Here is a 72089-nt window from a genome sequence, read left to right as displayed (position 1 = left end):
TTAGAAAAATTCTGTGGGAATTGCCCCTTTGAAATATATTCTCTAATGAATTATTGTTTGAACGATATAAAACATTTACAATTACTGTTGGGAGACATACTGTAATTTTCTAAACAATAAACAAAAATACGAACCATTTTCATGTTTTATTATTATTAGGAATATGGATGAAAAAAAACACACATTAAATATTTATTTCAAATATCTGTAGAACCGAAGCCTCTCGAACCTCTTTCTGTATCTTCTTCAATTTGCTAATACAAACCAAAACAGGAAAATTGAAATAATAATAATAATTTTGGAGGGTGGAACATATCAATTTAACTCACAAGGCATTCCATAGGAACTGGCATCGAAATACATTCGCAGATAAGTTGAGCTATTCGATCGCCTCTGAAAATTTTAAATGCGTTTTTCCCGTGATTAATCAAGACAACCCCTATTGTACCAGTGTAATCTTTATCTATCACACCTGCTAAAACATCAATACCATGTTTTACGGAAAGACCCGAACGAGGGGCTAGAAATAAATAAATAAAAATAAAACATGGTATTCGTTAAATAAATATATATATATATATATAATATTACCAATACGGCCGTAGCAGAAATCAGGTATAACTACACTTAAATCAGTATTTATTAGCTCTCTTGCCATGGGGGCTACAACATAGTTATATGCACTACATAAATCAAGACCTGCAGAGCCAGGTGTTTCTCGAGTAGGTGCGCATGCATATTTCGTTAATCTTACGAATTTCAGAATTTGCTGAGGAATTTCCATTATGGATAAATATTAAAGACAAATATTAAAAAAATATTCTAACGAGTAAAGAAGTTTCAAACACAAATGACAAGTTTTACGAAAAAATTCCTTTTATAGCGTTTAACTCGATTTAAAATTCTTTAGATACGCTACTTAAGATAATCTATGAAGTATTCTTGTAAACAGATCTTGTTATAGTGAAGATTAGTTGATTAAGCTAAGCAATTTACGAGCGACGTCCTAGCGTACTTGTAATTAAGAAAGTAAGTACTTAGTTTTTACGATTTTGCTTAAAACTATGATTTTAAATCGATAAAGTGAAACACGTAAAGTGTCCCTGACCAAAATTGTTTCGCAAACATCTGTACCGTTTAATAAGATACGAGTATGATAACGATTTCTAGAACCCTTTAAATTTTTAATTACTTATTTTTGGGTTGACTACCAATTTGGAGGACTACTGTTTTGATTTTGATATAACTAAATTTGATTGGTTTTCGAAAAGTTATTGAAGTTTAGTAAATTATATCCTTCGCATACTTAAATTAAGCCTTTCCACAATCAATGTAATTTAAATAAAGTTATTGAAAGATTGAAGCATTTTTTTTTGTATACTTAGATGGAATCATATATTACCTACTTTATCAAGTCAAAGTTTAGTAAATTATACCCAGGATATAAGTTATCATGTTGACTTATAACCCTAACTTAATAATTTAAGCAATTCTTTTCTCTCTCTCTCTTAAAGAAATCTTATTGTAATAAGCTTAAAAATTTAGGAATAAACTTATATTATAGGATGAAGAAAAGTCAATAGACATTTATTTGTAAATTATTCGCAATTTTATTTATTTATTTATTTATAAAACGAACTACAGTTCGGTCTCTGGGAGGCTTAGGGTAATGACAGCATCCCATGAAATCGAACGCTGAGCACTCCTCCTGTCGACGGCTTCTCTTCGACCCTCTTCTTCCACAGTACGTACAGCGGAGATGGGGCGGGAACTCCTTTATAAGATGCCCGGGGATGTGTTTGGTATAGACATTACCATGTCGAAAAATTACTCCCATTTGATAATGCGCGCACTCTCGACCCCAGCAAAAGAAGAGTGCTCCACCTCTTACAGCCAATTCTTCCGTACATTCGCCGCAGTGAAAGCAAATCATAGATTCGGTTGTCGTACCGACGTACTCATTTCCCGAGGCCAAAGTTATGGAAATAGGATCCATTACTATAAAATTAGTAAGAATGAATGATTGAATATAATATATATACAAAGTTTAGAATTTACAATTGACGTATATCTACGTACTTAGTCCCTCGAGCCGATTCCGAACGAATTGGCTGTTTTCTTAATACTATCTCTCAATTTTTCTGTTTACCCTTTTTATACTCGAAAAAAACAATTTACAACTGACATCATAATTATAAACTGGGGGCGGGGGTAGAAGAGAAAACTTTTCGAAAACCAATCAAATTTAGTTATATCAAAATCAAAACAGTAGTCCTCCAAATTGGTAGTCAACCCAAAAATAAGTAATTAAAAATTTAAAGGGCTCTAGAAATCGTTATCATACTCGTATCTTATTAAACGGTACAGATGTTTGCGAAACAATTTTGGTCAGGGACACTTTACGTGTTTCACTTTATCGATTTAAAATCATAGTTTTAAACAAAATCGTAAAAACTAAGTACTTACTTTCTTAATTACAAGTACGCTAGAATCCGCCTGTCGACGTTACGCGAAAGTAATGGTTGTAACAGCAATCCGAATACTGCTCAATAGTAGGCGTTGGTAGAGTAATTCGTATTCCTGTTTGTGACCCCAGAGCGTCAATGACATAGGACCATTTTTCAGTAAGACAATCCCAAGATTGAATTGAGACAACGATACTATTGACACCGTTTGTTAAGTACACGGCTGGGGCACCATCAGTCTCTTAAAGAAATCTTATTGTAATAAGCTTAAAAATTTAGGAATAAACTTATATTATAGGATGAAGAAAAGTCAATAGACATTTATTTGTAAATTATTCGCAATTTTATTTATTTATTTATTTATAAAACGAACTACAGTTCGGTCTCTGGGAGGCTTAGGGTAATGACAGCATCCCATGAAATCGAACGCTGAGCACTCCTCCTGTCGACGGCTTCTCTTCGACCCTCTTCTTCCACAGTACGTACAGCGGAGATGGGGCGGGAACTCCTTTATAAGATGCCCGGGGATGTGTTTGGTATAGACATTACCATGTCGAAAAATTACACCCATTTGATAATGCGCGCACTCTCGACCCCAGCAAAAGAAGAGTGCTCCACCTCTTACAGCCAATTCTTCCGTACATTCGCCGCAGTGAAAGCAAATCATAGATTCGGTTGTCGTACCGACGTACTCATTTCCCGAGGCCAAAGTTATGGAAATAGGATCCATTACTATAAAATTAGTAAGAATGAATGATTGAATATAATATATATACAAAGTTTAGAATTTGCAATTGACGTATATCTACGTACTTAGTCCCTCGAGCCGATTCCGAAACAATTCGAATTGGCTGTTTTCTTAATACTATCTCTCAATTTTTCTGTTTACCCTTTTTATACTCGAAAAAAACAATTTACAACTGACATCATAATTATAAACTGGGGGCGGGGGTAGAAGAGAAAACTTTTCGAAAACCAATCAAATTTAGTTATATCAAAATCAAAAGAGTAGTCCTCCAAATTGGTAGTCAACCCAAAAATAAGTAATTAAAAATTTAAACTATATTCAAATTTTCCTAATGAATCATTATTGAACATAGGGCTCTAGAAATCGTCATCATACTCGTATTTTATTAAACGGTACAGATGTTTGTGAAACAATTTTGGTCAGGGACACTTTACGTGTTTCACTTTATCGATTTAAAATCATAGTTTTAAGCAAAATCGTAAAACTAAGTACTTACTTTCTTAATTACAAGTACGCTAGGACGTCGCTCGTAAATTGCTTAGCTTAATCAACTTATCTTCACTATTAAATAATGATACGAAATGTAAGAAATTAAATATAATACACACCTTTCGCGAACTTATAATCCATAAAGAATATATTTATTTATTTATTTATTTGATTTAAGCTATATATATTGTTTTTTATCCCTTTGCAGATTTTCCTGTAGCGGATTTCAGGAATGGAATGGTTTTATAGTACAAAAATGACCCCCTTTTATACGAGATGAGAAGTATGTGGGGCACTTAAAAAAATTAGATACCACTAATGATTATTTCGCTGTATACTTAAGTTATTTCTAAAAAAATATTAAAATCAACTTAAGTACCCCTGTACTACCTTCTTTGTTTTCGAATTTCAGATAGCAAAACAACACTTAAGTTGAATTCCTTTAATTAAAATTGATACTTTAATATGGTTAGAAGTATATAAATTAAACAAGAAGTGTATCCCCTTAGCTTAATTTGAGCCCTCCCAACGCATCCCTAAAGTTTACGAAGCAGACGATGGTACAAAACCTATAATCAAACTAACTTGCAAACCCTCAATTGGCAATATTTTATAAATTAGATTTATCTGTAAAAGTTTTATTTTAACATTTCTAATATCAAATGGTTGACAATATTTTATTAATTAGCTTTATCGGTTCGCTGTAGTCGCGTTACCATGTTATCTGCGTCCGTGCGAAACGGAAATCAAACGAAATTACCTGGCGAGCGAAAATTCTAATTAGTACACTTCTTGTATTATTTATATACTTTTGCTATGGTACACTTGATTATAAAAATTTATAAATTACCAAACCCCTCCTCCCACCTCTCACCGTTTTTAAGTACCAAATGAAGTTATTATTTCAAGTGATTTCTGATTTGGCATAAATATAGGAGCGAGCAATCTACATTTTTACATTCTTCGTAATTACGAGCAAGTTTAAGGGCTAAATATTAGCTATGGAAAATAACGTGGATATGCGTGTAACTAAAGCTGTTCTTAGGTTTTCTTTTAAGCCTGATATGCCAACCGAAAAACAATTTTCGTTTAGAACGTTAGAAATAATGTTAAGAAAATATAAAAACTGGTATTTACGTGAATTGAACCTGCAAGAGGACGAAGGTTACATCGACGTCCATCTAGCTACCCATGTCGTCATTGATAAGATTTTTCAAAGATTGGGCCCTCACTCAAGGGAATACATTAACGTAAGCTTGAAATTTGTTTTGATCTAATTATTATTATTATTATTATTATTATTCAATTCAAAACTTTGATTATACAACATAAAAACTTGCGGAGACTAAAGCGTTAGTAAGTTAGTGTATGTATGTATGTATGTACGATAGTGGATATATGAGACAGTGATAAATTGAACTAGTGAATAGAAGGTATGGATTATCGTTTAGCTTATTATTTTGATTTCTTTACTTTATAGATCGAGAGACGTATTGTAGGGGTCTCGGACGAGGACGAGGAAAAAGTTAATGCAATGCTAGATGTTTTTTTACACGGCGATTTACCCTACGCTGAATAAAACGAAGCATCTTCATCTTCGGTGAAACGGGTACCGACTCCCAAAATTGAAATTAAGGCAAAAAAAATGAAAAAAAATCTGTATAAAAATAAAATAAATAAATAAATTTATTTTGATCCGAATGTGGTTTTTGTTATGGAACCTTTAACTGAATTGAAAACCTTGATATATTTTTTTAAAAAACTGTGTTTTTATGTTATACAATTTCAAATGCAGGTATTGTGTACAGTACAGTACAACAGTACAAATGCATAATTTAATGAAGCAATTCAAATTTTAATACTTATATTTAATGAAATAGGAAAAATCTATTTCTAAAACCCTATTTTGTAACTCAAAAGGAACTTAAAGAAACTGAAAGAGTTTCACATGGAATTGGGATTAGTGAGCAGCCATTATCACGTTACAATGTGGTTTTTGTTATGGAACCAATGACAATAAGCTTTAAACTTGGCTTACTTTGATAAAAAATAGTCTTAACTATTTACACTTTACAGGTTTTTTAGGTCTAGCTTTAATTTTTTACGTATTGGAAAATGTATTTCAGCGTATTATTATAAAAAAACAGTAAGCATCGAATATATTTCCGAATTAATTAATATTTTCATACAATAAACTATAAATTGGCTTATCTTTGATAAAAAAACCGTCTCTTATTCCCAAGAACTGGTTTATTTTTCGAGAATGTGCTAGTGCGATTAGATCTAATGGTAGTAAGACGCCCTAACATTTATGCATAGGGGCTCGTGACGTACCGATTCTCACGTGACTCGTTCATTTTTCCGAGCGCGTGCGCTCGTACCATTGATAAGATAGCTGAACTTTGACTTAGCGAGATCTTTGTTTTATTTGACGATACAATCGGAAAGGTTTGGGTAGAAATTCTGTCTTGTCCCATGTTACATTTTCAGCCTTTTGGAGCGTTCATTGTACATACAAAGTAAGAATTTTTCATGAATATTTATTGTATTAGACAGTATTTGAACTTTAAGGCATATTATACTTAGTATATTAAATTTAGGCTTACCAGGTAGGAATCTGAATTAGAGTTAAAAATGAATTTTAGTATTTTGCTTTTTTTTTTAGGCCAAGATTAGCGTAGAAAGTAATTTACTATTTTGTTTTTGTTGTAGAGTATACATTTTAGACAATTAAGTTATTGAAAACGTTTCTACCGTAAAATTGTAACTTTTTTCACTGTAGTTCGCAAAATGGTATTAATAGTATACTAATTTAATGTAAATTTCTATTAATTGTATTGTTTTCTAGGATATGATTCCATCAAAAGCTCCCGAGAGGAATCTACAATGGGTTTTTTTTTTCAAGTGGGTAAAATTATGTGACGTCAATGAGTATCATTAGTTGCAGATTTGATCACGTGATAATTATTAGTTCGGAAATATCTCGTTCAATAGGATCTCATCTGGGTGACGTCAAAACATTTTCTAGTGAGAGCTCGATTTTGATATCGTCAACGTGGTATTTCCAAAACTCTCCTTTGAGTAGCAAAGGGTTTTTTCCAAATACTCAAGTGGGTTAATATGTGCCGTCAATCATTAGAGGCAGTTTAAACTGTCAGAGAGAGACAGCCAATAGAATTTGAGGGTTATTTGAAGTTTAGATCACGTGATGAATTATTCTCAACAAGATAGGAATAAATTAATCTTCCATGCGTCATTTATCTACGGTGCATTGACGAGTAAAGACCTGCTGACGGATCGCTGTCTTTTCTACAGCTCGACAAAGGATTTCTACCCATAAAGTAAGTAACTATTTTTTTCTTTGAAATAGACTATATTTTTAGACATATTTAAAACAATTTGCATATTGAAAAAAGCGTTTATATTGAGAATTTTAGCGTAGAAATTTAACCATATTGATAAAATTAGGTTTAGTAGACTTATGGGTAAATGTAGGCTTAGAGAATGTATCATTTGAAACTATAGAACGTATTTGGTCTAGATCAGCTATGGATATTGAAGTGTATCGACTTGAAACGTTTCGTCACTGGAAAAATCCGCACGTTACTAAGGAACAACTAGCGAAGGCTGGATTCTACTATATTCAGCGGGGCGATGAAGTACGATGTTACAAGTGCCATGGCGTATTAGAAGGATGGGAATCAGGAGACGTACCAGAACTTGAACACGCTAGATTCTTTCCAAACTGTCCGGCTAGGGATAATTCACCATCGGAAAAAAAGTACCTTTCGCTAGAATGGGACATTCCCCCGACGCCAAAAGCAACTACGGTCACTGACAAATACATCTCACCTGTACCTGAAGAAGACGTTTGTGACTGTATGTCAGACGATACTGCTGCTAAACACTACAAATACGTGAGTTAGAACTTTTAATTAAATTAAGTTGCAGGAGATCGTTTCACCCCATTTAAATGCCTGTAAACTTAACTACTTTAATTTGTTTTAATTGAGTAATGTACAAGATAACCATCTAATGGAATATCTGATAGTACCTACTAACATGTAAACAAAGTTCTAAAATAAAAAATTTTTTCCAGAATTTCGTTAAGTCAACCAGTCCAATGCAAGAACGTACTACAATGCGGACTCTTATCTGTAAATTTGTTAGACTTTGCACGAACCTAAACCATCTTCTCGTGACGTACGCTAAGAGGAAGATGGTGGAAATTCCCAGTCTCACGAAATTAATTATCTACGAACACTATTTAACCAATGGAAAAATTTACAGACTTTACCCACACTGAATAGATTCCACACTCAATCACTAACTTAGATTTCATCACGGAAAAGAAGGAGATAGGATATAGGGGCTAGGAAATGGTGGGGATGGAAAATGGTATAAAAAGGGAGTAAATCAATTAGAACAAATTATTCTCATCTGGACCGATGCAAAAAGAAATCAAAATGCGGTAAATATTATTTTAACATTTAAATAACTTTTGGGACAAAAAAATTAAAGATTTTAATTTTCTTCATGTAGAATTGAAGAGATTATAAATAGAATTTTATGGACGAGCCGAAATGATGATAGTATAAAATATGAGCTTAGAATAAGGTAATAAATTAAATTTCACGAATTATATATGCTGTACTAAAGTTAAAATTTTATGTATTGTTCTGTTAGGATTGAGGAGAGAGAAGATGTAGCAGGAAATCGGATGTTCCTACAATTTGTAGAACATCAGCTATACTGGGATGATAGGAGCTCCATACATAGTAGTATGGTTCTACTATCCATACCTATTAATATGGAATAAAAAAATTAACTTTTATCACGATTCTTTTATTTTCCTATCCAACAATAATCATTTCAGTATATATCAAACATTACAATAACAAGGATTATATGCAATTGCAATTGCTAAAATAGTGTATTCTACCGAGTTAATAGTCTCTAAGATTTCCTCCTGGGGGTTCCCCCCGAAACAGGATTAATTTTTATCAAAGTTGTATCAGAAGTAAATTAGGGGGGGGGGAAGTAAGCGCAATGTATTTTCAGCTATTCTAATCTGCCTAATTTAACACGTGACGAATTTTTTATCGCTAACCGATGAGCAGTAACCTCTATTTTTGGTTACATTTTACATTCTCCCGTGACATCAATTGGTTTCAACCAATGAGAAATCAGGATTTACTTGAAGTTTCGAGTGTTATTTGATCTCTAGATATACGACTCAGCGTTCTTTTAGTTCCTGGACCTCATCGAGAAGAGACACGTAGATTTTCGCGCTCCGTTCCCGCCTTCTCGACTCTATTTACTGGCAAAGGCTTAAGGATTTCCGTAAAAGTAAGTGACTTTATTATTTTACTGTAGAGGGAAATTAGGCCTTGTTTAAATTGAAGTAAATAGACTTAGATTCTAGTCAAATAGTCTTAGAGTCTAACCAAAATAAATAGAAAAAACATTTATTGAAATTTAGGCTTAACCAATTAGGCTTAAGAATGTTGACAATAGCTTATAGAAACTATCAGTTTACAGTATGGACATCGAAGCGTATCGACTTGAAACTTTTCGTCACTGGAGAAACCCCCACGTTACTAAGGAACAACTAGCGAAGGCTGGATTCTACTATATTCAGCGGGGCGATGAAGTACGATGTTACAAGTGCCATGGCGTATTAGAAGGATGGGAATCAGGAGACGTACCAGAATGGGAACATGCTAGATTCTTTCCACACTGTCCGTCGAGGGATAATTCACCATCGGAAAAAAAGTACCTTTCGCAAGAATGGGAGATCCCGGCACCACCAAGGGCAGCGGCACTGGAGGATGACGATTTCATATCTATTCCGGTCAGACGTGGTGAGGTAGAACTTTTATTAAAATTATTTATACAATCCGCACTTGCAGAAGGTAGTTCGTTTCAGCCCATTAAATGAAATTGTACATATTCCTTACGAAGATCGAGTTAATTTTTTTTATATTGATAAAATGCGATTTAAACGCGTTATTTATAATGTCGGTCTAATATTAGAACCTGTTTTACGCAATCATGTAATTAAAAGTAAAATAAAATTGGAAATTAATTAAATTGAAAATAACTTGTTATTATTGCCTAGAGATTAGAAATTAAGGAGTTCTGAAGCGATAAGCAAACGGGTAAAAATCTAATCTCCAGATATCTGCGCGAGGAAAACAAATTCTGGAGAATGGGGATGGGGGAAAGCAACTGGTGATTAGAAGGGGGTGAACGCAATGGGGGAAAGGAGCTGGTGAACGAGAGATAAAGTATCCAGTGAATGGGGGGTGGGGGAAAGCAACCCGTGAACGGGGGAATCTGGTGATTAGAAATTCTGGTGATTAGAAATTCTGGTGATTGGAAATTCTGGTGATTGAGATGGGGGCGCGGGTGGGGGAGGAACGGGGGAAAGCAGTGGGAGCCAAGCAAACAGCTTTGTGTCCTTCCGGTGATTGAGAATGAAATTCTCAATCACCGAAAGGACATCCCTTATCTCTAGAGTTCGTTTTTATTGCCCTGGCATCGGGTATGAGAGATTTAAAATAAGTCGTCCCTGGCATTCCAAAACTATAAGAAAAGCGGCGCGACAAAAATAAAGCATGCACAATTCCCCAAAATTAAAGTAAAAATCAACTAAGCCACGCCATTAAAGGTGACAGGATAATTGGGCGGGAGGTCTAAAAGCTCCCGACCCGAACTCTGGGTATGACCATTGTCCGAGATAAAATATTCTGGAAAAAATAGGGGGCGCTTGATACCGACAGGCGACCCAGAGGCAGCGACTATTCCCCGAAGCCCCAGAGTGGTTTCTTAGAATTCTCACAGAAATATATATCTAATTTTGGCCTATTTTGGTGGGAACTTAAATATTCCAATATATTCTACTATTCTACTATTCTAATAAAATATTCGTTATATCCCTCCCCTCTAAGTGCCGAACGACCTCGAAGGCAAGTGGTATTCATTAAGTGTAATGTTCGATATGATATGAACTAAAAAAATACAAAACTATGAGAATTCTTTAAGCTATTTACACTTTATACTAATCTCATTAACCTATTTACAAAACATCCTAATTACAGAGGTGCAAAACGTACGCGTGGAACCCATGAGAGTGAATTAAGCAACTAGGCTAACCCCATAGTACTACAGCTCATACGAAAAGTTTATTTTCTTAAAGTCCACAAAGTAGCAATTTTAAAAATTCAGTTTCGTTTACGTAACGTCATGTGAAAACTATCGTCCGGCGGAGGCCTTTCGATATTCGGTTTCACTTTCTTACTAGGGATTGTAGAGTTTGGACTAATGAGTACATCCTCGGGGTTATCTATTTATCTATTTATGTTGAATGTTCCTTTCGATTTTGGTCCTCCCTCTTTGGGTCTCAATACATACGTGTATTTAGACAACTTTTTCTCGACTATAAATGGACCTTCCCAAGCGGGGGCCGGGGCCAACCCTTTGGCGAATCTATCACCCGCCGAAGACTGGAAGTGGGTTTTCTTCAACACGATATCCCCTTCGTTGAATTCAAATCCTCTTTTTTTCAAGTTATACAACGCCGCGTTTTTATTTTACGCCTCGATTAAGCTAGCTTAGGCAGCTTTGATAGCTTTCGCTATGATCTCCGCTTTACCTAAGGGATCGACTTGATCGCGAGCTTTTGAAATTTGGTTATCTATATTCATAATCGGGGCTTCCCTTAAGTCCCTACCAAAATTTAAAAATGCCGGAGAATAACCTGTGGAATTATTTTTTCTCGATCTATGGGCCATTAGCATTTGTTGCAATCCTTATTCTCAATACTGGTGGTTGTTCTCTACGTAACATCTGACCATCATACCTAAGGTTTTGTTTGCCCTTTCGCTCTGGTTGCTTTGTGGGGTATAAAAGGATGTGAAGCGCTGCTTAATGCCGAATAAATCGCAAACTTCCTTCATAAGAGAGCTAATAAATTGTCTACCATTATCCGATACAATACGCTTAGGGATTCCAGACCTGCTGAAAACTTTATTAACTAATAGGGTGCATTATTATTAGCTGATTATTATTATTATTATTATTATTATTATTATTATTATTATTATTATTATTATTACTTTGGTGGTAGTTTTTTTAATAGGAAAAGCCTCTACCCACGTGGTCGAATTGTCAATAACTACCAAAATGTAGCAGTTCCCTAACTTACTGCGAAGATACTCTCCTTTGAGGTCTATTCCGATTACTTCCTATAACCGGAAGTAGCGCCGCCAGCGGTAGGCACAAGTAGGCACGTGCCTACGTTGAAAAATTTTGGGCCTACTTAAGGGGCCTCCATTTTAAGAACTATAGGCCTACTTGGGGTTCATTGAAAAGATGACTAGTTGACTACCAGTTTTTTGTATTCCTGAACGGCCGGTAGTCTTTGCTTTCCACATTAGGAAACAAGCCCCCTCGGGAAGCCCCTGCAGCCCTAAAAGGGTAGGTTAAACGGTGTTAACATTCAGAGTTTATTTGTAAGTGCTTCCATAAGCCGCACACTTTATCGTAAAACGTAAAAATGTCCTCGGACCTTAGCTCCCCTCCACCTCGTGGCAAGTTCAAAGAGCGAAATGTTTCCCCCCCCCCCCCCCCCGGCACAAGACGCAAATCGAGAAAGGGGGCCCCCGCACCTGTTCGTCCGAGAGCTACCGTGTTGTCAAGAATGTCGTTTTTTTTGATAAGCGCAATATCGTCCTAGAGGGGGTGGGCCTCCACCATGGGGGTCAAACTAGACATTATTTTTAGCAGAGTTTCATTTCATTTTGTGCGCTGCTTCAAAGCAGTTCTCTACATTTCGAGTCTTTCTCAGTCAGTTAATTTAGGACCCGGCGCAGAGACGTTTTTAAGAATCGCAAAATAGCGATTCCTCGCTAAATTAACAGAAAGGGGGCGTGGTTTCGGAAAATCGCAAGCTTCACGCCAAATCGATTGTCAGAGACATCGCGATCGCAAACTAAACAGAAATACGTTCTGTTTATTTTGCGAGAGGTCTACGGCAGTCGCTAGCCGCCGAAAAGCTCGCTAAAATAATGGCGGATTGTGGTACGCAAAGAGCTCGGGAAATAAATTGAGAAGTAAACGCTTTTTACCTACTTTAATAAGATAAATAATAAATACAACACGGTAGGTCAGAATCTTTTAAATTATTAAAATTTGAGTTTCTAGCTCATTATCGCTTTCCGAAAAATGTTTTTGTCAAATTTTTGTAAGAGCCAAGGCCTAACCACAATCATGATTTACGAAACAGAAAAATAAGCCAGCCACTCTTAGCAATTTTACAGGTAAGAATAAATTATAATAGGGAATCTTATACATTACTACTTTGGATGTATGCTAAGCCTTGGTTTATTTATAGATCCTTATTTTATGGTAGTGTATGCAGTGGGTTCTAACTAATGAGTCAGTAATGACATGGTGAATTTGTTCAGTGTATCAACCAGCGTTTATACCAATTCATCTACCGAGAAGAAAACTTTCCTCAGGTAGACTAGGAGTTGCGATAAAAGATGTATTGGAATATTCAAGTTTATTTGGCATGCATCAAGAGCTTACCGAGCCAATTTGATGTATTACCCGAGGGGTCGGACACTTGTTATTATTTTGTACGGGATTTCGTAGATATTATGACGATTTGATCATTACATTTTGAAGTGATTTTGGGATTTCAATGTTAATTTACCATAGAGAAAGTTAAAAGATTTTGCTATTTTAGGCAAAGTGTACGGGATTTTGGTAAATGTCCGACCCCTCGGTATTACCTTAAAAGTGTTTGTCAGTTAATTCTACACGCTTATATCATTTGTTACAATTTATACCTGAACTAGGCCTGTAAATGCCAGATAATTAGGTAGAACAACAACTTATATCAAAAAGCAGGACCATTGTTTTACGAGTGATCAATATAGGATATTTCGCTAGAAATTGCTTTAGACAATTACCAATTTTTGTACACTCGTGAAATTGCTGTTTTTTATAACTAGATTTATTTTAATTGCTATCAGCTAAGTTTTGAAATAAATATTTTCCTAAAAACCAAATGATTCGGCTCATTTTCTAACAGAGAATTATTTTCGGAAAATGTTGGCTTAAAATAGTAATGAATCTTATTTTCATTTGTTTTTTATTATAACAAAACCATTAAACTGTGTAATAAATGCAACCAATTTAATAAATAAGAGTAAGAAAATTATATAATCAGAAGAAACTAATTTTCATGCACTATTTTATTGCTTTAAAAAAGATTTTGGATAACCTAGCTCTCATTCTTCAGAAACTGATTTGCTTTCCCTTCGTGGCTATATTATATAAATATATTTTAATAAAATAACGGATTTATCTATAAAAATTCTAGAACCTAATAATAAAATTAGAGTAAGAAAATTATTAATTAGAAGAGCCAGGATTTCATCGTCAAAATGCAAGCCAACCATAACCACGTGATAGCTTTTTGCGTCAAAAATGGAGCTCTCCTATTGGTCCGTGACTTGGGTATAAAAATTCGGAAAAATAACAGCGTCTCCGTTTACCAGGAATCGCTAAAACGTCTCTGCACCGGGATTTCGATTGCGAGGATCGCCAAATAAACAGCTCGCTAAATCTGAATCGCTAAATTGCGATCCTGTTAAAATTAACAGGAATCGCAAAGCGTCTCTGCACCAGGCTCTTTGTTTAAATATTTTTGGCAAGTGCCGACTTCTACCTCCTAGAGGTTTAAAGAAGCCGTAGTGCGCTCGTTTTAAATAAAAACATTTCGGGCTAGTTTATATAGTTAGTTGGCTTCTTTCAAGCTTTTAGTAGCTAGATATTTTGAACCAAACTATTGGTGGTGCCGAGGGGGGTACCATTCTTAAAAGAAGTTTTTTTAAGACTATAGTGGTACCATTTTTAAAAGGCGTAATATCTGGAGTTTTTACTTTAAAAACTAAAACGTGAATGTTTATGTCTGGGGCCCAAACCGCCCAAAAACGCCAAAAATGTAAGAGAGAAGCGAGCATAGTTAGTAGTCAGAAAGACGCAATGGAACGATTTCTTCAACCGTCAGCTAAAATAAATAAACTGAATTCAGGGGAGACTCTAGGTTTTACAGAGACTGAAAACAGTAAAAAAATGTTGTTGACGTCTTACCCAATGTCGATGGAGGTAGCTCTAGTTTTAAATTCTGACGTATCGGAAATTTTGGTTGAATCCTCTAATAGAGCCTCGAGTGAAAAGATAGACAATTCAAACGTAAGACGATTAATTGCTTTAGATAATAGTTTAGATAAGGATTGTCTGCCCGTTCAACCTAACCTCGAGTGTTTTCCCAAAACCATAATTGGTGGTAAAAACCGAGGCTTCAATTCTTCTTGGTACACCTAATACCAAATGCTCGAATATTCTTTAGCAAACAATAAAGTTAATTGTTTTTGTTGTCGGCATTTTTTAGGTGGCAGAAATACGGGATTTATTGAGGGGTTTTCGGACTGAAAAAATATGGCCAAAAAGTTCGAAGAACACTTTACTTCCACTAAATCTTTACACCAACAGTCTTATAAAAAATATTCAGACTATTTGGAATCGAAATCTCGAGGCTCAATAGTATGTCAGGTTGAACAGCATCATAAAACAGACGTTGCTAGAAATAGAGATGTCTTAGCTGCTCACGTGCAGATAATACTACTGCGCGCCCAACAAGATCTCGCTCTTCGGGGGCATAGGTCAGACGATGAAAATGGGAACAGGAGCAATTTCGTAGAAATTTTAAGATTTATTAAAGAGAAATTGTCCCGACTTAAAAGCCAAGTGCGAAAGTATGCCAAATAATGCTAAATACATACATAGCACTGTCCAAAATGAGATGATTAACCTTAGTGGAAATTTTGTTAGGCGAATGATGGTAAAGGAGGTTAATGAATCAGGTGGTTTCTTTTCCGTAATTGACGATGAGACTAGAGATAATGCGGGAGTACAACAGCTGAGTGTTTGCAGTAGGTATACTAGAAAGGAAATTGGCGTAGTAGAGCGATTTTTAGCATACACAGATTTGCATAAGTTCGACTCTGAAAGCATCAGTTTGGCTATAATTACCCTTTTGACGGAGAATGGACTGAAAATAGAAAATTGTGTTGCTCAGACTTATGATGGGGCCAGTGTAATGAGTGGGCACGTAAAAGGGGTGAGGGTTCAAATACAGAAGGCAGTAGGTGGAAATTGTCCGTACGTCCATTGCTATGCCCATCATTTAAATTTAGTATTGGTTGAATGGTGCTCCAATATAGTCGTGGTTATTGAATTACTCGGACTAGTTCAAGCGATCTATAATTTCCAAAGCAATTCAGTTATTACGAGTGAATGTTTTGATAATTGTCAAAAAGAGCTGGGCTACGAAATAGTTCTTAAAATGCCGCCAAGCTGCGACACTAGGTGGTGGAGCAAAAAAAGGTCTTCATTACTTCAGAAGTAGATTTGATTCTGTTCTATTACCATTGGAGAACTTGGTAGAAAATGGTAAGCCCGACGAAGCTGCCGAGTGTCGAGGGTACATATTGCAATTTCAAAACTTCACTAACTTGATTTTGATTACGGCTTTAGATGAAATATTAGGTATTACCAACTCCTTGTCGGAATATTTACAAAGTTCGATAGTCGTTCTAACTGTAGCTATCGCTATTTGCAAAGCTACCATAACTATCTTAGAGGAAGTAAGGAACCCCGAAAAATTCGACTTAATTTGGGACGAAGCTTCTAAGTTAGAAGAATCCGTTTTTAACACGGTTTCCGATCGCAACACTGCACCTTTAGCTTTAAGAAAACGAAAAATATTCCCTAATAAAAGACTAAATAATAGTGTGGTAACGTTTACAACAGGAAACCGAGACACTGAAGAAAAGACCTTAAATGAACAGTTGAGATCAACTTACTACCAAATAATCGATAAATTTATATCAGAAATGAAAAACCGATTTTTAGAAAATAATAGCCTAATTAAAGGAATAACTGCGTCTGACCCCGACTCGGAAAACTTTCTCGTAGAAAATGACGTCCTAGCCCACTGCCAAATATACACTCGCTTTAATTTCCACCTAGATTCATTGAAAGGTCAAATTAAAATATCCAGAAATTTAATAATATCGAAAATTTTGAAAAGCGTAACAGACTGTTATCATCTAATGACGATGGAAGGTGGCTTTCCCGACTTACTTAATTACTATTAAGTTGTTCTGTGTATTCCCGTGGCCAATACTATTTCTGAAAGGAGTTTCAGTTCCTTGAATAGAATTGAAACGCGTCTACGGACAACAATGCGAGAGGATAGACTTTCCAACTTTCGAGATTTATCGAATCATTTAAAAGAACATCCGATGTAGTGGTTGATGAATTGGGGAAGAGCTCTAATCGCAAAGTGTCATTCATAGAGTAAAACGACTTTAATATTTAAAATAAGGGATTATTGGAATTGGGGATATTGGATATCTAAATGTTGGTTAAACTGGGGGACAAGTGAAAAAAGTAATTTAATTTTAGCGTCACATAATTTTGCAATAAGAAACACGGTGAACTCTTTCAAAACGGAGAGTTTAGTTAAAAGGAAAAAAACGTGGACTTCTCAATTGAAATTATTGCGTAGAGGGGGGCCTCTAAATTCATCGCTGCCTACTTGGGAAAATCCTGGCGGTGCTACTGATAACCGGCTTCTTTGACTAGTGGTGTTTTGTGAAATTTGTCAGGTCTCTAGTCATACCTTCCCACGTAAAATATCGTCTTGCACTATCTAAAGTTTTGCTTATACCTTGGTGACCAGACGACCTAATGTCATGGCACGCTGTGGCTACAGTGTTAACTAAATTTTTGGGCACTACTATCCGACGGGTTTCTATTCTACTATTACCCGATTCGCCCATTCCTGACTGACCTATTGGGACGTTTTTATACACAATGTCATCTTCTATACTACAAAGGGGTGCAATTCTTTTAATACATTTTCCTATTTTGTCATTTTCCGCGACCTTACCCTCCTGCAGAAAGGATAAAAGCCGACTAACCTTGAGGTCTTGTTTTTGTTTTTCAATTATTAATTCTCGATCTAATTCTATGGGTTCTAAACTGGCTACTATAATTCGCGCTTCTTCCATTTCAGCCGTTTCGGGAATTCGCGATAACGCGTCCGCTACCACGTTTTCCTTTCCCGGCTTATAAACTATTCTGAAATCAAACGCCTGAAGCCTGGTAATCCAACGAGTGAACTGGCCAGTGGGGTCTTTTGCGTTTTTTAACCACTCTAACGACTTATGGTCGGTCTGAACTTCAAAATGATTCCCCTCTAGGTATACTCTAAATTTTTCTATTCCCCAAATAATTGCCAGACATTCCCTTTCTGTTACGGAATAACCACGTTCTGCTTTATTTAAGGTTCTACTAGCGTACTGCACAACTCTATAGTTTCCCTCAACTTTTTGTTGTAGGACTGCGGTCAAACCAACTTTTGACGCGTCAGTGGATAAAATAAACGGTTTTGTAAAATCGGGGGAGGCGATAATTGGTGCAGTTGATAAGTGCCTTTTTAAGGAGTCGAAAGCATCTTGTTCTGCAATTCCCCATTTCGAGGTAACTCCCTCGTGTGTTAGGTGAACAAGATTTGACCTTTAAATTTTCATACGTAAAAAATTTAGACTTAAACAAGTTCACAAAAATTAAAAAACAAAGTTCAATAAACAACATCCACATATATTGTATTCATCCGTTTAGGAAAAAACCCGCCTTATCATAATGGTTCCTTTACTTTAATATGTTCCCTAAGGAAGTCAATGGCTCGGCGGTGAACTATCCGCATGGTAACGATGCGACCCGAGTTTAATTCCTGATCACGATCAAATTTTAATATAATAATATAATTTATAAATATTTTATTAAATAGAAGATTAATATAATAATATAATTTATAAATATTTTATTAAATAGAAGATTAATATAATAATATAATTTATAAATATTTTATTAAATATAAGATTAATATAATAATATAATTTATAAATATTTTATTAAATATAAGATTAATATAATAATATAATTTATAAATATTTTATTAAATATAAGATTAATATAATAATATAATTTATAAATATTTTATTAAATATAAGATTAATATAATAATATAATTTATAAATATTTTATTAAATATAAGATTAATATAATAATATAATTTATAAATATTTTATTAAATATAAGATAAATATAATAATATAATTTATAAATATTTTATTAAATATAAGATTAATATAATAATATAATTTATAAATATTTTATTAAATATAAGATTAATATAATAATATAATTTATAAATATTTTATTAAATATAAGATTAATATAATAATATAATTTATAAATATTTAATTAAATATAAGATTAATATAATTTATAAATATTTAATTAAATATAAGTTTAATATAATTTATAAATATTTAATTAAATATAAGATTAATATAATTTATAAATATTTAATTAAATATAAGATTAATATAATTTATAAATATTTAATTAAATATAAGTTTAATATAATTTATAAATATTTAATTAAATATAAGTTTAATATAATTTATAAATATTTAATTAAATATAAGATTAATATAATTTATAAATATTTAATTAAATATAAGATTAATATAATTTATAAATATTTAATTAAATATAAGATTAATATAATTTATAAATATTTAAAATGATGTAGAATAAATTATAGTACCTAACTGTATAACTTCGTATTGTGTCGTAGCTCGTACTTTGTTGTAACTCTATTTCAAATACTTTCTAACGTAAAATTCAGTGATCTTTCCTATATTTAACGCCGTTTCATCCTACGAACAATATATTTTGATACATAAAAAGAATAATAATATCTTAGTTTAAAAATATTGCAGCTCTAATGTTTTTCCTAAGTTACAATATTATTTTTCTTAAGATATTGTATTTTATTTATTAAGTCTTCTAACTATTTACTAGGACATTATCAACAAAACTGGAGCGGATAAATTTAATATTTAAGGATAATTAAGAAAAATTTAAAACCTTGCAATTAGTTTTACATTAAACGTTTAAATTGCGTATTATAAACCAGAACTTACGTAAACATTTAATAATCCTAATCTGAATCTAACTTAAGATTATATTTCTTAGTAAATCGTAATCGAAACTCACGTTTAATTTATCCATTACGCATATTAAATCTAGCTCTACGAGCAATTACAATAGAGAAATCAAAAATGAATGTATACTTACTAACAATTTTAAGTACTAACACAGTCGCATTAATGGTATTATTTTAATGTCGGGTAAAATAATAATAAGTATGACACTAAACAATCTATTTAAGGGATATATATGTTTTGGTTTCAAAATTAAATTAAAGCACATACTCAAAAGTAAAATAATAATAAGTATGACACTAAGCTCGTGCGAGACTATTATTTGGGACTGCCAGGCCCACTTGTTTTCGCTAATATGAAAAACAAATCCCAAAATTTTAAATTTATAACTCGGTTTGATTTGGGCATCGTTTCTGTGTTAACGCTGAGTCGAATGAGACCCACCGCGGGCCGCTACAGGACTAATAATTTCGTTATGACCAAAAGTACATTGAACTTTTTTCGGGTGGACCCCAGAACACTTCGCTCGCTGAACTTTAGCCTAAACATTGATAACGCAATAGCTTTTAAAATCAGTTCAGCGGAAATTTTTGCTAATTGTCAAGCTTAGATTTATTATGTTACTTATGCCGTTACACATAAATCCCACCAACCTATAAGAATGAAAAAGCAGAAATAATTTACCATAGAGCATTAGCTCCTCGAACGTTGTAGATTCTTCTTCTAATCGGGCGTCTAAGTCTTAATGCTCTTCCTACAGGGTCCAGAATAGACAATCTCTCCCGTATCCTCCATCTTTGAACATTTACCAAGCCAAAGCTTCTAATTGAATTGAATTGAATTGAATTTTTATTTTTCTATTAAAAAAATGTTTTACAGAGATTAGAGGGCTAAGTCAGCTTGCGACTTGTATGTCTCGCCAACGATGTGTGAAAGTCGAAGGATGTTTAAAATATTTTCATCTAAGACGTCATCACTAACATGTTCCATAGGTTCTATGTTCTATGTTCAGAGATTGGCGATGGCGGTACAAAGTACTTACACTTTTTCCAAGTACCGTTGCCGTTTGCCTCCAATTTAAACATTGATCCTCACGACAATGTATTATTTGGTTTTCAGTTACCAAGTAACGAGGTCTACCAACGTCATTAGATCTTATCATAGGGCAAACATATGGATCACTGATGATGTCTATTTGACTGTCCAAAATTCGTTTAAAATGGTCAAAAAAAGCATTATTCATTGTTAATATTTCTTAGTATATGTAGTAGCTGAGGAGTAAATTCATCTTCAGTACTTGATGTTACTGCTTGCAAAATAGCCGGGATAATTAATAAATGCGATTGAGCACGTCTATGATAAACCTCAATTACATATTGATATCATCACAAAATCGATATATCTCTAAGCCGTCTACGAGTACGTTTAATTCTCTTAAGTATTCATCTACATCATAACCCTCATATTTCTGATTAAATAATGACACAGTCACAAGCAAAAGTAACACACTCATAATTTCAATTTTTATGTTCATTGTAAATTCCGATACATGCTAAAAGTATAACTACCATGGAAAGCAAATAAATTATGTCTACGCTAGACAAACACACCACTAAATTTACAAGAGGGAATGAAACAAGGAAAAGGGAAAGGGTAGAGAAGAGTTCGGTTATTTCGCAGCCCGCCCGCCTCCGTTTCGTTATAGACGCAAAGTTGAAATTGTCAACGTCACTAATGTTTTTTGCTTATTGACAAAATACGGAAAAAACCATTACAACCACTATCAAAGCTTCGTCAGTGAAGTAGCACGATTTCCAAAATATATACACTCTTTTTCGCGGGCTTTTTCTACCCCTCTTTTAGCCGCCCGCTCGTTGACCATTACCTGTCACCGTCGGCGGGGGGGGGGAGGAAGGGGTCAAGGGTCGGATCTTTGGTGCCAGCTATTAGCAACAAGCACAAGGAGAACGCAGCTAGCTAGAGATCGGCGTTTGAATAAGAAATTATTCAATTATTTATATTTATTCATATATTTAAAAAATATGAAAAAATAATCGGTTTTTTCGTATGTTAAATCTTTGTTCATAAAAAACAGATAACCAAACTTTTTATGGTTAATCGAAATTTTGCCGGTTAATTTATTCGTTCCGCCGACCTCTACAGCTAGCCTTTAAACACGCTAACGCAGTGTTGTGTATAAGTTTCATTGGACGAACCTTTACGCTGAGCGTTTTATGGGCGGGGGGAAGACAATTTCCGAATTTTCCCCTTCCGACCGCAGCAGGCGCTTAAGCGTCTAACCAATGAAACTTGTACACAAGAAAATGCAACTTCCTCTGTTTTAGAAGAATGGAATCGTCTATGGAATCGAGGTGGGAATAGACGAAAAACTAATTTCCCACGATAAGAAGTCACGTGGTAGATTCGAAGCTCTTGGATACTATCTTCTCACTGGCATTTCAGATAGCGTATCTTCGATCAGTATCGGCCCGGACACTATTTACGGTGTACTTTTCATGGATAATTTGTACTACTTTCTAATTTAAAAAATTCCATAGTACCCTAAAAAGGCGTATTCAAATTTGGGTCAACCAAATCTGTGTATTGTCGATTCGGAACGTCTGCGTGAAGCGTTAAATCAAGTCATGAACAACGAAACATTTTTAAATGCGATAGCCGAAAAAATTGGTCCAGTTTCAACTAATTTGTCTCCAAACAGTTCTATTTTCGAATCTATTCACCCAAATGAGCGAAATGTTACGACGAATAATAGGCGATCTCAATCAGCGTCATCATTTTCGTCTTTCCAAGTGAATTCGCCTTATGCAATGGAATCTGCCAACTTAACTAGAAACCGGTCACATACTATACCTATACCACCAAGTTTGTCCTTCCCAACTTCATCGCAAAGAAGAATGACTTCTGAAGTTTCCCATTAACGTGGATTCTGATAGATGTGAAGAGAAGCACATTGTGAAAAACTAAATGAAAAGAGACTTAAAACGGTTTTAAAATTCACAATTTATTTATTTTAAAAATCCTACGTTTCGGAGGAACTGTTCCTCCTTCTTCAGGGATTTTTATGGATTCTGATGACAACGGTGATCAACCTAATAGCTCTTAAACCAAAATTTCTCGTCGAAGTACATTGGAAACCGTGAAATGGAAATGCGGCGAACATTCCATGGCAAGAAAAAGAAAAACAAACATTTACAGAATGTTTTTATTCCATCAGCTAAAGGCAAAAAGTAAGGCTAAATAATTACCAATAATTTCTATATATTCCTGTATATGTATTTAACACTTAAAATCACGCATTTGAGTAGTGCCCAAAAAAGCAAATCATATTTTCGAAAAGAAATGATCATGTAGTCAGGACCAAGTTCAGATCAAAAGCCAACCTTAGATGAAAAAAGAAAGCTACATTCTAGAGGATTTGTAATCAGTCGCATGGCAATCAATAAGGGGTGAACTGAAGAGGAAGTGTTTCACGACATTTCAGAAAAATTTCCATAGTCCTTCCAAAAGAGATTAACAAAGTTTATTTTCCTAAGCTTTTTACAAGCCTGGCCCCAGCTATTTACATTGATTATCAGGGACGTACCTTTGGGGGGGGGACAGGGGGGAGGCTCCCCCCCCCCAAAGTTTTGTAGAGTTGGCAAATCGAGGTGGACTTGGCAAAATGAAAATTATGAAACATGTTAGTTAATTAAAAAAACTCCTAAATCGATAGTAAACAAATCATTTAGAATTTCCCTAAAGTCATTCACTATATTTGAGATTTCTATGTAGTTGCTTCTCCTTATGTATAACTTACAAGACCTGATTTCTACGCTAGGCAGCTCAGCCTTGTGCTAAAAGCTTTTTAAATAGTCATTATTCCTACAGCACCTTATAAATTTGAAAGGCAGATAGACGCGTGATAGGAATATCGGTTGTTCGTTATTATTTCAGTGTTCATTTTCTACGTTAAATTTGGCAATCTGTATAAAATTTATAAAAATAGTTTTAATTTCTATAGGAGATGTTACAGTTTTTTTACTTAGGGAAAATTAGGTAAGTCGTGAATATAGTGATATTCTTTAGGAAAGTGAAAATTTCACAAGCCAATATTCCTAAAGTTGCGTTGGGTATAGACACGGCCAACTTTCATTTCTCGTGCATCTCTCGCGCTACAGCGGCCATCTCATTCGTTGACGTTTCTCTGTTAACCTATGAGCAAAAGATGTGTAAGACGTCAGCGCCTCTAGCGGATTATTATTTTTAGTATAGTTTTTACATTGAAGACAATATAACCACCGAGCGTGGCGCTGACCTCCTACACATTATAGTACAGTTTATAGAGGGAAAATCCTTGCTCGCGGTATTTCGACGAATGTGTTGGCCGTAGTAGCGCGAACAGCGCGTGATCAAAGTTGGCCGTGGTATAGATAACGTGTGATCATATGGTGTGTTACAGTGTCGGTTGTTAATATTTCAGTAATAAGTGTTTGAATTACTTATGTTATATTTGGGTATGAATAACTCCAGTTATTCAAAGCAGTTCAGTTAAACAACAACTAGTATTCGTTAGGATGAAATGTATCTATTTTTTACTACAGCGGGATACACGACGAGAAAATAGTAAGCGGGTTTGATGGGATTTTTAAATTGCTGTAACATCGTTCAATCTCTGTTTTCTTCTTCGTGTATCTCACTTTATATATAAAGAGAGTACGCAAATGCTTCACTCAATATAACTACACGCCGAGCCGGAATAGTACCGCTAGAATGACATAGGCGCATTCGGTAGTCGTGGTTTCGCGAAACAAATTCTGAAATTTCCAGTCGGCGCTCAGCCGTCAACCTTATCATAATACGGGTACATTAGTACCATTAATTCAATTGTATAGTATATAGTTCCCGCCGCTAACAGCGGATGGCGCCACCGATTATAATTTTAATGAAACATTTAAATATAAATCTACCGTAACAATCCAAACTTAGACGACTTGACAAACTTTGGTTTTTACTTGGCAAATTTCACCTACCTCCCCCCCCCCCCCAAACGTACACTCTTCGGTACGCCCCTGTTGATTATATATTACGTACACCTATTAAAACTCGAAAAAAACCCGTACTCCTATAAGAAACCCTGTAGACTGCTGTAGAGTCCGTATACTTCTATAGGAATTCCAGCTGACCCCTTGCTTCGCCGTGTACCTCTTTAAATATCCATGTACTCGTATATAAAGCGCCATGAACCTTTTTTAATCACGTACACCGACAGAGCCGTGCAAATGCTTTTGAGGCCGGGGGGCAATTTTTTTTTAGTTGCGGGCCCTTTCAGTTTACCTTCCCCCTAAACACCTTAAAACGTTTAGAAAATGTTATTGACTCCCCCAATCAGTCCCCCATTGACGAAGTTGACATTGCTGGGATAAGCCGGCGAACGATGAGAGAGCCACTGGACTTTCAAATTAACCGACACGACCCCTAACTCCCCCCCCCCCCCTCATTCCGAAATTCGCGGCTGAAAAAGAGAAAATATTATATCGGGTGTATTGCGGGTTGGGCCAAACACTGCCCCCTTACAGGGGCGACAGATCTTTGAGAATTTGGACACACTGACATTTGCGTTACTTTGGAACATTTTTAATAAATAAACCGAAACCAAAATGCAAATCGAAGATGAGTCGATGCAAAAACGCAAATCGTAGCGAACGTAAAAAAATACCTCGTGGCCCGGACGTTCGTAACGCTCGCGCGAAATCGCATGACGAAAGAACCAACCAACCACCCTACCAACAGCTTTTTGTTATACAGGGTGTCCACTCATAACGATCCAGGGCAAATATCTCAGAAACCATTTTCTCTAGGAATTTAAATTTTTTTATGTTACGTAGCTCGTGCAAGGGGCCAAAGAAGTCGTGCTACATGATCGTAATTGGCTAGACATACGCATCATGGTGGGAGATTTTAATATTCAGAAAATTGTATGACCTTGAACCATGTCTTCAACACTTTTCTAGTTGGAACCAACTTTCCAACACTTACGGTTCTCGAGATAGTTTTTGGGTGACCTTGAAAACATGGTTCAAGGTCGTTGAGGTTATCATTCTTCTTTGGACCCCTGCACGAGCTATGTAACATAAAAATTTAAATTCCTAGAGAAAACGGTTTCTGAGATATACGCCTTGGGTCGTTTTTTAGTGGACACCCTGTATAGATAAGCTAATTAAATTATTTTAATATATTTTTTTCTAGGTTCAAGATTCTCATAAATAACGAATCTTTCCTTTATCGACCAAATTTATCACCTGGCGATACATTTAGTGTTGATCTTCTTAGCAACATTTTCAGGGGAAAACCGACAATTTATGTGCGGCCACTATTATACATAGATGATGAAATTCGTCCAAAAAAGAAGACCAAATGGTTCGATTTCAGTGGCGATGAAGAGACCAAGAGTTTGCAAGATCCTACAAGCTCTGATGACAAAGATATTAAATCACCTCAAGAATCCGCCAAGGAATCGTTTTACAATGTATACAAAAATTATAATATAATTATTTAATAATAGCTCAATTATAAATCAAGATTCAACTTCAAACGTAGTGATGTTTTAAACGGAGCGCTACGGGGGTTCAAAAAACCTACTTTTCGACCCGGGAACCCAATTTGTGTAAGATTTGTTTGTAGTAGCTTCCGTGAAGAGGCCAATGACCATGGTGGCCCAACAGGGGAATTTTTAACCAATCTCACAAAGGAGATAATTTCAAGCAACATTTTTTAAGGCTCTGAATTCAGCAAGTATATAAATGTTAACTCAGTTGTTACATATAGTTCTCAGAATTTACATTACTACGCCGGGTTGGCAATGGCTCTATCAATAATCCATGGTAGTCCAGGCCCTTCCTGTTTTTCGCCGATTCCTTACGAATCTCTTGTAACAGACATTGATAAACTTATCCCGGAAATAGAAGACGTACAAGACTAGGAGATCAAAGAACAACTCATTAAATTGCAAAACTGTCAACCGTTACTGCATTAAAAGGTGTGACTAATGAACTGAAAGTCTACATAGAGATGAGCGGTTACACAAAACTCATAACATCATTGAATCAGAAAGATGATATTTTGAAAGATTTGCTATACTTCTTGGTTCTAAAGAGAAACAATGTTGACAGAGGTAATTTTATTAGTGGTTTAAAAACCTTGAAAATACATGAAAATCCCAAAGCTTTCAAGAAGGTGTTTTGCTACGAAAATAAAGAATTGACAGCTGAAGAGTTTTTACTTCTGTTTGGAGACATAAAGTACTCAGAAAGAGATAGCAACAAATTTAACTTGGAAACAACGATCAAATGAGAGAAAGGGGTTATCCATGGGGGCGTGCGATTTGAAACTCAAATCTCACGCTCCCAAGGGTAACCAGAGCTGCCACCCACGCCCCGTAAAATCTCGATGTTATCTATCGGAGCGTATCAGCTCGCTATCAATGCTTCGTCTCTCCGCGCCCCGTAAAATCTCGATGTTATCTATCGGAGAGTATCAGCTCGCTATCAATGCTTCGTCTCTCCGCGCCCCGTAAATTTCTGAGCCCCTTCGCGATGTTATCAGAAGCATAGAAGTGCAACTCCCCACGCTCCGTAAATTTCTGAGCCCTTCGCGATGTTATCAGAAGCATAGAAGTGCGACTCCCCACGCCCGGTAAATTTCTGTGCCCCGTAAATTTCTGAGCTCTTCGCGATGTTATCATAAGCATAGAAGTGCGACTCCTCACGCCCCGTAAATTTCTGCGCCCCGTAAATTTGAATCGCCATATTTTCTACAATCTCAGTGTTGCCAGCCCAAACTCTTTAATTTTTGTTGTTACCCAAACTGTTGCCTGAAAACGCTAGCGCAATTAAAAACAAGAAATATACATTTCCAATTTTATTTTACTTTTAATTACATGATAGCGTAAAACAGGTTCTAATATTAGACCGACAATATAAATAACGCGTTTAAATCGTATTTTATCAATATACCCATTCGCTATAAATCGCAGCAGTTTGCCAGAATTAGTTTTACCTCACTGAAATACTTCATGTACCCAAAATTGGACCTCAAATTGTTTCTTTTTAGGGGAATCTCTATGGGAGTTTAACATTACATTAAAGCTAAAAGGTCCAGTTTGGGGTACTTTTGGTCCGAAATGGGGTACATAGGGCCGAAAATGGTGACTTTGGTCGTTTATAGGGTACATTTGGTTCATTTTGGTCCATTTTTGGGTACATCAGAAATGCAGTTGGAAAAACGAAGAGCCGTAATTTTTCCACCCATCCCCAAATTTAAAGTTCTAACTTACGTATTTGTAGTGTCTAACAGCAGTATCGTCTGACATACGAGGGACAATCACAAACGTCGTCTTCTTCAGGTACAGGTGAGAACCTTTAATCGATGACAGTAGTTGCTTTTGCATAGGTGGAATGTCCCATTCTTGCGAGATATACTTTTTTTCCGAGGGTGAATTATCCCTTGACGGACAGCGTGGGAAGGAAATGGCGTGTTCAAGTTCTGGTACGTCTCCTGATTCCCAGTTTCCTAAGACTCCATGGCACTTGTAACATCGTACATCATCGCCACGTTGAATATAGTAGAATCCAGCCTTCGCTAGTTTATCTTTAGTGACGTGCGGGTTTTTCCAGTGACGAAACGTTTCAAGTCGATACGCTTCATTTTCCATAGTTGATCTAGACAAAATACGTTCTATAGTTTCAAATGATACATTGACTAAGCCTACTAAACCAAATTTTCTCAATATGGTTAAATTTCTACGCTAATATTCTCAATATAAACGCTTTTTCAATATGCAAATTGTTTGGAAAATTGTCTAAAATATATATATAGTTTACTACAAAATAAAAATAGTAACTTACTTTCTACGTTAATCTTACCCCCACACGACCTAATTTAGGCCTAATTTTCTGTCTAATATATAAAAGAGCACCTAAAAATTTTATTTTAAATATAATAAAATAGAAACTTACTTTTTCTCTTTGACGGTCGGAAACCCTAAGCCTATGCCGTAAAATAGAGCTCACGAACGGCTAAAAGCGGAGCAAAAACTGCGTGACCTTCAATGACTGAAAGAAAGAACGCTAAGTGGCGTGTAGATAACGAAAACTGCATCTAAGAATTGATTCCCATGACTACACTGACGTCATATCTTAAGTACCAGTGGAAAAAACCCATTGTTTGACGTCACATAATTAACCCAGTTTAATATCTAAAGTGGAACCCATAGTTTGACGTCACATAATTAACCCACTTGAATATTTTGAAAACAAAACATTGTTTGGAGCCATAATTTTACCCACTTGAATATTTGGAAAAAACCAAGCAATCTCAATACAGTAAGCCTAGGACTAACTAAAGTTACTAAACTAAACTAAAATATGGTAGTGGTCTGCATTAATTATAGTAGTTATAAATTTTTTTTCTCATATGTTTAACCCTAGTTCTAAATTTACCTAATGTGTAATCCACTATGCCTAGTTTGTCTTACTCACTTCTTCTATATGATAATTATTTTATTGATTTGCCTAAAACAAAATACTAAAATTCATTTTTAACCCTAATTCAGATTCCTACCTGGTAAGCCTAAATTTAATATACTAAGTATAATATGCCTTAAAGTTCAAATACTGTCTAATACAATAAACATTAATGAAAAATACTTATTTTGTATGTACAATGAACGCTCCAAAAGGCTGAAAATGTAACATGGAACAAGACAGAATTTCTACTCAAACCTTTCCGATTGTAGCGTCAAATAAAACAAAGATCTCGCTAAGTCAAAGTTCAGTTTTCTTATCAATCGTACGCGCGCGCACGGAAAAATGAACGAGTCACGTGAGATACGGTACGTCACGGGAAAATAGGAGAAGTGTTATCACTTGAGCCCTTTTATCATTATATTTATTTATCTACGGATTATTTCAAAGTTTAGATGGCGCCATGGTTCTCAATACAGTAAGCCCAAACTAAAATATGATAATAGTATGCAATAAAGAACGCAAAACGTATTTAAAGGTTTTATTATTTTCGATCGCGTTGGTTCTTTTTCCTCTGATCTCCTAGTTTCTGCCTCTGTCTTTAGTATTTATAAATATTTTCCTATCCATAAATCATTTCCTAACTGGTGGACTTTGTTAAGACTAAAATTGTACTTATAATAATACGCTGAAATACATTTTCCAATACGTAAAAAATTAAAGCTAGACCTAAAAACCTGTAAAGTGTAAAAAGCTAAGACTAAATTTCTAAGCCTAACCCATGAAAGTACATTTTCCATAAATCATATCCTAACATGAATGCATTTGTTAAGAATAAATGTTTTTTTAAATACGCTAATTAATTTCGTAAACAAGCATAAATTTTAGTTCGCCCTTCCTCCAAAATATCTAATAGAGCTAGTACATTCTCGATAAATATACATGTTCTTGGGGGAATAAGAGACGTATTTTTTATCAAAGATAAGCCAAGTTTATAGTTTATTGTCATTGGTTCCATAACAAAAACCAAATTGTAACGTGATAATGGCTACCCACTAGTCCCAATTCCATGTGAAACTCTTTCAGTTTCTTTAAGTTCCTTTTGAGTTACAAAATAGGGTTTTAGAAATACATTTTTCCTATTTCATTAAATATAAGTATTAAAATTAGAATTCCTTCATTAAAGTATGCATTTGTACTGTAAACAAGACCTGCATTGAAATTGTATAACATAAAAACACAGTTTAAAAAAATATATCAAGGTTTTCAATTCAGTTAAAAATAATTAAATTAGATGCATTGTGTTTATATTTTTGACTTAATTGCATTGATGTTTTAAAAGCAAACCTCGGGCCTAAGAAACAGGCAAAGTGTAAATTGCTAAGACTAAATTTATAACTCTAATAATGACGTATATCAATTATACAATTATCAATTCATAAGTGTTAGAGACTTTATTACAATGAAATAAAACCATGTAGAAATGTATTTGATATAAATTTAAGAAAACTCAAACAATAGACAGACATACCTTTTCTGTTTTAAATCAACAATTTTATTATTCTTTCTTGTCATTTTTTTAAACAACCATTTGTTATTATATAGATAACCTGAGAACGGTTATAATATGAACATATACCTAAAAAAATTCGGGAATTAAACAAAAACAACCTTAAGTTTACTATTTTTATATTCACACGTCCTCAATTATGCAAATTTTATATTAACATTTCTACTATACATATTTCATAATTAATATTTACATAAATAATTATTTTTTATATAAAATCGTACAATTCTATCAGAACTTAAACCAGAAGATTCAGCCATATAATTTCCAAATACACAAGCTACATTTGGAGTACTAATATTTATACTCACACAATTATATCTCGTACTAACAATTTCACCATCTTTTAAACTTTCAAATACTGCCAAGTGTTCGTCGCATATTTTTGTACTTCTCAAGGTGTTAAAGAAAAAGTGGTTCACACCAGAGCAAACTTTTTTCAATTGAAAAAGCATTTCACTCCCCGAAACTGTCACTTGCTGACAATGTGTAAAATTGGGCTTACGGGATTTCAAGTAATTTAACATCCACGATTTTCCTTCATTTCCATCTTTTCCTATTACAAATATTATTTTTCGGTCGGAGATAATTAAATGTTCCAATAAACTTTTCTGCCATGGTCTAAGTTCTATATCTTTGTTTATTCGTTTAGGGGTTTTCATTTGTTCCACCCAAGCACTTGTCAAATTTCCAAAGAGATGCGATGGTAGACCAGATCGAGCAACGGCTTCTGCGCGGACTCGTTGTTTATCAATTTCCGCTTCTACTTTGCCTAAGTTTACTTTGTGAGGGTTTAGACTGCAACGTCTAATATGTCGACTCAGTTGTGATTTAAACGATTTATTGCACGTTGTACACGATGTACGTTTACATTTTTGGGTTCTTAATCTATAGCTACGTATTCGTTTCTCGCAACTTGGACACTGAATATATTTGTTTCGACCCATTTGGAATATATTCAAAGGAGACAAACACGTACTTTTTACTCGAACCGAGTCTATTCATAAACTGTTCTCGATTTTTGGGGGATCTCCGTATATAAAGTTTAAAATGTGTGTTCTGAGGGTAGAAATAATATCAGCCCTATTTTGATTTTCTTCCAAAGTTAAGTGTTTCAGATAACGTTTACTTATTCCGCACCTTCCATCCATTTTTTCACATTAATTTGATATAACCTTGAATCTTCCTACAATTCAGTTTTATGCTATGTACAATTCCCTTATTCATTAGATCATTCCTAATTTAGTCTAATTCATTCACGGGCGTTGATCTTCTGAAATGGATATTCCAATAAAACATTTTTCTTATATCATCGCTTCTGATTAATCTGAATGTTGTCAATATAAAAAACATCATATGCTATATTTAAATATAAAGGATAAACACTGCTTAGGTTAAAGATAGATTGAAATGGAATATTTAAGTAAATAAGCATAAATTTCTGAGGGCCTTTTCCTCCAAATTATCTAAAAGGGCAAGTACATTCTCGATAAATATACAAGTTCTTTGGAATAAGAGACGTTTTTATCAAAGATAAGCCAAGTTTATACCTTATTGTCATTAGTTCCATAACAAGAACCACGTTGTAACGTGATAATGGCTACCCCTATCGAGAATTTTCGGCACTAAGAAATTCTACGTTTCAATGTATTATACGGGTTTTGACAGATTGATATTTTAAATATCCGTGAAACGTAAACTTATCAAGATAAGAATGGCATACAATGAGATTAGATAGCTAGATAACGATCATTGATAATAAAATTCTAATCGTGAATCGCTATACCTGTAAATCTAACATATATTTTTTACTAATAATAAAAATATTTAAGAAACATGCTATTATTTTTAACATATATAAGACAATTTTTTGTTAAACGCTATTTCTTTTAGTTAAACACTAATATCAATTTCTGAACAAACTCTTTCAGTTTATGTTAGTTTATTTTTAACAGCAAAATAGTGTATTAGATATTGTTTAAATTAATTTCAAGTGAAAGGGTAGTTAAACTTACCACGTATTTCCTTAACACGTAAGCTGTTTGCAAAAACTCATTATGAGTAAATAAAACCCAGATTTGGGGGAAGTTGAACAAACTCACCGAAAATTGGCGAAGCGCCTAATAAGGTCGTTAAGGACTTTATCCATAAATATGCCACTTGTGCGTGGCCAAACAAGACTAAAAGCCCGACGTTGTAAGATTATTTATCCAAGTATCAATGGCACAAATGCAATCGAACTTGTTTGAGGAAGAAAAAAACTGGTGATTAGAAAAAAAACTGGTGTTTAGTTTATAACGCATTGTCGTTTCAAGTTTCCCAGAGAAGTTACTACACTCTAAAAACACAACACTAGAAATTGAATGCATCAGCATTCAATGCCTTGCCACTGTGGTGGAATGCTTTACCATTCAAATGTAAGTGCTCACGGGGGCGTTCAACTTTGACTGCTAGGTTAACATTCAATATTGAAAGCGAAGATTCAATCCTGAATGGGTAAAGCATTCAAAGCCAATAGTCGCACAGTTCATCTTTGATTGCTGAAGTTCCAATTTAAGCGATCCGGCGTTCAAATTTAACTCTTTTGGCGATCAGATTTACCTGAAATGGCGTTCAAATGTGCGTGATTTAATATTCAAATTTAAGTCTTTTGACGTTCAAATTTAAGTGTTCCGGCGTTCAAATGTAGGTTTTAGAGTTCATATTTAAGTATTGGGTCGATCATATTTACCTGAAATGGCGTTTAAATGTGCGTGATTTATCACTCAAATGTAAGTCTTTAGGCGTTCAAATTTAAGCGTTCCGGAGTTCAAATATAAGTCTTTTGGCGTTCAAATTTAAGTCTTTTGGTTTTCAAATTTAAGTCTTTTGGCGTTCAAATTTAAGTCTTTTGGCGTTCAAATTTAAGTCTTTTGGCGTTCAAATTTAAGTCTTTTGGTTTTCAAATTTAAGTCTTTTGGCGTTCAAATTTAAGTCTTTTGGCGTTCAAATATAAGTCTTTTGGCGTTCAAATTTAAGTCTTGGGTAGATCATATTTTCCTGAAATGGCTTTCAAATGAGCGGGATTTATCATTCAAATGTAGGCATAAGTGATATTTCGTACAATATAACTACAATTGAGCTTCACATTAACGCGTACAGGCGTGCGTGAATCATTTTTATTATATGGTGAATTTGAGGCGACAAATATGTTTAATTGTTTATGTGCTAGAAAGGGAACAAGTAAGCTTACAGCATTAATAAGTTCATAGTTTAGAAAATACGTTTTTATTGAAATTTAAACTTTATTCTTTAAACAAAATTAAAGTGTATTCTAAAGCATGATCCATAAACTTATAGTTATTCTGCAAGTCTATTAACAATGCCTACTACCGGCGACGAAACATCCGTTGTTACAATTTTAAGAAACACTTTCTGGAAATTCTTCATCCATTGTTTTTCTCAAGGAAGTCGGATACTCAAGTTAAAACGTACGGTATCCAGAAAACAAGGATGCGACTGTCATTCTTATAGAGTTGACGTCAAATGACACCCCGTCAATTTTAACCTCCAAGGGAGAATTGAATATTTATCTAATGTTTTCATTTTGGAATACTATTTTCGGTGTATTCACAATTCGATCCTGTATGAAATATAAAAATATAAATTTTGTAAAATATAAAACCGCATGCTTTAAAGAAATTATTCTCACTTTAAACGTGAACTATGAAACTATGTGGTAATTCACCACTTCAGTATTTATTGTGCCATTTACGGAAGTTTTCCGAGAGCACATACTATATAAATTTTGTAGAAACGGAAGAAGGAAATTGCATACTAAGCAGTTCTCTTCTTTAATAGTAGATGGCGCGTCAGTCACTGCGTTTGCGCAGATCGTGTTACTGAAGTGGTGAATTATCTTGATTTTTATTTAGTGAAGGCTGAAAAGCTCTTTCTAAAAACGCCAACCATTAATTTCGAGTTACCAGGTTTTGGAGATCAGGTAGCGAAATAAAATGAAATTAAATTCCCAATTTAAATTTATATCAAGTATATTTCCGTTTAAAATCTGTAGAGTCAATAGTTTTCATTTCAACACTAAACGTTTACTAGTGTTTAAAAAATCTCGTTCCATAAGCTTAACGTAGCCATTGTTTACCGGAAGCGGGGAACCCTATATTTTCTTTCAGAACAAATAATTTCATTGCTTAATTCTAAGCCAAGAATAATATAAAATTAGAATAGCAAAACCAATTGATATTTACCTGCTAGTTAAAAGGTACCCTCGTGAAGTCGTGGTAGTTGAACAACAAAGTAGGCTAAGGCTTAACACGACCGGGAAAAAATGGCCTAGTTCCCACGATGCTCTTAAGTAATAGCAGGGTCTTTTTGGAGTGGGTAGCGACGCATCGCTGCCACGTTTTAAAACGCAAATGATTCCAGGCCGGAGCGCTTCCGCAGCCGTTACGAGAAAGCGGGGCTAAACATCGAAAATTATTGTAAAATGAATTTCAAAATTTTGTAACTTATTTTAATCATGTAAATTTGTGCTACTAGAGGGTTAAAGTAATATTCATTTTAGATTAATTAATTGGTTCGTATTTTAAATAGCTCAGCCCGATCACGTTTGGTATACAAATTTATGGTACCCTGAATGTGGTTTTCGATGGTTACGGTCGGTCGGCAAAACAACTTTGTTTAATTCAATTAATTAAAATAAAAAAATTGCACTGAATTGTCTTTAAAAAAAGCTCAGCTCAAATTTTATTATTAATTATATAAATAATGTATAACAAAACTATTAAAGAAACAATTGTCTCTTCCAAAATTAAAAAGCATAAAGAATGGCAGAGAAACGTTAAGCTTTGTGTTTAAAAAAAGTTTCCGATGCAGTAAGTGTCGGTGGCTCAACGGTTAAGCACTCGCTCGGAGTGCAGAGCGCCGGGAGTTCTATTTCCGGTAGCCGGATTTGTTAATTCATTTGTATAATTACTAATACGCGAGTCACCACATTTCAATTTCTTCTGTGCAATAATTTAAATCGAACCCAAAATTTCGTTATATTTATCATGGAAGAATAAAGCTTTCTTCTTCCATGTATTTACATAAGAAGCGAAAAATAAAACACTATTGATATACGCTTTTGATGAAACTGAATTTCTAATTTTCAACAAAGTGATTTAAGTATCGGAGGTTCTTTGGTACTGGTAGAACGCCCGCCTGTCATGCAGGAGGACTCGGATTCGAAACCCACCCGATGCGATCACAAGTAAGACATATACCGTGAACATTTGTTGGAAACCTTGCCAGTTGGATGCTTAGACGTCAAAAGCATCGTGAGAGATTTTTGAACGCAGAGGCTTATGCGTGTTCGTTAAGGTTTAGCAAACCGTCGTCTGCTAAACTTCGGCTGCTCACAAAGTCGCTTGGATACCCTATTTAGCTCACGTAAGCGTCGTCACTTTTTATAGCAGACGACACCGCAGCCGAGAGCTCACTCGACCAACGATCTTTTGTGCAGTGGCGTCACCAGGATTTCAAAACTGGTGGCGCTTAAGCCATTAGCACTGGTCAGGGGCGTCCTATAGTGAGTGATATGGGGGAGGGGGGGAGCTCCCCAAAAGGTTTTTAAAGTTGAAATATTGAGGCCGACTATGAAAAATTAAATTTTTGATGCCCATTTTTAAGTTCGAAGAAACTTTTCGACAAGTGAATTGGAAAAATTTTTAATTTAAGGTGGCGCTTCTCAGAAATTTTAGGTAGCGCTTCAGAAATTTGACAGGTGGCTACTGTTAAATTGAATGGATGTAGAACTTGTAGTCAAAATTTAACGCCAGGATGACTGTTGAATTGAACTTGAAAGGTTTTTATTAAATTTGAACGCCAAGGTGAATGCTTATTCAAAATTGAAAGGAATTAGTAAAATTAGAACGTCAATTTGAAAGCTTTTTTAAAATTGAATGGTAGCGGTTAAATTTGAATGCCTATTTGAAGCGGCATTCAAAATTGAATAGTGTTATTCCATTTTAAAAGGAAATTGAATGCTTTTTTATAGAGTGTAGTATAGGTAAACCGAATGAAGTTAATACCACTGTAAGAAGCTTCCGGAAAATCGTTGAAAAAGCTCTATTCTCTGGCTAGAACAAAGGTTGAAATACAAATTAATGACCCAGTATTACTTTTGGCTTTCAGTTTGTAGCGGATGATAAAATAGCTATTGCATGTTATATTACTTCGTACATTACGGAAAAAGAGAAATCTGACAAAGATCATTTGTGGAATGATTTGGCGAATAAAGATGTTCGTAGTCGTCTTTCGGCCTAAAAGCGTTATCGCAACGAGAAATCTGCAGTTACGAGGCAGCTGATCGTTTAACACATCAGCATTTGTATGGAAAGACGGATAGTTTCGTATTCGTGAATACTGCCCCTAAAGAACACAGGAAGCGCTTACTTAAGCGATATGAAGATTTGCTATCTTTAAAAGAGAATGAGCCCGAAAGCAAAAATATTTTTATGAAACAACTAGTCGATGATATTTACCCTAATCACCCTGACAGTCGAGAAAACAATTGTTTGCATGATTGGGCGAGATTCTACTATCGTGTCCCAACAAAACCGAACTCAAAAGGACTTTCTGAAAAATTTGAATTAAAGAAAGGAGCTGGTTTCGTAAAAATGAGGGCGAAGCCTTTTCTAGTTCAACATTTGAAACACGATCCAACTAAATCTGAATCAGATGCTGAAAAATTATACCATGGCATGCTCATGCTATTTTTACCTTGGAGAGAAGAAACTTCTTTACTAGGTAATAATATGTCTTTTAAAGACTCTTTCGAAAACCATTTAACGAAGTTAAAAGAGATGATGAAGTATCACGAAAAGTTAAATGCTTTAATAAACGCAGAAAAAGCACTAGAAGACGCATTGGCTAAAAATACACCAGCTAATGGGCAAAATAATTTTGTGGGAGATATCACTGATAATCCGATTGAAGGTAGGGAATTAATAGAAGCGGAAAACGCAATGAAAGAAGTGAACCCAGTTCTAAGTGAAAATTTAATTTTAACTCCCGAAAGCCTTGTTAATCAACTTATACCTTTGTTTCCAGATCAAAGGAGTATATTTGAGAATATTGCAAAACGTTTCTGCGGCTCAAATTCCCCAAAAGGTTTATTCGTATTTGTCAGCGGATACGGAGGAACTGGAAAGAGTTTCTTGATAAAAACTCTCAGAATAGTTCTATGTAGCCACTTTGAAGACCCACTGTGTTGGATTGGCAGCTCCTACCTGTTTGGCTGCTCATAACATAGGAGGGGCTACTCTACATCATTTGCTGATATTGCCGGTTCAACGCGCGGAACAGCAAAGTATTGTATATTGGGTCCCAATTCCTTGCGTGTAATGCGAAACCCTTTAGGCCATTTTAAGTTACTAATAATCGATGAAATTTCAGTGGTCTCTTCAGCTTTGCTCGCTTACATTCATTTGAGATTTTGCGAGATAACGGGAAAAGAGGAAACATTTGGTGGTTTTTAAAATTTTAGTTTTAGGATACTTGTTGCAATAACAGCCTGCTAAAATGGGATCCCTTTTTTCCATTTTATAACTTATTGGTTCAGTTGGTGGATTTAATTTATTTTTCAGTGTTTCAAATTTGATGAATTAACAATTAATAAGAGACAAAAAATAGCATGCTTATGGAAAAATGCTTGCTAGATTACGTGTGGGTGATTGTAACGAATATTTTTCAATACGTTACCCCTCTTTTAGATTTTGTTAGAGAAACAATTATTTTACGTCCCTCGGCATCCCCATATGGTCGCGTTGGATAGTTTGTAGGAATGGGAAGTAGTTAGCGAAAGGCCAAAAGAGGGATCCGACGTGTTTCCATTGTTACTACTCTGCTAAAAGGAATCTCTATAGATGCCCGAAAATGCCCTCCTGTCAACCCAGCCACTGATTACGATCGTCTTTAGAATCGACGGTGAATAGCGTATAGTGTGCATGCCACGTGTATTTATTATTGAACTCGAACCTTTGCCAGATTTTCTCGACCAATGCTTACAATTATAGTAGTGCGCCTCGATATTATTGTTTGGTGTAATTTTCACCGAATGTGATCTTAAGAAATTGAAACACATGGGCGCTTGAAATAAAGGCCTACGTTGAAATTTGGTGATTGGTCAAATCATAGTGTCCCTCCACGTGACAGTCCGTCATAGTAATTCGATTGGGTAACGAAAAAACCAGGATGTACCCAAAAAGTCACGTGGCCTATACAACAAAACTGGGAGACAAGAAGTAAAAAAGGAGAGAAGAGGAACGGTATCTCCGGACCGAAAGGAAAGGATGATCTTAAAACACCGCTACGGATGACCTTAAGAAAAGGAACATAGTTTTCGCGCCGGTCGCAATCTATGAATGTCTCCAGCCCATTGAGCAGTTATCGCCAGACCATGGTTTTCCTCTGCCCATCCTCGTAGACAATAGTAGTAGCCTCATCGTATCTCCAACGTCTCAAGCCTTCAACTCGTCTCTTCAACTCTACGAACTCTTTCTTTGCATCTACCTTATTCATTTATTTTCAAGTCTCGAGACCAACGATAATCAAGAATAGTGATGAGTACTTTTTATATGGCGCAATTAGTGTATATAGTAGACCACGTATTTTTAGTAGTCTGGCATTGGTCGAGTGCATGCTGCATGTAGTTATTTTGGGGGTCATGTAAATTGGTATAATAGTATTTTATTTGACGGCAAATACCACCACGGTCACCAAGAAATCCAAAAAACAGTGAACGGTCAGTTAAAGTAATATCTCAGTTACAGCGGGTTTGGAATCGAGACTGTTGCTTTGCACTGGTGCTCGAATAATGTTGCGGATGAATTTAAATATGCAAACAGTGCTTTTTAATGGAGCCATGGGTACCGTGAAACGGCTAAAAACCAACGCAGAAGGAGTTATTTCTGATCTATTGGTTTTATTCGATAACCATGGCACTTAAGAGAAAATTGATAGAGTTAGTGTGAAGCTCGAAATTATGAAAACTTTTCTGTTCTAAGATCCCAGTTTCCCGTTGTTTTAGCGTACGGAGTAACCATTCATAAAAGTCAAGGTATGAGTGTAGATGGCGCCATGTTAAAAATTGGAGCGAATGTTTTTCAAAGTGGAATGGCTTACGTAGCTCTTTCAAGAGTTATGTCTTTAGACGATGTCCATTTACTTGATTTAGATGCTTCTAAAATATTTGCAGATTCGAAGGCTATATCAGAGTATAATCGCCTCAGAGCTGAATTTAAGCCTGATTTGCTCCAAATCAAGTTATTTATTGTTAGGGTCGTTAGTAAGACTAAATAACTGCCGCAGGTAGAGTTAAAATAGTGAGATGAGGATCCGTTGCCATTTTGTGGATTCGTGGCTTGGCAGGGGAGTCGACTTCGCGTGTTTCTTTTGAGAAACGTAATTGATTTTTGTGACGTCGTATCACGAGTCCCGAGTCGGTGTTAATTTCATACATCGTGTTCCCTATGCTTTTCGTAATTCGCCCAGGTATCCATCTTTCCCCTCTCCCAAAATTCCTGGCAAACACTGTTCGCCCGGAAAACTCCCGCCTGTTGGTCGTCGTCTTTGGTGCGGACGGCAACTGCTTCGGGTTGCACAAGTCAATTTTAGTGAGAATTGTTCGGTTGAGCATTCTTTCCGCTGGTGAAAGTCCGTTTTTTACTGGAGTTCTTCTGTAGTTCATGAGGATTCTGGCAATCCGAATATCCAAGGAGCCCTCGGAGTAAGTGTCCAGTCCGGTGTTGATGATGTCAAGTTCGGGAGTTGAGCCACCTGTGATTTTCTTGAGGGTGTTTTTGACCGTTCTCACTGATCGTTCCGCTTGGCCGTTTGAAGCCTGGTGGTATGGTGCTGACGTCAAGTGTTCAATACCATTTGCCGTAGTGAATGCTTGGAACTCTTCGCTGACAAAGCATGGGCGTTGTCGGATACAAGCTTAGGAATTATACCGAAACGTGCCATATGTTGGCGAAGGCATCGGATCACAGTCGCGGACGAGGTTGATTTTGTGATATCGAATTCTAACCACTTTGAAAAGGAATCCACTGTGATTAGCAAGTAATGATTCTCTATGGGTCCGGCGAAATCGATGTGTACTCTCCGCCATGGTGCTGTTTCTTGGGGCCATGGTGAAAATGTTTGCGCTGGCATTGGTGCGTGTATTCTGCATGTCTCGCATGACTCGGATAGCGTTTGCAAGTCTTTATCTATACCGGGCCACCGCACTTTCGCTCTTGCCAGTTCTTTCATGGGTCGAAGACCCTGATGCGTGCTGTGCAGCTCCTTCATTATCTTTGGGCGGAGAGACTCAGGTACTATTACTTTATTTCCGATGCATAATATGTCGTCTACTATTAATATTTCCGTGGCTCGTCTGTGGTATGTCTTCAATGCGCTTGGTATTGCGTTGGACTTAGTGTATTTCATAACCGTTGATAATGTGGGGTCATTTTCAGTGACATTTCTTTGGCGTTGACTGGTCCGTTGATTCCCCCGCGAACGAGTAATACCATTTCGGTGGGTATTGGTGGTTCGGTCTCTGGAGTTTTTAGAGGTAACCGACTGAGCGCATCGGCGTTGCTATGGAGTGCTCCCTTTTTGTATTTTATTTTGTAATCGTAGGCTGAAAGCATCAATGCCCACCGCTGTAATCTCGCTGCGGCTGTCGGTGGTATTGGTTTGTCTTCTGATAAGATGGAGATCAGAGGCTTATGGTCCGTTATTAGCGTGAATTGTTTTCCCAGCAGATAGTCACGAAAACGCGTGACGCCAAAAATTATCGATAAAGCCTCTCTCTCGATTTGGGCGTAGTTTTTCTCGGCAGCTGTCAGTGTCCGTGACGCAAATGCGATTGGTCTTTCTGTGCCGTCGACGATATGGGATATGACTGCTCCGAGGCCCACGGGTGATGCGTCACAGGCGAGAAAAACTTCTTTTCCCGGATCGAAAAGGACCAAAAGGTCTGACGATTGTATGGCGTTGTGGCGACCTCGAACGTATCTTGCTGTTTTTTAGACCACGTCCACGACGTTGATTTGTTTAAAAGCTCATAACGTGGAGATAGAAAGGTCGATGAATTGGGAATCAAGCGGGAATAGTAATTGATGAGCCCAAGAAAAGAACTGAGCTCCTCTATATGTTCCGCGGGGCCGGTGCTTATTTGATGGCCATCAATTTTTGTTGTTGTGGATGCAGACCGTCGGAATCCAGGCGATATCCAAGGAAGTCTACACTCTAAAAAAAGCATTCAATTTCCTTTCAAAATGGAATAACACTATTCAATTTTGAATGCCGCTTCAAATAGGCATTCAAATTTAACCGCTACCATTCAATTTTAAAAAAGCTTTCAAATTGACGTTCTAATTTTACTAATTCCTTTCAATTTTGAATAAACATTCACCTTGGCGTTCAAATTTAATAAAAACCTTTCAAGTTAAATTCAACAGTCATCCTGGCGTTAAATTTTGACTACAAGTTCTACATCCATTCAATTTAACAGCAGTTTACACAAAAGCAGTGGCGTCGCTAGGGTGTTTTAGGCGGCGCTTGAGCCACCTGTCAAATTTCTGAAGCGCCACCTAAAATTTCCGAGAAGTGCCACCTAAAATTCCCAATTTTTCCAATTCACTTGTCGAAAAGTTTCTTCGATCTTAAAAATGGGCATCAAAAATTTAATTTTTCATAGTCCGCCTCAATATTTCAACTTTAAAAACCTTTTGGGGAGCTCCCCCCCTCCCCCATATCACTCACTATAGGACGCCCCTGACCAGTGCTAATGGCTTAAGCGCCACCAGTTTTGGTCGAGTGAGCTCTCGGCTGCTGTGTCGTCTGCTTACGCGAGCTAAATAGTGTATCCAAGCGACTTTGTGAGCAGCTGAAGTTTAGCAGACGACGGTTTGCTCAACCTTAACGAACACGCATAAGCCTCTGCGTTCAAAAATCTTTCACGATGCTTTTGACGTCTAAGCATCCAAATGGCAAGGTTTCCAACAAATGTTAACGGTATATGTCTTACTTGTGATCGCATCGGGTGGGTTTCGAATCCGAGTCCTCCTTCATGGCAGGCGGGAGTTCTACCAGTACTAAAGAACCTCCGATACTTAAAGGGGCTCCAAAGTTCGGTGGCAAAATGTGTGTAAAGTCAGTAAAGTGCGAAATATACGGTTGACTCTGCCCGCCTCTGCCAAGGCCGAGTGAGGGGTTGGGGGAATGAAAAGCATGCTCAATTTTCTTTTCTTTTTTGCCACCGAACTTTGGAACCCCTTTAAATCACTTTGTTGAAAATTAGAAATTCAGTTTCATCAAAAGCGTATATCAATAGTGTTTTATTTTTCGCTTCTTATGTAAATACATGGAAGAAGAAAGCTTTATTCTTCCCTGATAAATATAACGAAATTTTGGGTTCGATTTAAATTATTGCACAGAAGAAATTAAAATGTTGTGACTCGCGTATTAGTAATTATACAAATGAATTAACAAATCTGGCTACCGAGAATAGAACTCCCAGCGCTCTGCACTCCAAGCTTAACCGTTGAGCCACCGACACTTACTGCACCGGACACTTTTTTTAAACATAAAGCTTAACGTTTCTCTGCCATTCTTTATGCTTTTTAATTTTGGAAGAGACAATTGTTTCTTTAATAGATTTGTTATACATTATTTATATAATTAATAATAAAATTTAAGCTGAGCTTTTTTTAAAGACAATTCAGTGCATTTTTTTTATTTTAATTAGGAATATTTAAACGGTATGGAATCGAACCCGGATCACTAGATTTAGGCGGGTAATGGCTAAAGAATTAAAAAACCCAGACTCTTGGCTAAGATCATTGTGTATTATCTTGTATATAGCGGATACACCTTATTATTAAATTAATTGAATTAAACAAATTTGTTTTGCCGACCGACCGTAACTATCGAAAACCACATTCAGGGTACCATAAATTTGTATACCAAACGTGATCGGGCTGATCTATTTAAAATACGAACCAATTAATTAATCTAAAATGAATATTACTTTAACCCTCTAGTAGCACAAATTTACACGATTAAAATAATTTACAAAATTTTTAAATTAATTTTACAATAATTTTCGATGTTCAGCCCCGCTTTCTCGTAACGGCTGCGGAAGCGCTCCGGCCTGGAATCATTTGCGTTTTAAAACGTGGCAGCGATGCGTCGCTACCCACTCCAAAAAGACCCTGCTATTACTTAAGAGCATCGTGGGAACTAGGCCATTTTTTCCCGGTCGTGTTAAGCCTTAGCCTACTTTGTTGTTCAACTACCACGACTTCACGAGGGTACCTAACTAGCAGGTAAATATCAATTGGTTTTGCTATTTTAATTTTATATTATTCTTGGCTTAGAATTAAGCAATGAAATTATTTGTTCTTAAAGAAAATATAGGGTTCCCCGCTTCCGGTAAACAATGGCTACGTTAAGCTTATGGAACGAGATTTTTGAAACACTAGTAAACGTTTAGTGTTGAAATGAAAACTATTGACTCTACAGATTTTAAACGGAAATATACTTGATACAAATTTAAATTGGTAATTTAGATTTCATTTTATTTCGCTACCTGATCTCCAAAACCTGGTAACTCGAAATTAATGGTTGGCGTTTTTAGAAAGAGCTTTTCAGCCTTCACTAAATAAAAATCAAGATAATTCACCACTTCAGTAACACGATCTGCGCAAACGCAGTGACTGACGCGCCATCTACTATTAAAGAAGAGAACTGCTTACTATGCAATTTCCTTCTTCCGTTTCTACAAAATTTATATAGTATGTGCTCTCGGAAAACTTCCGTAAATGGCACAATAAATACTGAAGTGGTGAATTACCCCATAGTTTCATAGTTCACGTTTAAAGTGAGAATAATTTTTTTAAAGCATGCGGTTTTATATTTTACAAAATTTATATTTTTATATTTTTATATTTCATACAGGATCGAATTGTGAATACACCGAAAATAGTATTCCAAAATGAAAACATTAGATAAATATTCAATTCTCCGTTGGAGGTTAAAATTGACGGGGTGTCATTTGACGTCAACTCTATGAGAATGACAGTCGCATCCTTGTTTTCTGGATACCGTACGTTTCAACTTGAGTATCCGACTTCCTTGATGAACAATTTCCAGAAAGTGTTTCTTAAAATTGTAACAACGGATGTTTCGTCGCCGGTAGTAAGCATTGTCGACAGACTTACAGAATAACTATAAGTTTATGGATCATGCTTTAGAATACACTTTAATTTTATTTAAAGAATAAAGTTTAAATTTCAATAAAAACGAATTTTCTAAACTATGAACTTATTAATGCTGTAAGCTTACTTGTTCCTTTTCTAGCACATAAACAATTAAACATATTTGTCGCCTCAAATTCACCATATAATAAAAATGATTCACGCACGCCTGTACGCGTTAATGTGAAGCTCAATTGTCGTTATATTGAACGAAATATCGCTTAAATTTGAACAGCAATTCAGGTACATTTGATCGCCAAAAGACTTAAATTTGAATGCCGGAACGCTTAAATTTGAGCGCCAAAAGACTTATGCCTACATTTGAATGATAAATCCCGCACATTTGAAAGCCATTTCAGGAAAATATGATCGACCCAAGACTTAAATTTGAACGCCAAAAGACTTATATTTGAACGCCAAAAGACTTAAATTTGAAAACCAAAAGACTTAAATTTGAACGCCAAAAGACTTATATTTGAACGCCAAAAGACTTAAATTTGAAAACCAAAAGACTTAAATTTGAACGCCAAAAGACTTATATTTGAACGCCAAAAGACTTAAATTTGAAAACCAAAAGACTTAAATTTGAACGCCAAAAGACTTATATTTGAACGCCAAAAGACTTAAATTTGAAAACCAAAAGACTTAAATTTGAACGCCAAAAGACTTATATTTGAACGCCAAAAGACTTAAATTTGAAAACCAAAAGACTTAAATTTGAACGCCAAAAGACTTATATTTGAACGCCAAAAGACTTAAATTTGAAAACCAAAAGACTTAAATTTGAACGCCAAAAGACTTATATTTGAACGCCAAAAGACTTATATTTGAACGCCAAAAGACTTAAATTTGAAAACCAAAAGACTTAAATTTGAACGCCAAAAGACTTATATTTGAACGCCAAAAGACTTAAATTTGAAAACCAAAAGACTTAAATTTGAAAACCAAAAGACTTAAATTTGAAAACCAAAAGACTTAAATTTGAACGCCAAAAGACTTAAATTTGAACGCCAAAAGACTTATATTTGAACGCCGGAACATTTAAATCTGAGCGCCTAAAGACTTACATATGAATGATATATCACGCATATTTGAACGCCATTTCGGGTAAATATGATAGACCCATGACTTAAATTTGAACGCCAAAATACTTAAATTTGAACTCCGGAACGCTTAAATTTGAGCGCCTAAAGACTTACATTTGAGTGATAAATAAATCACGCACATTTAAACGCCATTTCAGGTAAATATGATCGACCCAATACTTAAATATGAACTCTAAAACCTACATTTGAACGCCGGAACACTTAAATTTAAATATTAAATCACGCACATTTGAACGCCATTTCAGGTAAATCTGATCGCCAAAAGAGTTAAATTTGAACGCCGGATCGCTTAAATTGGAACTTCAGCAATCAAAGATGAACTGTGCGACTATTGGCTTTGAATGCTTTACCCATTCAGGATTGAATCTTCGCTTTCAATATTGAATGTTAACCTAGCAGTCAAAGTTGAACGCCCCCGTGAGCACTTACATTTGAATGGTAAAGCATTCCACCACAGTGGCAAGGCATTGAATGCTGATGCATTCAATTTCTAGTGTTGTGTTTTTAGAGTGTATACGGATGTTTTAAGAAACTGGCACTTTGTCTGATTAAGCTTCAGCCCTGCCTTGGTGAACGTCGTAAATAATTTTTCCAATTTAGATAATAGGTCTTTGGGCGATGGCCCTCCGATGAGGATATCGTCTTGGAATGGCACGCTGCATGGATGACCATGCAGCAGTATTTCCATTTGACGTTGAAAGATTGCCGATGCCGATGAAATTCCAAAAGGAAGTCGGTTGTAGCGATAAAGTCCTTTTGTCGTACTTATGATGACGTAGTTCCGTGATTCTTCGTCCAACTCCAATTGATTGTACGCACTCCTCATGTCGATGCGAGCTAAGATCTTGCATCCGGCTAATTGAGCGAAAATGTCGTCAACGTTGGGTAATGGATAGAGTTCCCGGTCTAGTATTTTATTCGTCGTAATTTTAAAATCCCCGCATAGGCGTATCGTGCCATCGTCCTTCATTATGGGTACTACCGGTATGGCAAATTCTGCGTATGGTATGGGACTTATAATACCCATATTTTCGAGTCGGATAATCTCGTCGTCAATTTTTTTCTTTAGGTGGTACGGGACTGATCTGGCTTTGTGGAATCGCGGTGTTGGCTCGTCCTTGCGTATGTGTAGTTTTACTCTACGTTTATGATGTGCTCGTTAATAGGTGGCATTACTTCAAAATCGGAAAAAATCCAATCACGTCCCATGATGTTTTTTGCTTCTCCGCGAACCACCACTAGGGGCAACTTCAATGTCTTGTCTTTGTAGTCGACAGTCACCTCGGTTTCGCCTTTGATGTCGAGACGATGTCCGGTGTAAGCCATTAGGTGTTTGGGACCAGTTCCCATGGGTCCCGTGTGGTGTAGCGACGAAAACTGTGATTCTGAGATTATGGTGTACCCTGAGCCAGTGTCTACTTGAAATGATACCGGTACTTTGTTGATAGGGCACGTGACTCTGATCGCTGGCGGAGGTTTTCTACGTCGTACTGTTGAGGTATTGGCTATCTTGCGTGATACTACGTCATTGATGGAGTTATCGCCGTTTGTGGATTCGTTACGTTCTTCCACATAAAAAATATCGTACTCTGAAGATACGGGCGAAGCATATGCTTCCGTGTTGAAGTCCGCTTGATTTGGTTCATCGATGTCTCTGCCCTGGTTGGAAATGAAATTAGTGTAGGATTTACTCTCCTCCCTACTCTGCGGTTGTCGGCCTTGATTGGTGGTTCCCCTTCTTCCGGCAAGCTCTTGCTAAATGACCTTGGGTTCCGCATCAACGACAGCTATAAGTGGTATACGGGCATTCCCATTCTGGATGGTCCGTGTTGTTGCACCAGATACATTGCTTTTGCACCGTGTCTTTCATGTGGTTGTGGTTTGGTCTTTGTTGCGCAACCCACGGCTGGTTTTGTTCGGTTTTTGATACGTGTGGTGTGATATTTTGTTTACGGTGGAGTCCTCTCCTTGATCGTGCCCTTTTATTGCCTTGGAATCGTGCTCTGCTGTCTCGAGTGCTTGTGCCGTACTGATTGCCTTCTGGAGGTCTATGTCTTTCACGGCGAGTAGCTGTTTCTGTACGTGGTCGTTGTTGATACCGCATACTATCCTGTCACGTAGCATGATGTCGAGTGTTGAGCCAAAGTTGCAGAACTCGGCCTTTTTGCGCAGGGCGGCTACGTATGAAGATACGGATAATCCCAGCTTCCGGTCGCGTTTGTAGAATTTACATCGTTCCACAATTTCGCTCGGTAGTGCCTCGTAGTGTTTCGTCAGGACATCCTTGAGTTCCTCGTACGTTTTCTCGATAGGCTTGGCTGGAGCGATGAGTGTTCGCAGTAGAGTATATGTGGATGCGCCCAATACCGTGAGTAGGATAGCGCGCTTCTGATCCGCGACGGTTTGAGTGGCGGTGGCGTCGGCTCCAATGCTTGCCTTTATTCCATGGGCTATGAAGAACAGGTCTAGTCTTTCGGAGTATATCGTCCATTGGTTTGAGCTAGGGTCGAAGGCCGGAAATTGTCCGATGCTTGATGTGGCCATCGATGATTTCCTCGTAGTGCGATACTGTGGACGAGACCCGTTAGCTAATATGAAACGGTGTTGATGATGGACCCCGTCAGTGGAATTCGATCCTTATTTTCCGTCGCCATTAGTTAGGGTCGTTAGTAAGACTAAATAACTGCCGCAGGTAGAGTTAAAATAGTGAGATATTTATTGAGTGCATATGTACATCGTGGCTAGGCCGCAACGTCGACTGAAAACTAATGTCGATCGTCCGTTATATTTATACAAATATTCGGCGCGATAAAAAAAGGCGCGTTCGCATATTGTAGATTAAAAACAATGGGACCCAAGTTTATATCTATACTCAAAATTTATAAAGAGAAAAACTAGGAGCATTGCAGCAATCACGCATGGACATTGATACGTGTGCTGAATTTACTCCTTCCAAAAGTACGGTGTCTAAAACAAAAAGTTCAAACATTCAGAGCGAAGTTCCGTCTCTCACGTTGAAAGATTTCATTAATAACGATAACTCTTGCTATGCTATATCTATTTTGCAAGTTCTTTAATACGAGCCAGAATTTCTTAGAAGCGTTCAAGAAAAAATGATTACTCCAGGATCAACAACTGCTGCATTGCAACAGCTGCTGATAGACAAATTAGATTCTAATATTCCTTATTTACGAACCACTAATGAAAGCAAAACGCTTGATATTCGATTTCATTGCCTTAATCAAGAGGACCCCGTAGAATATTTAATTAGTCTTTTGCAGAAGCTTAAAGATGAAAATGTTACTATAGAAAATTTATTTTTACGTCGCATTCAATATCATGTTAGATGCCAACAGTGCCCTTTAGGGCGAGTTTTTAACTATCCCCCTGAAGTTGGTTATGTGTACATCGTTGATGTTTTGGCTGACAACAGAAGCTTTTTTTTAACGATTTGTTGGAACACTGGGAACTTTCGAAAATAAATGTGTCTAATGTCAAAAGAAAGTCGAACGATATTATATTCTTCTAGTAAGTACCTCTTTCTTAATCTGGCGAGGTTTTCTTAAAGAGAAGCTGAAAGGTTTAAAATTGACACTCCAATAAAAGGATACATTTCCGACAAAGTGAAAATTAATGGATTTTATTTTTAAAACTAAAGCCGCTGTAGTTCACATAGGAACCCAGGTAGCAAAATCTCGTTGATAAACCGTTTGTGAATCGTTGAAACTATGTTGAGAGATAAATGTTATGAAATGGTTGACGATGTCACCAAAATAGACGGTTTATAAAACGGTTGATATTAAGTCTTTAAATACTAACAGAAACCTAAGAATAAACGTTATATGATTAACGTTTATATTAAATGAAAACCAAACTATTAAATTATAACAAATTCACCAAGTGTTAACGTTGTAGGATTAACGTCTATTAAACGTAAATATGAAATGTTTATAAAACTAATAAAAGATTCCAAATGAACCAAGTATACACGTTATAGGACTAACGCCGATTAAACTTCGGTATTAAACATTTATAAAATTATTTAACAACTAGATGGGGTCATAATACATTGTTTAAAATGAAAAGAAAAACAAGTTGACAAACTATAATATAACCTCTCCTCGGTAGCAGTTTTATTAGATTAAATTATTGAGACGAAACAATTAAGTTTAATTAATCAAAATATTACAAATTATCATATTTATACTCCACGTTCATCAGTAAAAAAGGCAATTATTTCCCTTAGAAATATACCTTTTACAAAACAGTGTAGGCAATTACCAAATATAAAGCGACAGTGACAAACACCGTCACATTAAAGATGAAAGTACAACGCTGCCATAACTCTCTCCTCGCATGGCACCGTACCCTATATAATCAACTGATTTATGCCAATTTCAAACAATTATAAGTTGATTACACAATACGTTCCCTTTTATCAAACGGCCTAGTGTCTATAGAAGAAGGCCTTTAAAAACATTACTATACTTTAAGCGTTTTTCGTGTATAGCGGATATACATAATTATTAAATTAATCCAATTAATTAAAGATGTTTTGCCGACAGTAACCGTAAGAAAACCACAGTCAGGGTGCTATGCGATAGTCTATTAAATGTGGTCGACCTAAGTTGAAAACTTTAGATTCCTATAGCGGACAAACAAACAAATAAATAAAGTTTATATTTAGTTGAAAATTAACCACTTCTATAACATGTTTTAATTAGAATATTCTTATTAAACCATGTTTAAGAAGTGGTTAATATTTAACAAAATATAAACTTTTATTATTAGTGGGATTAAAAAATTAGTGGATAGCTAACAAACAGAAAAACGTCTCATGTTTGCCAAAGGATATACCCTTAAAAAAGTTAAACAATTAATAAAACGTTATTTTAACCTAAATATCCATAATAAAAGTGACGTTTTTGAATGTGGTAAATATAATTTAAATAACGTGGTTTTTTCAACCTAACTATTTTGATAAAAACATGAGTTCCAAAAGAGGTCAATATTTTACTAAAATTAAACATTTATAATTAGTGCGATAATAACCATTAAACGTTATTTTGACCTTAAACCAAATATTGACCATTTTACAAACGTTATTTTGCTACCTGGGAAGTAACTGCGAAAGTAGCCACTGGTTGAAGACATTGAAATGTGAAATGAAAGGTGTGTTTTCTCTGCATTAGCCATCAAAGGACCCAATGAACGACCACTTTTAACGAAAATTCCACTCTCCGGGTGTTTTTTGGGAGCAGCGTTTGCCCTGAACCGAGCTTACTTGTGTAACATGAACGGAGAATTGGTGGCGCCGAAAATTTAATATATCGACACGATTCCTCAACTCCTAGCCAGAAAAGATATAAAACATATGTATGCTGATAGGATCGTACATTCGGTAAGGGCGTAAGTCTATAATTGTTTACCAGAAGTGTGTCAGTTTAATGAGTTTATTGATAGCTACGCGAGGGTTCGGATATTAGCATTTGTCGCCAATCCCAAATTTTGTTTTAGGAATTTCCATATGCAGTTTACAAGATAATAATCAGCTAACCTAAGCTAGGCTAATACCCAAGGTACCACCTTAGGCTTAATTGATCAAGCTACTTTTAAAGCCATTTATTCAAATTGCCGGGTTGTAATTCGTAGGAGGGTAGTGGCAAGCCCTTCGTGCCACGTGAGCCAACAGCTCCCTACACTAATTATTACCTTCAACCTCAAAAAGTTTTTAAGAAAGGCGAAACCGAAGAGCTCGGGGGAAACCCCTTAAACCAGTGGGGAGAAAACTTGCAAACGCAACGTAGATGGAGTTGTTCAGAGTTTTCACCCAGTTGTCTTTCTGCGAGGCGAAAGTGCTAACCACTCCGCCATAACTTTATTCATTTTTCTGTAGGAAATTTTGGAAATTTCTGATCCCTCTTAGCTATGTAGCGCGTTAGGCAGTACTGACGTCATACCCAAAAGATTTAGTGAAATGTATTTGAAAATTGAAAGTGCGGTATTTAGCCTAATATAGCCAAATCTTAATAAATATATATTTTTTTACATTTACCCACAGGGTGAGCTTATAAGTTCAGAAGTAGCACGGCTCTTTAACAGATCAAAATATTTCCAAAACGGAGTAATGAATAGTAGGGCAGCCCTATATACAGCTCCAAATTACTTGCTTATAAGACTGGGAAGATTTAGTCAGAATAGCTGTGAGAATCTGTACAAGAGCCAGAGGGCCTACATGGTGAGGTCAAGCTACGTTCTTCGATCCGCCCGTCTGCCGCCGTGGCTCAAGGAAACACTCGATTATCGGTGAGAACTCGATTAGCCAATAGACTGAGTACGCTTAGGCGTATGAAAATATTTGAAATGTACAAGGTGTTTCCAATAAGTATGTCGTAAACAGTAGAGCGTGTTATTTGGGTCCTAATTAGTCAAAAATGTCAAATGAACGTTAGTTCTTAAAGGCTGCGTTTCAGAAATATGGGCTAACAAACTACCCCAAAACCAGTACACAGCCTTAAAACTTCATTTAACCAAAATGATTCTATAAGATCATAAATTCTTAACTATCGGTTAAGCAAGAAATTTAATAACAAGTGACAAAAGGTCATTAATGTTCTTTTAGAAGTAAAATCAGAAATATTTGATAAACATAAGAAATATTTGATAAATATCAGAAATATTTGATAAATATCAGAAATATTTGATAAACATCAAAAATATTAGATAAACATCAGAAATATTTGATTAACATCCGAAATATTTGATAAACATCCGAAATATTTTAATTAAACCTTTTTGATTTTTAAGGAAAAATACGGAAAATTTCCGGTAAAAAGGCCTCGGTCATTTATAATTTTCCGTTTGATGAACTCGCATTCGTTAGAGGAGATGTACTTTTTTGGTTTTTCAAACTTATTTAACAGATGCCTCACACATTTCATTTTAAATAGACCAGTTCAGTAACGTAAAATTATTTGCACTGGATAGCTTGACCATAGACTTAATAGTAGCAATTGAGAAATACAGGGGTCACAAAATTTTAAAATGTCGAGATTGTTACACGGTGAGGAATTTATAATTTGGTTAACAGCTTATTAACTACATCCCTCCTTCCGACTGGCTTTCGACAAGTGTTAGATATATTTAAGTAGTATCGGATATATTATAAACGTTGTTTTATCTAAAAACTATACCGGACTAATACAAAATCTGTTTTGGCTCCGAATTAAAACTTTCAAGGTCACATAGCTCATGCAAGATAATGACATTTTAATGTCCTTGAACCATGTCTTCAAGATCATTTTAACATTATCTCGTCAAAAGCTTTATTAAGCGTCTCAGTTTCAATGAAAAAGATTTTAAGTTTGAATAGCTTTAGATTTTAGTCTCGTTTGAGGGGCGAATTTCACTTTTAGCCAACTGAGATCGTGAAACTCACACCCATGTAGGTGATAACTACCAAAGAAGCGACGAAGGAGCTTTCCCTCGAGATCTTCGGTTTCCCCTTCCATAAAAACTTATAGTGTAGGGAGCTATTGGCTTGCAGGGTTTGCCACCACCCTCCTACGTAGAGGTCGGGGACTGTTAATCATTATCCATGTTTAAATTGATTTTTTCGGGAAAAAAGTAAACAAAGAAATTTAACGGTTAATATTTCGGAAAATGATTATGAAACATGTATTATTCAAAAAAAAATTAGCTTTTTATCGAAAAAAACATCGTTTTTCCGATTAATTTTACAAATTTATCAAATAATTAATCGGATAATACAGAAATATAAATTACTCGATCAAAACGTTTTACGAATAATTTTGAGAGCTCTATCTATTGAATAAAAGTTAACCATCCCCGACCTCTACTCCTACGCATTGTAACCCGGACATCTGAACTAAAGGCTTTGAAAGACGTTCGATGACTTAGGCCTAATGTGGTGTCTAGCCGATTATTATCGATTATTAATACTCTCGAATTCCCCTCCAACCGACCACCCTCCGTTTTCTGGTGCCCATTTTCAAATCGTTATTTATTCTATTTTCCATCTTGGCCATTGTCGTCGAAGTTGCCTACCACCACCACCACCACAACCGCTACTAGGCGATCATGAACCCAGCAAAAACGAAATCAGGTCAAGTTGTCCAAGATTCCCAAATATATGATCCGGCTTTAAATTTCCCTAACGTTTAAATGGCCAGCCAGTTAATTGAGTAATTTGGGATATAAGATTTGTGGCCAACGGGTACTAAATCCCTAACGCTAATGCAAATAAGTCGAATAGAAACCCACCTAGGTCGGTACTTAAATGTTTCTTAATTATTCTCTCAAAACCTTTTTCGAAAGGAGCACTGAATATGTTCGTTATGTATCCGTTTTTTTAAGATGATTTCAATGATAGTTTCAGTTTCTTAAACTAAAATTAATTCCGGTGTGCACAGCCTCAATTTGTAGTACTTTCAAAACTGTTCCAATCTTTGAAAAATGTAATAGGTCTTTCTATAAAGTAACATTGGCCTTCTTGTTTAGATGTATCGGACGCGTCACTCGTGACGTAGAAGTTACGTTTCACTATGATAGCCAATAGACGCTACCATAAACTATATTTATGTCTTATTCAACTTATTAAAAAGTTCCACGCGCGTCTTGATATTTTAGCGTAAATGGGCTTGAGCGAATTCGCGCGTGCTTCCTGAAATAAAATAAATGCGCGAGCCTTTTACGCTAAAATATTAAAGAGTCGCCCTTTTTATAAAGATCTAACCTTCAAAACTGAACTGAACTCCTACGTACCTCGTGACGAAAGCGATACATTAAAACAAGTTCGGCCAGCGTAATGACTTTATAGAAAGGCTTATTAGACTTAGTTTATGGGGTGATAACCCAATCTAGGTAGAAACGAAACGATATCTGGACAGATATATAAACGGCCAAAGACTCTAGCTTCCGTCAGGTCCAGTTTTGGTCAAAATATTCGTCCATAGAACCGAACTAATTTTGATTAAAATAATAAAACTATTTGTCTTTAATTCAACGTCAACGTTTTTTTTGCATTGTACGAAACAAAAGATCATTCATGTTATCAATAAACAATCTATCACGTTGAAACGTTTTTCTTTGGAAACGTGTTGACTTCTTTAGCTTCGGAAACAACAAGTTTGCAAGCCAAAATATGCCTCTCCTCGGAAGAATTGTCCATAGTGGTATTAATTTCTCGAGATGACCCTTAAAGATATATCTCCGCAATTCAGAGTTATTTGTTAAAAATCTTATCCCAGTTCTATACCGCCTGGTATAAAATTTTAATTATAATTAAAATAATTGAGACGAAACGACCAATTTTAATTTATTCAAAATATTATAAATTAAGTAGTTACAACAGTGAGTTAGACGTAATATAACAATGCACAATTGAATTAAACCCTTTTTACAGTACAAGTTTATCAGTTGAATATAATACGAAGCAAATTTTAATGAAAGAAATATCTACAGAGGGTATTTGTATTTTTCTCGCTTACGAAATACTATAGCCACACCTTTAACGCTCATTCTATTTCAACACTTGCCCTTGATGAAGATACCGTAGAATAGCTATTTTCGACATCTGGTAGTGGACGACTCGTAGACTTCCAGTTGACGTTGTGACACATACCGCATGAAAAAGACCAATGCCGTTAAATTTCCAATATCATATATTGGCTCGCAAACCACAGGAAACCAATGACTGTATTAGGAATCGTAGATATCCAAATGTATTAACATGAAGCAAAACCCTTACCATCTACAAAGCACCAAGAGCCACTTGACTAAACGCAAGCTCGAATATCAATAAACGTTAAATGAACACCTTCGCTGTATTGCAACTATATTTAAGACGATTATAAAACACGTAAATATATAACAAAAAACTAACAAAGTGGATCACCCACAGGGCTACAGGTTCTACCCTTTAAGCCCCTTATCTCTGCTGACTGCGCTAAAACAAGATTTGAACTTTAAAATTTCATACGTAAAAAATGTAGACTTTAAAAACCATTAATATACTCTTCCACTAAGCTGAGTTTATAATTTCCAAAACAACGTAATTTGTATCGGTGGTCCTGTGGTAGAACCTGAGCGGTGCATTCTTTTTAATCAACAGAGAAGACGTTACATTAGAATATCTTCGATGCAATAATTTAAATGGAACACGAAGTTTCGTTCTATTTTAAAAACCGAAATTTAATACTCTGTTAATTTATAATAAACGCTTACATTTAAGCTGAGCTTAAAATTTTCTTTGAACCGTAACATGTATCGGTGGTTCTGTGGTAGAACACTCGCTTGTCATTCAGGAGGATTCGGGTTTGAAACCCACCCGATGCGATCGCAAATTGAAACTAAGACGTATACCGTGAACAATTGGTGGAAACCCTGCCATTGGACGTTGAGAGGTTGCCATAACACTCAGCACTCGGTCCGTCCCAAAAGTCAATAACAAGGACTTGGAAAAAACCCACCCATGACAACCGGCGCGACGGTAAGCGTTAACGAAAAAAAAACCAACCAACCAAACTCAACGCCATCGCCAATTTATCCGTTAACGCTTACCGTCACACGGTGGTTTTGCCAACCTTTAAACTGCTAAAACGCTTATTCGACTGCGTACGCAGTGAGCCAAGAATCTGCGTACGCAGTGATTACCCCGAAAATGCGAACGCGTTCGCAGGCCTGACGGACAGACCCACAGACAGACAGACACGGTGGTTGTATAACCCCTCCTAGGGTAGAAAGTCCCCTCGGAGAGGTAAAAATTGCAATATTTATTAAAAGGAAGTACACATGAGAGCTTTTCTTAAACTAAGTAAGTATTTATATCAACGCCGTGAGATTACATTAAACTTATCTAAGGCACACTAATATATCAATTGCGTGTATCAAGCGAAAGCTCTTGAATATAGACAAAGTTTTAAAAGGAAAACAAAATATCTTTGAACAATCATAGATAATAATGAAAAATGATCTGATTATTATTTTTTATCCATCCACTGTATTTGGGCTCGAGAGTCTATAAAAAATTTGTAAATACTTTTATTTCACACAATTCATATCTTAGAGTAGTCCAGTCTGTTTCAAATTATTATAAACATTTTTCTAATTTATAACACAAAAATGGTTCCTTTGGAAATAATCAAGACGTTCTTTAGCGAATAATCTAACAGATTTTAATTTCCATTTGAATAAAAAATAAGCGTTAGAAACATTATTATTATTGCAGAAAAATGGAAGCCGATGTCGCCCAGGTTTGAAAACTCCGCTTAAGCAGTTCGGAAAACCATTCTTTTCTAATGGGGATCAAACCCAGGACCTTCGGACAAGAAGTCCGACGTGCTATCCACTACACCACAGCGACCATTTTTGAAATGTCGTCTAAGCAGCGCGGAAAACGATTAATTAAAGTGAAAGAAGCAACATCTCTGTTATGGATCGCACCCAGGACCTTCGGATAAGAAGTCTGCTGTACCATCCACTACACCACAGAGACACCGAAATGCTTCCATTTTTGGAAATTTCGCCTAAGCAGTACAGCAACTATTACATTAAGACAAAGTAGCAGTATCTCTGCTGGGGATCGAACCCAAAACCTTCGGATTAGAAGTCCGATGTGCTATCCACTACACCACAGAGACACCGACAACCTTCCATGTTTGGATATTTCGCCTAAGCAGTGCGGAAAACGATTCATTAAAGCCAAAGAAGCAACATATCTGTTGGGGATCGCACCCAGGACCTTCGGATTAGCAGTTCGATGTGCTATCCACTACAACACCGAGACACCGACCAGCTTCCATTTTTGGAAATTTCGTCTAAGCCGTGCGGAAAACGATTCATTAAAGCCAAAGAAGGAACAAATCGGTTGGGGATCGCACCCAGGACCTTCGGATTAGCAGTTCGATGTGCTATCCACTACAACACCGAGACACCGACCAGCTTCCATTTTTGGAAATTTCGTCTAAGCCGTGCGGAAAACGATTCATTAAAGCCAAAGGAGGAACAAATCGGTTGGGGATCGCACCCAGGACCTTCGGATTAGAATTCCGATGTGCTATCCACAAACACCACAGAGACACCGACCAATTTCCATGTTTGGAATTTTCGCCTAAGCAGTGCGGGAAACGATTCATTTAAGTCTATTATTGAACCTTTAGAAATCATTCAAAGAAAAATTTTAAGAATATGTCTACGTAGGAACGTCTTTGAACATCGTATAAATTTATACAACGACTTTCAAGTCTTCTCCGTTAGACAATTATATTCCAAAACTATTTTAATGTACACTTTGTAAAACGCGAAAATCTCTGGCTTCATAATACCTATAACACACGTTCGGTCACAGATGGTCACTTAACGCTAGAAAAAAAAATCAAAAACCCTTGGCCAAAAAAATCCATTATATCTCGGACCTAAACTGTATAATATTTTAGACAGAAATATTAAATCCTGTAACAATTATTATTTATTTAAAAAAATGATATGTAAATGGTTGTGTGAGTACTGATACAAAAGGTTATACAATTTTTTAGATTTCAATTAATTTTTCTCCCTTATTGTTGAACAAAAAAAATAATAATAAATAAATAAAAAATAAAAAAGTGAGACGCACAAAGGTCATGATTATGACTATTATACGCTGTTAGCCCCACCACGCACAAGCTTTTGCTTATGTGGATATTAGGGTGATGTATGTATTAAAATGATTTATTATAATGTATTACTATGTCATCAAATAAATTATTATTATTATGCTGGGGATTGAACCCAAAACCTTCGGATTAGAAGTCCGATGTGCTAACCACAAACACCATAGAGACACCGAAAAGCTGCCATTTTCGGAAGGTTCGAATAAGCAGTGCGGAAAACGATTTGTTAAAGCCAAAGAAGCAACACATCTGCTGTGGATCGAACCCTTCGGATTAGAAGTCCGATATCCTATCCACTACACCACAGAGACAACGGCGAGTTAGTTAATGTGGAAATTCCGCTGAAGCAGTTCGTAAAACGATGCTTTCTAGGAAAAGAAGCAACATCTCTGCTGGGGATCGAACCCAGGACCTTCGGAATAGAAGTCCGATGTGCTATTCACTTCACCACAGAGACACCGGCCAGTTGCCTCGTGGTCTCTAGGGGCCTCAAACATTACAAAGCAATAAAAAACTAAAACCACTTTTATTTCAAAACGTCATGTGATAAAATTGCGCCTAGTGCAGCGAAGGAACCGAATCCGCCACTGCCGTAAATACCAAGTATTATCAAAAAGCTTACTGAAAGTTTAAAAATACACGTTTATAGAAGAAAGAAGTATAGTTTAAGCTTAATTAAAATTTGCAAGTCTTATTGAAACAGTAGCGTTTCCTTGTTTTAAAATGTTTTCAAATAAGTAGTTATCGGTGATTCTGGATTGGTTTCTTTCCGTCATGGTAGTTTATGATTCGTGGGGAAATTCTTTTCCGTCTTTGGTTGCGTTGCAAAATATTCCTTGCCTTGGAATGATCCCCGTATATGCAATGTTGTGGAACCTTTTCGTATTGATTTCTACCTCTTTTGTAATAACATAGTAACTGTTTATTCCCTATATCTAACCCTGTTATGTAGCTCAAGCTAGAGCAAACGATCAGAACGGAGCGCGGTACGGGACATCTTTTGTTAAGGTCTTAGCTACGTTGTTTTAAATGTTTTTCTCAATTTCAATGTATCTAAAGTTCTTTTAATCAAAACCAATGAACATTACAGTATACTTGACTTTCTACAATTAGCTCACTTTCACTTTTAATATTGAAAGAGTTAAAATTAATTTTCCCCACTCTGGCGCAAATTGAAAACCATTTCGTAAGCTTTACTAATGTGTTTCGCCATGCATTTGCGCACTCTCTTTAGTTGTATTAACTCCAAATAATAGAATAGCTTAACTTGCACATTAATATTTTTCACAAAGTGTCCATATTCAACTTTATCCCGACTAGTTGAAGACACTGAAATGTGAAATGAAAGTTGTGTCTTTCTCTACATTAGCTATGAAAGGACCCAATGAACGACCACTTTTAACGAAAATTCCACTCTCCGGGTGGTTTTTGGGAGCAGCGTTTGCCCTGAACCGAGCTTACTTGTGTAACATGAACGGGGAATTGGTGGCGCCGAAAATTGAATATATCGACACTTTTCCTCAACTCTTATAGTCAGTAAAGATATAAAACATATATTTACCAGAAGTATGTCAGTTTAATGTAATTATTGATAGCTACGCGAGGGTTCGGAAATATGCGTTTTTCGCCAATTCCAGATTTGGCTTTAGAAATTTCCATATGCAGTATACAACATCATAATAATAATAATCAGCTAACCTGCGCTAGGCTAATACCCAAGATACCACCTTAAGCTTATGTCATCAAGTGACTTTTAAAGCCATTTATTCAGGTTGCCGAGTTACAATGCGTAGGAGGGCTGTGGCAAGCCCTTCATGCCACGCGAGCCAACAGCTCCCTACACTAACTATTACCTTTTACCCTAAATTTTTGATAAATATCAGAAATCTATACCATAAGCGTCGGAGCCGGGAGTCGTAATAGCCGGGAAGTTTAGCTGGGTTTGGTATAACATTTTTTTGTTTATCTCTAGTTTTGGTCCAGGTTCATTGCGAGAGACGGGTGTCGCTTGGTTTTGTTTCCCCCGGTCGCGTAAATCGGTAGAGTGTCGGTCTGGCCCAATTTCGAGTGACTTTTAACATGCCCTCCTTATTTTGTTGGGTCCCGTCTCCGTCATTTCAAGTTCAATCGAAGTAAAAAACAAGCCTACTCATCCCACCCCCACAGAGTTCCAGAAATCCCAAATTTCCGCGAAAGATAATGTGTAAATAATTTCCCATATTATGTATCAGTACGATTTACTATAAAACCAGAACGGAATCGAACCGAATCTAGTAGACGATGCGTGTACTTAAATAAAGCACGAGATAAATTATTTACTTTTTAAGGGTTTTTAATGTTTTTAACTTTTTATCGATATAAAATGTTTAATAACAGTAAACATACTACAAAACATTAATTGCGTTATATTGTTAATCAGTTTAAACTAGTCTAGAGGTTTAGCTTTACTTTTTGATTCGAAAATATTAGGCGAAAATGCCACTCTATTTAAATTTACAATTAAAATATTAGACTAATCATGGAATGAAAACCTTTTTTATTTTTTTCGTAAAAATACGAAAAATTTTCAGTTTGATGAACTCGCATTCGTGTTCCAAACTTATTTAACAAATGGCTCACAAATTTCATTTTAAGTAGACCAGTGCAGTAACGTAAAATTATTTGCACTGGACAGCAGTATCGCCATCTGTTACTAGACAATAACTTTTAAAATTTCTTTTCTAGAGCTTAATTTTAATTAAAATGGATATAAGAAAGATATTTCCCAAAAGAAAGTTCCTATAATATTTGTAGATTAGCAAAATAACCTTTTTAAAGGGAATATAACCTGCAAAGCAATCTTTATGGAAGACCCCTTAAATTTTTCAAATTTCCCGTACAATGGCGCCAAACATTTCTAAAGCCAAAGGCAAGAGCGGCCAGAGCTGGAAACGTTGATGTTCCACACCAAATACCTGAGGTTATATTCCCTTTAAGTTAGGTATAATCGTAAGTTTAAACCCTAAACCTCAGTTCTCAAATGGGGAATTTTTCCCTATAGTTGGACGATCTTTTTATTAGCAATTTTTAATCGTAGTTTATAGCTTGGTTATTTTACGTTGGGGTAATGCAATAAATACCAACAATTCTAAATTTATTTATTTATAAGTTTACCTTTATACAGGGTGTTTTAGAAATCAGTACAGTAAATTTGAGATGTTATAAGAGTTGAGTTGATGTGTGACTGTCTTGGTCGCAATTCTCTGTGAAGAATTGGAAAAGCGCTAGAGTGTTTTAAAATCGTGTGCGAAACTAATAAAACTAATGTTTCGCACACAATTTTGTTTTTCATACTATGTAGGGTAAAATTTTCCTACTACCCCTAAAATCGGTTTTCCTAATTTAGGTCCTTGTGTTCGTGCGGTAGCCTACTTTTTAGGCGTTTTAGGCCTTTTTATGTAAAATTTTAAAACACTCTAGCACTTCTCCAATTCGTCACAGAGAATTGCGACCAAGACAGTCATACATCATTACTCAACCCTTATAACACCTCAAATTTACTGTACTAATTTCTGAAACACCCTGTAGTAAAAAAACTAAATTCAATCTGGTTGAAATGAGTATTTCGATATTATTATCGGTAAATATTGTTTTTTTAAAAAAACGCACATAAATTTCGTTTAGGAGAAATGGTTTTTTCTATTTTTCGGTTTCGATGAATTTCGTGCCCCTGTGGCGGACGAACTGTACGTCGAAGAAAAATTTCACTCCATTGAAACATTGTTCGGGATTACCTAATCAATATTATATCCAAATTTGAAGAAATTTCACCGGGAATCAAAATCAATGTTAAGTGTGCGGGGTCCTTTGGTTAGTCCAAAATCTGGCGGTACAAACTTCTGAAGGATCGCTTAATCTGTTCATTACTTTATCGCAAAAAACCAATGAATTTTTGAAAACAATTGGGATCAAAGAAGAATAAAGAATATTGGCGTTGATTTCGATGTTTTTAAGCCGATTTTTGAGAGCTCGTAATTCTGAAACGGTGCTTTTTAGGATCATGGTTCATTGCTCATTTTAAACTCGGAGGGACCCATAGAATGCAATATAAATGTTTTGGTACTCTTATCAGTAACACCCTGTATGTATAGCAACTTAAAATTTCATTTCAGCCTAGCAGTGGCGTAGCCAGAAATTCGTCAAGGGGGGGGTCGAAGTATGTTAATGTTAAGAGGGGGGTCAAGAAGGGGGTGGAAATTTAGTACAGCCAAGGTAGACCCAAAGGGGGGGTTTGGACACGGAAACCCCCCCCCCCCCTTGTCTACGCCACTGCAGCCTAGAAACATTTCAATTCTTAAGTTGTTTGCTATTTCTTCATAGTTGACGATAATTAAACCTGATATAATTTTTTTAACAAATATTTTTTCTTTTGGACTCGGAATTAACATTAAATCACAATTTCACAAAGCTATAATAATAATACTACACTGTAACCGGATAGCACTACTAGGGATGAAACCATATTGTAAACCACTCACATAGAGTTTTACCACTTTTCGTACGCAACGTCTTGTTTTCGAGAAGTGAAATAAACAAATTGGCCTAAAGGTAATGTACAATATCTAGAAGAAAAAAAGTTTATACTCTAAAAAATGTAAAAACAACACCATCGCTCTTTGGACTATATTTATTCACTCCTCGAAAACAAGTTAGCCCGTTAGGATAAATGTTCCATGCGCTTCCACTCTATGCGAGTGTGTTACTCTATGGACGAAACGTCGGCTTTCACCGGTAAACTAGTCACTCGTGTTTTATTTGGATTAGGTTAAATATATTTTTAATAGTTACTACACCCTCTCAATGTCGGCCAAATATTTATATAAACAAATATATTTATTTAATATTTTTTCTATCTATCTGCAACGATTTAAGTCGATATCAAAGCAAAATATGAACGCGGCTAAAGAAATATTGAGCTTCATTCGCTGTAAAAGACTGAAGGAATGTTTTATGTATTTTCGCAGATGTAATTTAGAAAAAATGGGACCACCACTTTATGTAATAAAACATGAAATTTCAAAGTGCAAAGTTTGCCTTAGAAACTCCGATTAGAAATTCCACCGAAGGGGCCGAATAGAACAGACACCCGATTTATTCATTCCAATTAAGTCTTAAATTACAATTAAGTCTTAAATTACTTTGTCCGCATTTTTTCCGAAGAAGAGACCATGTATCTGAATCCAAAGACGTACTTGGAATGGCCCGATTTCGCTTTCATCATGTTGGTGCTCGTAGTGTGTTCGGGCATCGGGTGGTATTTCAAACAGAAAAAGAGCAGCGGAAAACTGTCGGAGTTCATACTGGCCAGCCGCAACCTGACTGTCGTTCCAGCAGCGCTGTCTATCGCCGCCACGGCCATGTCCGCCTTTTCCATGAACGGAATCACCGGTGAACTGTATTTGTACGGGCCCGAGTATGCTATCGGCTGGCTATCCGCATTCGTCGCCTTGTCTGTAGGCGCTTTCGTATTTGTACCAAAGTACAGATCGCGTCAATACGTCAGTGTCTTTGAGGTAAGCGGCTTAGAATCTATTACGAATTGAAATTAAATTATAAGTATACATTTGGAATTTCTAAGGAAGACCCGATAGGAGTGTTACTAGGGTAATAAGGGGTTAGAGTAACCTTAGGTACAGCAACGTCGGGGCGGATCGTCGTAATGTGCGATGTCAGGAGTTATGTTAGTGTATATCAACGGTGACAATGTGGGCTCTAATGCTCATACTCCATCCGAGCTTGGCTGTCTCTTCAAGCATTCGCCAGACATCACCCAGGTCTCCCATTCTCATAAAACACGTGTATCCTTCTGCAAAAAACCTTAAATTATAACAAAAAAACTGTGTACGAGATTAGTTGATGAATTCTTACCATGTTAAAATATCGTATCAAATTATAGTTAAAAAAATTATTTTTAATATTTTGATCGTGCTCAATTACCTCTAATTACCCCAAGAAAATTATCTACCCAGACGTTCTTAAGATGGGCTTTAGATGTGGGTCGGACAACAAATTTCAATGTGTAATCGTCAAATATGTTCACTAAGAACTAAGAAAAATATTGACAACCGCTTTAAACTTTAAAGAAGACCTCGGGGATATTTTAGTTCACACAGTCCCCCAATGTATTAGGTATATCTTGCGTATTAAATTTAAACCAATTTTCAGTCGCCGAATCATTGACTGATTTAAAGCACCAAATCAACCTAAGAGGAATTTTATCGAAAGGGAGTTCTTTCTTAACCACCTTATAAATTAAGAAAAACATCTTTATCACCCTATTCTTCAACATATGATACACATTAACCGATCAAATGTTGTGATATGGGCAGATGAAGCTTTCTTCTTAAACAAATTATTTTCCATAAAAAACAAGTAGGCTTCTGTACGATCTTTTAAGACCTAGGTCCGACGACAGACAAATAACTCGTGCAGGCTGTGCGCGTGGGTTGGGACCTTTTCCGAATTTACGACGGTAGCAACGGCTCTTTAGAGCCCGGAATAAGGGTTTTATAGAAGCTCTCAGTGGCCAAGTTCACATCATCAGATATGTCACTTTTTTTGTTTCTTGTAGTTGATGGAGGAACGTTTTGACAGCTCTGTTCGGAAGGTGTTTTCCTTTGCTTACGTCTTTCAGAAGGTTAGATTATAGCAATGTAAAGAGTATCCATGGTTTAATCTGCGATACATGTTTACATTGTAGCAACTGTTTCTCAGTGTCGTGATATACCTGGCGGCGCTTTCCCTGAGCACTTTGACCCAATTCGACCACAGAGTGACCACTTTCGTTCTTGGTTTCGTTTGCACGTCTTACAGCTCACTGGTATACTGTTCTCTGAGTGGGATTATATATAGGGAGCTAAAAATTGGCTCATTTTTTCTTAGGGTGGACTGAGAGCCGTAATTTGGACTGATGTTATTCAATTTGTTTTAATGAACGTGACCCTGCTAATGGTCATATTTCAAGGCCTTGCCCGCATTGGTAACGTGGGACATTTATGGACGAAATGTCTAGATAGTGGATTTCTCACAAATTTCCAGTTAGTCACTGAAAGTAAAATTCAAGGGCCACAATTGTCTTAAGCTTCTTATCGACGTTTTTGAAGTTGCGTCATGTACGTGGTTTTCGTTATAAGCCAATCATTGAAGAGCCCTTATGAAATTTTTGCACCTCTGCCATTCACTCTTGTGGCTCTTTACGAGTTTAATCTCTTAAATACATAAATTCATTAACTCTAGTCTCTAATTTCTTGGTTTCAGTTGGATTGAAAATTCCACTACACGTTACGGCATTTGGTCTTGTTGCCTGGGTGGTTTGCTAGCACCTGTAGACTCTTTTGTGGTAAATCAAGCTTTTATCCAAAAAGTGCTTGGAGCAAAATCCGAATCTGCAGCTAAAGCGTAAGAATTAACCAGAGTTAACAGACGGAGAAAGATAGAACAGTGCTTAAGTAGCATAGAAACGAAATGGCAATTTCATTTTTATGCGTGTTTTAAAATAGTCTTCCGTTGTTCGGACAATTTGGTGTTAATATACACTGCTTGCTAGATTTATCTAAAATGTATTTGGTATGTCAGATCCTTCGTCGAAGGAAGGTCCTTTAATGTGCCTGTAGCGTCATCTGGAGGTTGTAAATGTACTCTATTGCTCTTATTCAAATACTAGCTTTAATATCCGGCCTCGCCCGGGGTTTTAGTTTTAATGAATTGGATCTGATTTGTACGTAAGAAAGGTAAACACTGTAGCAAAAAGTCCTGAACTACTTAAAAATCCCAACTGAACCTCGCCTTCTACGAAGTCCCTTTCTTTCCCACTAACTCCAATTCTACGAATTTTACACTAAGCCGTTAAAAATGTTTAAAGGTCGGGACGGGCGCAAAGAACTCATTAGAGGAGATAAGGGAAGCAAAGGGCCGGCGTGGGAGATAGGGGGAGCCACAATCGTAATCCCTCCCTCTCCACCTCGAACACCACCCCCCGACGATTTTCTGATTTAGTTACTAAAATTTTCGACAAAAATGCATTCTTGGTGTTATCGTTATGTACTCGGTTAATGAATACTTCCTTTACTGCAGGTCCGTTATTTTTGGTTCTTTTCTTAATTTGGTAATGGGTGCAGTGATAGTACTGGTTGGAGCCGTCCTTTACGTGTTGTACTCAGATTGTGACCCTACACTTTTCCCGGACCACACTGGAGTAACCAGAGTGGATCAAGTAAGTCCAGTCACGAAGTGCTCCTTAATAAGTAGCTAGGCTAATACCCTAGGCACCACCACAGGCCCAAGTCAGCTTGCGTCTGTTAATGCCTTATTTACCGGTGGCCGGGTTACAATGCGTAGGAGGGTGGTGGCAAGCCTTTCATGCCACGCGAGCTAGCCGACAGCTCCCTAATGAAGTAAACAGACCTCAATCGTATTCCACGTTAAAGGGAGTTATTTGAACTAAAATCCGGAACACAATAAGGGACCACTAGTTTATTTTCTTACGTGAATGGTGGAACCATTAAAGCAGAGAACAAAAATGCCAATTGTCTGCTTAGAGGAGCACTCAAAGTGGCGCGAAGCTTAGATTACGTCCCTAAACAGTTGAGCTATTCCTTTCAATTAACGATTAATCGTATATTACGGCGCAGATTTTTGTCTATGCAATTGGGGATCTATTCATGAACTACCCCGTACTGAAAGGAGTGGCAATTTCGGGGATCATAAGCGCTTCTCTGAGCACCTTCTCTTCGTTAATCAATTCATTCGCGGCAGTGGCTTTGGAGGACTTCATCAAACCGATTTTCCCTAATTTGGTTCGGACTGAACGGTCGGCTGTTCTCACTTGCATGATATTAAGTAAGATAATTATATTTTGATTTAGTGGAGTCGAATTAATTTTGAGTAATTTCAGGTTTCGTGTTTGGCATCAGCACCACTTTGGTTAGTTTCGTTGTGCCGCTAATAGGAAATGCGGTTTTTGCTATGAGCATTCTAAGTGGTGTCCTAAGAGGACCATTATTGGGGGCTGCATTCCTGGTTTTCTTCTACAAAAAGCTAACTAAAAAGGTAATAAATTTTTAATGTCGTACTAAAAAGGAGATAATCTCGAGAGGTAGCAATTAAATAGATGTATCAAATGTCTCTGGGGTGCAAGTTACCTAGTTGCCGCTAGGGGCACAAATGGGTTATTTGTTATCTGCTTGGAATACTGGTAGCTCTGTAGCGCTCTTAGTAGCATTCCGTTGCGGCACCAAATTTTTATCATTTTTCAATACGGGCTCGTTGTCATTTATATTATTAATAAAGTAAATTTTACAGGCTTGCTTATTTAGCCTCGTTTTTGGAATTCTGGTCAATTCCTGGATTATAGCAGGCAGCTATTTATACGTTGGACCGCGAAAATACCCGACACTTCCACATTCGAGTCAAAACTGCAACATGGAATATTTAGAACTTTTCCCTGAGAGTGAAAGCATAGATGAAAATTTCACAACACTTTCCACAACAATGACGACACTGGAAATGAATACGACCTTGTTCAATACTAAAATGGCCCAGGAAACCCTGATAGCAAAGGAAAGGTGAGGCAAAATCCTAACTTTCACCTTTGCTAGCACCCATCTAGCAGTAAATCACATTGAGAAGAGACATTCATTTTCTTAATTAACTTCAAATCTTAGCCGCAGATGTTAAAAGGGGTCATATTATTCATGGTTGAATTTAATACTTTTATGATTAGACCTAACTCTCTGAGATTGGTATTTTTAATGTGTTTCAATGCGAGAAGCCCACTGATCTTCGTTTTCCGTTCCTCTAAGTTCAATTTATTAATGACAAGCAATTTTCAGACACTAAAGACTTACATGTTAGTCTTTACGTTTTGGGGTCTACATGGGGTACTATATGATTTAAGTGTAAAATGTATAAAAATAAAATGAGCGCCATTTTGTCTAATTTTGGGATTTTGACCATTGGGAATAAACATTACCAAGTGGTTTCGCAGATGATGTCCTACATTCGATATATAGGTTGTTAGAAGAGCATCAGCCAGTATTGTCGGTTATAAATTGAAACGCCCTTTGCAGGCAAACACCCAAGCTAGAGCAGTCAAGTGTCAAGTTACATCTTAAAATCACGAATAAAGTTAAGCATTTAGGGGAGCTTTTTAACGTTACCGCCTATTCATATAGGTGAATTAACCCTGTATAAAGAACATAAATATATATATAAGGCATATTAATAGTTCTGAGGCCCATGAGCCGTATTCAAAGTCATAACCTTTTGGTCATAGTTTCAGTGTCTTCATGCCTTTTTACAAAATCCCTTGGCTTTGGTACGTGCCGGTTGGTTTGGCAGTGACAATTGTAGCGGGAATTGTTTTCTCTGAGATTTCAAACACATGCACTGGTAAGAACTGCCCATACAAATCAACCTCGATTATTACTCGTACAACGTTTGCAATTACAGTCACGAAGAAACGCTCTCATCAGATATCACAAACGTATTCGAAAGCTGCAAGGAGGTAAGCTATGCGTTTTTCTTTCACATAAACATGGGTTTCAAAATAATACTGTATAGTATAACTGTCATACAATTACCCTATTAGTGTATGAAAATCCAAATAATATCGCTCCCCTGTTGATCTAGAGCAATGCAATTTTTTCGGGGTAACTTGGAGGGTTATTTGAGATCCCAAATTAAAAGTTAACAAAGACATGATACCAGAAGTATATATGCCTCTTTGGGAAGTATCTAACTACCCGTCCTCGTTGTTCATCCATTTGACAAAAGCTATTACGAGCAACTGGAGGTTATACTTTTTAACAGCCTATTACACCCAGATTGGTTAGCTAGTTCTCGTGAAGTGATCTCTTTAGTTTTCAAGGATATGATGGGGATAGTAAGTTAGATTCTTATCCAGAAGGGTTTCATAAAAGCTTATGACGATACGCAAGATTATCATTTAATTTATTTCAGAAATGAGAGTGACAAAATGCGAGTCGCAGAAACCATTGAATTGACATAGTTTGTTTTATCAATTTTTTGTTACAGTAATTCGTTTTTATATTAATAAATGTTTTATTTAACGTTAAACTATCGTTTGCTTCAGTACAAAATTAAAAATACAGGGTGTTTCAGGTAAGTCTGGCACAAATTTATAAGCGTGTTCTTTGGGTAACAAAGAGTGAAAAAGTCCTCAGAAACGTTTTCTTTAATTAAACCGTATCCAAGTAATTGGCCGTCAACAATCGGCTTCCAAAAGGTCGAGAAACGCTCAAATGTGCAGTTTCTATTATTCCTCTGACCCAATTGTTTCCTTTTACTAAGAGTTTAGTTTTTATCGAAAAAGAAAAACGATCACTAGTATCAAAAGTTCGTTAATAATTTAAAGAAGTATTCTACATAATAAACTTATGACGATACGCACCAATTTAATGCATTTATTTCAGAAATGAGAATGAAAATATATAGTTAATATGTTTAAATATTACAGCAGTAATTCTTTTTATATTTATTTTGTATTTAACGTTAAAATGTCGTTTTCTTCAATACAAAATTTAATATATACAGAGGCCTTGGCGGAATAAAACCTGCAAGAGTAGCGTACTGGTGGGGAGTTTTGCGTCATTAGTGGCTGAAGTGCCTGCAGTAGGGTGTTTTAGTCAGTCAGGAAGGGAGATTTAGGGGAGTGCGGTCGATGTGCAAGTGGTACACTTCAGAAAAATATCTGACTCCGTAGGTAACAACTCCAAATTTTTCTGGAACTACGTAAATCGAATAAGAAAGGAACATCATAAAAATATTATATTAATGAAGAATGAAAATTCTGTTGCCAATAATACCGCAATTGCTAAATAATTTTCCTCTATTTTTGTTAATGCAGCGAGGGACTGTTATACTCCGGAAGACTTTTCTCCCAATAATATACCTCCTCGCCAAACTCCTTTTTATACTTCGAATCACTGAAGATTATGTTATTGAGTCCATAAAAAAACTTGAACCCAATACTTCTTCTGGTTTTGACGGCATTCCAACTTTTATGTTAAAAGGCTATAGAGAACTACTTAAGAAACCTCTAACGCTTATATTTAATCTTTCCTCGTCGTCAAAAATTTTGAAGACATCGCAATCTTTACAGCCCTACCGCCGCCTTTCTCTCATCAATCACTGCCGAGCTCTTGAGGGACTTACCTTCCCTTTCAGCCGAATCCGCTGACATCTTTGATCAGGCTTTTACCTTGAGCGATATCCGCACTGCTTTAGGCGGCCTTGGCCACGGTCGAACTCCGGGACATGACGATTTGCCGGTGGAATTTCATGCAAATTTTTGTCGGAAATATTATCGCCATCACCAACGTCCTCCGTTTCTCAAAGGCGTATTTATGACAACCTTCACGTCGTACGTGACCTCATCGATTTTGCGGCTGCTGGAGAAGAGCACCTCACTATCGTCAACATCGATTAAGTGAAGGCGTTTGACCTTAACTACCGCTTCACAGTCCAATCTCACGCAGCACTTTGCTACTCCCTGGTACAGTCTCGGACAAAAGTTTCTGAAAATCAATATCTACTTATAACGGTAGATGGAAATCGACGCCACGCAATCTACCTCCTCCGCAACCGTGATCAAATGCCTACGATCACACATGGCACGATTCGGAATAATTCAAAAGCTGTTTTCTGGTAACACCACTTGTTTCACCAGTGAAGAATTCCAAACATTCATAAAGGCGAATGGAATAGAGAGCATAAGATTGGCACCATACCACCCACCGTCAAACGGCCAGGCCGAAAAAGGTATTATTGGTAATCGCGAGTCCTATTTTACCGTAAATTTCTTTTTTAAAACATCGATTTCAGCAAAATGACGGCTGCGATTAAAATGTGAAAAAAACGTTTGGAAATCGGAAATTGAAGCGCCTGACTTGTACGTGTCAAAGCATTTTTTTATCTTGTACGGTTTCGCGTACGTTTCCGGCGTCTGAAATACGGAAGATATTTCTTGTTTTTTATTTTAGGCGCTGCACATGTTTTTAGTCACGGCTGAGC

The 72089-nt window shown here is 36.3% G+C and overlaps 3 protein-coding genes and 2 non-coding genes across 8 annotated transcripts; 2 read left to right on the top strand and 3 right to left on the bottom strand.

Annotated features, from left to right (window-relative positions):
* The first annotated feature begins 5916 nt into the window (after positions 1 to 5916).
* On the top strand, positions 5917 to 9750 carry LOC149934355 (baculoviral IAP repeat-containing protein 1f-like). 4 transcript variants are annotated; one of them, XM_090181179.1, is made up of 6 exons: positions 5917 to 7043; positions 7244 to 7619; positions 7802 to 8173; positions 8245 to 8319; positions 8389 to 9051; positions 9237 to 9750. In XM_090181179.1, exons 2-3 carry the CDS (start codon positions 7251 to 7253, stop codon positions 8006 to 8008), a joined length of 576 nt encoding a protein of 191 aa, XP_090037305.1. In that variant the 5' UTR covers positions 5917 to 7043; positions 7244 to 7250; the 3' UTR covers positions 8009 to 8173; positions 8245 to 8319; positions 8389 to 9051; positions 9237 to 9750. The 4 variants fall into 3 exon arrangements, with proteins under 4 accessions (XP_090037305.1, XP_090037307.1, XP_090037306.1 ...); XM_090181180.1 differs by having other exon boundaries at positions 7249 to 7619; positions 7802 to 8319; XM_090181178.1 differs by having other exon boundaries at positions 7802 to 8319.
* A 31669-nt stretch (positions 9751 to 41419) lies between these two features.
* Positions 41420 to 48891, bottom strand: LOC149934354 (uncharacterized). Its single transcript, XM_090153426.1, has 5 exons — positions 48301 to 48891; positions 48150 to 48233; positions 47550 to 48102; positions 47113 to 47343; positions 41420 to 42000 (listed from the first exon to the last, which is right to left on the bottom strand). Exons 1-5 carry the CDS (start codon positions 48889 to 48891, stop codon positions 41420 to 41422), a joined length of 2040 nt encoding a protein of 679 aa, XP_090009552.1.
* Positions 48892 to 57934: 9043 nt separating this feature from the next.
* Positions 57935 to 58007, bottom strand: TRNAR-UCU (transfer RNA arginine (anticodon UCU)). Its single transcript has one exon. It is a non-coding gene; the product is annotated as a tRNA-Arg (tRNA).
* Positions 58008 to 59402: 1395 nt separating this feature from the next.
* Positions 59403 to 59475, bottom strand: TRNAR-UCU (transfer RNA arginine (anticodon UCU)). Its single transcript has one exon. It is a non-coding gene; the product is annotated as a tRNA-Arg (tRNA).
* A 4737-nt stretch (positions 59476 to 64212) lies between these two features.
* On the top strand, positions 64213 to 70133 carry LOC149934351 (sodium-coupled monocarboxylate transporter 1-like). The gene is made up of 11 exons (XM_090181216.1): positions 64213 to 64570; positions 65629 to 65694; positions 65758 to 65877; positions 65940 to 66094; positions 66315 to 66455; positions 67131 to 67269; positions 67688 to 67895; positions 67951 to 68105; positions 68358 to 68620; positions 69337 to 69561; positions 70017 to 70133. Exons 1-11 carry the CDS (start codon positions 64226 to 64228, stop codon positions 70063 to 70065), a joined length of 1866 nt encoding a protein of 621 aa, XP_090037342.1. The 5' UTR covers positions 64213 to 64225; the 3' UTR covers positions 70066 to 70133.
* Positions 70134 to 72089: the final 1956 nt, after the last annotated feature.

Source organism: Leiobunum rupestre, chromosome 7 (assembly GCF_980474605.1).
Source record: "Leiobunum rupestre chromosome 7, qqLeiRupe1.1.hap1, whole genome shotgun sequence".
Taxonomy (NCBI): domain Eukaryota; kingdom Metazoa; phylum Arthropoda; class Arachnida; order Opiliones; family Sclerosomatidae; genus Leiobunum; species Leiobunum rupestre.
The sequence above is the reverse complement of the archived record's forward strand: the minus strand, read 5'-3'. Positions and strand labels throughout refer to the sequence as shown.

What these genes read in the sequence shown, in the direction of transcription:
- LOC149934355 (XM_090181180.1), top strand. Translation starts at nt 7,251, where the DNA reads ATGGATATTGAAGTGTATCGACTTGAAACGTTTCGTCACTGGAAAAAT. An exon ending in CTGCTAAACACTACAAATAC is followed by an intron (nt 7,620 to 7,801) that starts GTGAGTTAGAAC and finishes AATTTTTTCCAG; the next exon opens with AATTTCGTTAAGTCAACCAG.
- LOC149934354 (XM_090153426.1), bottom strand. Translation starts at nt 48,891, where the DNA reads ATGGCCACATCAAGCATCGGACAATTTCCGGCCTTCGACCCTAGCTCA. An exon ending in ATCAAGGAGAGGACTCCACC is followed by an intron (nt 48,234 to 48,300) that starts GTAAACAAAATA and finishes TGCGCAACAAAG; the next exon opens with ACCAAACCACAACCACATGA. An exon ending in ACGGAACTACGTCATCATAA is followed by an intron (nt 42,001 to 47,112) that starts GTACGACAAAAG and finishes TCTAAAAAACAG; the next exon opens with CAAGATACGTTCGAGGTCGC.
- LOC149934351 (XM_090181216.1), top strand. Translation starts at nt 64,226, where the DNA reads ATGTATCTGAATCCAAAGACGTACTTGGAATGGCCCGATTTCGCTTTC. An exon ending in AATACGTCAGTGTCTTTGAG is followed by an intron (nt 64,571 to 65,628) that starts GTAAGCGGCTTA and finishes TGTTTCTTGTAG; the next exon opens with TTGATGGAGGAACGTTTTGA. An exon ending in ACCCTGATAGCAAAGGAAAG is followed by an intron (nt 68,621 to 69,336) that starts GTGAGGCAAAAT and finishes TCATAGTTTCAG; the next exon opens with TGTCTTCATGCCTTTTTACA.